The sequence below is a fragment of the Suncus etruscus genome, chromosome X, assembly GCF_024139225.1.
Source record: "Suncus etruscus isolate mSunEtr1 chromosome X, mSunEtr1.pri.cur, whole genome shotgun sequence".
NCBI classification, from domain to species: Eukaryota; Metazoa; Chordata; class Mammalia; order Eulipotyphla; family Soricidae; genus Suncus; species Suncus etruscus.
In genome coordinates this window covers 98189127-98261215 of record NC_064868.1, presented here as the reverse complement: position 1 = coordinate 98261215, position 72089 = coordinate 98189127, and the positions used below count along the sequence as shown (strand labels likewise).

At 42.2% G+C, this 72089-nt stretch overlaps 1 protein-coding gene across 1 annotated transcript; it reads right to left on the bottom strand.

Moving 5' to 3' along the window:
- Positions 1-18403: 18403 nt before the first annotated feature.
- Positions 18404-32574, bottom strand: MOSPD1 (motile sperm domain containing 1). Its single transcript, XM_049766711.1, has 5 exons — positions 32325-32574; positions 32134-32209; positions 29926-30143; positions 21684-21845; positions 18404-19779 (listed from the first exon to the last, which is right to left on the bottom strand). The coding sequence occupies exons 1-5, from the start codon at positions 32476-32478 to the stop codon at positions 19748-19750; spliced, it is 642 nt and encodes a 213-aa protein (XP_049622668.1). The 5' UTR covers positions 32479-32574; the 3' UTR covers positions 18404-19747.
- Positions 32575-72089: the final 39515 nt, after the last annotated feature.

The following is a 72089-nucleotide window of genomic DNA, read 5'->3' as shown; positions in this document are numbered from 1 at the left end:
CCTAACATCCTATATGGTCTCCTAAGCCTACCAGGAGTAATTCCTGAGTGCAGAGCCAGGAGTAATCCCTGAGCATCACCGGGTATGTCCCCCCCAAAAAAACCCAGAAACCAAATTCCTTTACAATCATTTAGGACAACTATTCTTGCCAGAGGACTGAGCTTCCCTCTCATCTGATATACTTGGTGAGGTTGGAAAAGGAAGCTGAGGCCCATTTCCACATTCAAGTGAAACAGTCCCCTTCCTGTGCTATTATTGTTTCAAGTGCCAGATCTCCTGGTGTGTTTTCTCCATGTTGCTCAACGCCAAGAGCACTGATCCTTGGGAGCTCAGAGTAGTCTCTGCTTCGTGCTGGCCTAGGGCTTCTGGTTTAAGAATCACTTCCTCCCCACACCTCCTGGACTGCTGCTCTCTCCTCTTTCCTGCTCACAAACTTTTTATCACACCAGAGGTGTAAAAGGAATTTAACATGTTTCTGTCAGTTTTCCAGAAAGGAAAGAAGAGCTGGTCTACATATAAAATCTTCCCAGCCTTCTGACAGAATGAGAAGCAGTCTACAATGTCAGCAACAAAGTCTGCCTTTTCCTTCCTTCCTTCCTTCCTTCCTTCCTTCCTTCCTTCCTTCCTTCCTTCCTTCCTTCCTTCCTTCCTTCCTTCCCTTTTTTTCTTTCTTTCTTTTTGGTTTTGGGGTCACACACAGCAGTGCTCAAGGGTGAGTCCTGGCTCTGTGTTCAGAAATTACTCCTGGCAATCTCGGGGACCATATGGGATCCTGGGGATTGAACCCGGATAAAGTGTGTTATTTACATGATATCTACAAGAGTCATTTTGTGAGAAAATCTAAACTAGAGCTTAACTGCCAGGTCTCCTCTGTGGTGAGATATTTACAAATATATCTATAGATTATAACATCAGAAAATAGTGATTTAGTCCAAGATCAGAAAGTGAAGTCATTGGAATTGTATGGTTGGGATTAATTTGAATCCCCACCCATTCCTTAGACTGTTTTGGAAATATTTCCCCTATAAATACTGATTATCTGAGTATCTTGTTTTGTTTTTTCCTGTCACACCCAGCAATGCTCAAGGGTTACTCCTGGCTCTACGCTCAGAAATTGCTCCTGGCAGGCTTGGGGGACCATATGGAATGCCAGGATTCGAACCACCATCCTTCTGCATGTAAGGCAAACGCCTTACCTTCCTGCTATCTCACCAGACCCGGACATACACTTTTAAGGCATATTTAAAATATTTGGATAGCGTTCAAAATATAGCCTCAAAAATACAGTTTCAGTATGGGTAATAGATTAAGCAATACAATGCTATCTCTCCGGCCCCTATCTGAGTATCTTTTTATATGAACACAATGCCATAGTTACATAGAGCAAAATTAAATTATTTCTTAATTTAATCTAATAACCAGTCAAGCTAAAATTTCCTTATGCTTAAAAATGACCTTTTATTTTTACTGTTTTAAACTTGTTCCAAACATATTTAGTTGGTATATCTTTATGGTCTATTTATTTATTTATTTATGTATTTATTTATTTATTTATTTATTTATTTATTTATTTTGGTTTGGGGGCCACATTCAGTGATGCTCAGGTCAGGAGTTACTCCTGGCTAAGAGCTCAGAAATTACTCCTAGCTTGGGGGACCATATGGGACACCAGGGATTGAGCCCAGGTCCGCCCTGGGTCAGCTGCGTGCAAGGCAAATGCCCTACTGCTGTGCTATTGCTCTGGTCCCTGTCCCTTATTTTCAACAGCCTTTTAATCCTATTTTTGTTCTTTTGGCTATTGGGGGAGAGGTTGGCCTATTCCAGGTGGCTTACTCCTAGCTCTGTACTCAGTGATCACTCTGGAAGTTCTCAGGGGACCATGTATGGTGCTGGGGATAGAACCTGGATCAGAAGTATCATGAGGAGCGCCCTTCCTGCTGTTCTAACTCTCCAAACCAAGTAGCTATTTTCTAGTTGATAAATTAATGGGCTCTGTCTCAATTGCCTCTACCTTGCCATCATTGAGGGTACAATATCAATCCATCTGCATCAGTCAGCATCATTACAACATCAGTCCCCAAGCAACACTATGTGCTTTAGAAGAAGCCACTTCAAACTACACATTTCTTCCACAGCCCACCCAGAAGTTGATGTAGGGTGAACACCTGACATTGGATCAGGAGTCCATGCAGTTCCTTTAATGCCTTCTTCCTTCTTGAAGTGAGGGAAACAGTCCCCAACACCCTACTTTCTTTCTTTTTTTTTTGGTTTTTGGGCCACACCCGGCGGTGCTCAGGGGTGACTCCTGGCTGTCTGCTCAGAAATAGCTCCTGGCAGGCACAGGGGACCATATGGGACACCGGGATTCGAACCAACCACCTTTGGTCAAACGCCGCTGTGCTATCTCTCTGGGCCCAACACCCTACTTTCTAAATAGAAGGTCTCTTAGGTAAAGAGGGTATGAGTACTGAGGGAAGGAAGGGGGAAATGGAGTTATTGTTACATGCCCTTAGCACTGTTACTCTGGGTTCACATCACAGCTTACAACAAGGGCCTTCAATATATCCAAGCACTGGAACTCTTTATATCTCAATATTCCCCGCTCCCCAAATGATTTGAGTGTAATTTGTAATTTTCATAGAAAAAGAATGTTTCCAACTTGACTTTATGTGGTCTTGACTACCCTCAAGTTCTCGGCTATCATTGTTGTGACTACACATTTTTTGGGGGTGAGGGGTACACCTGGTGGTTCTCAGTGGTTATTTCTGAGAAATCACCCCTGGCAGGCTCAGAACACCATATGAGATGCCAAGGATTGAACTGGGTCAGCTGTGTGCAAGGGAAACACCCTACCTGCTTTACTATCACTCTGGCCTCAAGAATTGTGGCTACTCTTTTTAAGTTTGTTTATTTATTTATTTATTTATTTATTTATTTATTTATTTATTTATTTATTGGTTTTGGGGCCACACCTGGTGATGCTCAGGGGTTACTCCTGGCTCTATGCTCAGAAATCGCTCCTGGCAAGCTCAGGGAACCAAATGGCATGCCAGGTCCTTCCCAGGTCGGCCTCATGCAAGGCAAATGCCCAGCTGCTGTGCTCTCTCGGGCCCATGGCTACTCTTTTTTTTTCTTTTTGGTTTTTGAGTCACACCCAGCAGCACTCAGGGGTTACTCCTGGCTCTACGCTCAGAAATCGCTCCTGGCAGGCTCAGGGGACCATATGGGATGCCGGGATTCGAAACACTGTTCTTCTGCATGCAAGGCAAACACTCTACCTCCATGCAATCTCTCCGGCCCCAGTACTCTTTTTGAAGATGAAATATAAGACTTGAATACTAGTGTTTTCAAGCCTTAATAAAATATATATATATATGTATATATGTATATACGTATATATATATATCAATTCCAAGTATCGAACAGAAAATTAAAATTAAAATCCATGGGTTTACTCTTCATAAGCACCAAAATTAAATTCTGTTCATGAAATCTTATGTTACTTTTGTTTGGACAATGCAGAGATGAGTTGAAATAGGAAAATAGTGTTCACTGGATGTGTCTGTTATAGCTACTCCTTAAGTTAACATCTCTCTTTCACTTTATATTAACTTGTATTGCCACAGCTGGTTTCTAACACGTTTCAGGTGTCAGCTTTGACTTGAGCATCTGAATGTGTTACATAAGGATCACTGCAAAAAGTCTAGTTGCCGTTTGCCATCAGAGAATCTACCTTTTCCCATATCCACCAAATCCCAGAGTCCTGAGATCTTTTAATTAGAAACACCTTGTTTGCTTGATTTTTTTAAGAAAAAAAATTTTAATTACATTGAGATAACATTGTTGTGTAACACTATGTTTACAGCACAGTGTGTTTAGAGTTTCACACCACTTCAAATATCTGTTACCACACCACACCTTCGTCAAAAGATCAGTATCCTTCCATTGTATTTCAATGGTCTCCTTTAAACCTTCAAGGATCACTCCTCTGCTGAGAACTCAGCCCTGAGGTCATGTTTGTTTAGTTTGGTTTTGTCTGTTCCTTTGCTTTGCTTCTCTGTATCTTAAATAATGATCATCTTGGATTTGTATTTCTCCTTTTTAAAATTGCAATGAAAGAGGGCCAGATAGGGGCCAGAGAGATAGCATGGAGGTAAAGCATTTGCCTTATATGCAGAAGGACGGTGGTTCAAATCCTGGCATCCTATATGGTCCCCCGTGCCTGCCAGGGGAGATTTCTTTTTTTTTTTTTTTTTTTTTTGGTTTTTGGGCCACACCCGGTGACGCTCAGGGGTTACTCCTGGCTATGCGCTCAGAAGTCGCTCCTGGCTTGGGGGACCATATGGGACGCCGGGGGATCGAACCGCGGTCCGTCTCCTAGGCTAGCGCAGGTAAGGCAGGCACCTTACCTCGAGCGCCACCGCCCGGCCCCCAGGGGAGATTTCTGAGCATAGAGCCAGGAGTAACCCCTGAACACTGCCGGGTGTGACCCCCCCAAAAAAAAGAGGAAGAAAAGAAAGAGTCAGATAGATAGCACAGCAGTAGGGCATTTTGCCTTGCATGGGATGGACCCAGGAGGAACCTGGTTTGATTCCTGGCATCCCATATGGTCCCCAACCTGCCAGGAGTGATTTCTGAGTGCAGAGCCAGGAGTAACCCCTGAATGCTGCCAGGTGTGACCCAAAAACCAAAAAAATAAAATAAAATAAAATTGCAATGAATAAATTGCAATTGAAATCTTAAATGAAATGGCATAACATGTTAGGGCCAGAGTGATGGTATTGTGTTTGACTTGCACATGACCAACATAGTTCAGTTCCCAGCCAAGAGTGATTCACAGTGCAGAATCAGGAGTAACTTCTGAGTATTGCCAGATGTGGCCCCCAAACAAACAAAAAATAAGCTTAATCTAAGACTATTCTTTTTGTTTGTTTTGATTTTAGGTCACACCCTGCAATGCTCATTAGTTATTCCTGGCTCTGCGCTCAGGAATTATTTCTGGAATTTCTGGGGATCATATGGGACACTGGGGATTAAACCTGGGTCAGCTGCATGCAACCCACTCGACTATTGCTTCATCTCCTCTTTTTTAGTTAATACATTTTAATTGAATCACCGTGAGATACACAGTTACAAAGTTGTTCATGATTGAATTTCAGGCATGTAGTGCTCCAACACCCATCCCTTTACAGCGCACATTTCCTGCCACCCATGTCTGGTATTAACTGGAAACAACCCAAGTGCCTGAAAATAGATGAGTAGATAAAGACTCTATTATATTTTATATGTTTTGGGGTCAAACCCTACAATGTTCAGGGTTTACTCTTGGCTCTGCACTCAGAAATCAATCCTGGTGGGCTCAGAGGACTGATCATATGCAATGCTAGAGATCAAATCCTGAGCTGTATGCTAGACAATTGCCCTACCTGCTGTACATCACTCTGGCCCCTTAAATTATATTTCTATGGAAAATACTCTAAAATGTCACTATTGAAATTAAGATAATATTGAACTACCTACTTTATTTTTTTAAAGAATAAGAATCCAGGGGCCGGTGAGGTGGCGCTAGAGGTAAGGTGTCTGCCTTGTAAGTGCTAGCCAAGGGAGGACCACGGTTCCATCTCCCCCCCCCCCCCCCCCCGCGTCCCATATGGTCCCCCCCCAAGCCAGGGTCAATTTCTGAGCGCATAGCCAGGAGTAACCCCTGAGCATCAAACAGGTGTGGCCCGAAAAAAAAAAAAAAGAACCCAGGGGCCGGAGAGATATCCTGGATAGCCTGGAGGTAAGGCATCTGCCTTCCATGCAGAAGGATGGTGGTTCCAGTCTCTGTATTCCATATGGTTCCCAGTGCCTGACAGGGGCGATTTCTGAGTGTGGAGCCAGGATTAACCTGAGCACAGCTGGGTGTGACCCGAAAACCAAACCTCCCCCCAAAAAGAATAAGAATTCAGAGACTCAGAATAGTCTGAGAATATAGCAAATACCTGGAATGCAATCCACAATTATTTAACAAAAAGAATCCATACAGATCTAGAGAGATAGCTCAATGAGCTAAAGGCAGGCTTTGCATGATGGAGGCCAACTAGATAGCTGGCACTTCATTGTCCTCTGAGCAACACAGGAAGTAACCCCAGATCACAGCTGAATATCATCCCAAAGCAACAGCAACAACTAAAGTTAGGACAATATGGCCTATTCTTCAAATAAAGAAGAATAAAAACTAAAACCCATTTAAACTGAAGGTTGAACCAAAAACTATTGTGGCCAGAGCAATGGTACAGCAGGTAGGGTTCTTGCCTTGAACATAGCCAACCCACGCTTGATTCTCACCATCCCATATGAACCCCCAATTCTGCCAGAAGTGATTTCTGAGAGCAGAGCCAGGAGTAACGCATGAGCACAAACAACCCACTTGTTTGATCCCAAAAACATCAATAAAAGTCAATTTACAATGAATGAGTGTGAAGTGATTTTTAATCCATATGCCTAAAATGTTACTTCATTGTTAAAAGTGTATAAAATCCCTTAGCAAGCTAGGGATTATATAATAGAGAATATAACATAATAGAGAATAACTAGACGCACTGTTAGTAAGTGCCATTCTCAAGGCCACATATTGGGAAGTTTGTTCTGACCTTTAGAGAAACTCTTTTAACATTTCTTACAAAACTGATTTCAAGGCAATGAATTCCCTAAGCTATTGCCTGTCCATGAAGCTCTGTATTGTTCCTTCAAATCTGAAGATAATCTAACTGCATGGAGTATTCTTGGTGAGGCACTTGTTTCATTGAATTTTTGTATTATAACCCTCCATACTCTTCTAGCTCAAAGTTTTATTGTTTGATCTGCTTGTACATCTCATGGGCCTTCCTTTGTGTTTAAGCTTCTTTTTTGACATTGCTGCATTCAGTATTATGAATCTATCTTTCATTATTTTTGTCATTTTGAGTAAAATGTGTCTTGGACTTTTTCTAGTTGAGCCTATTTTCTTTGGAACCCTTCGAGCCTGTTGGATTTCAGTGCTTATAATCCACAATTCTGGGAAATTTTTCCCGATGATTTCTTTCACTAATTTTCTTCATCATATTTGCCTTAAAAATAGTTATTTTTTTCCCAGACATACATTCAATTAATCTTGGATAAAGGGGCAAGAAAATCAAAATGAAGAAAGAAAAGCCTCTTCAAAAAGTGGTGCTGAGACAAAGGGTCAGCCACATGCAAAAAATAGAACTCAGACCTCTGTCTAACAACACCATGCACAAAGGTCAAATTCAAGTAATAAAGACCTTGATATCGGGCCAGGCGGTGGCGCTAAAGGTAAGGTGCCTGCCTTGCCTGCGCTAGCCTTGGACGGACCTCGGTTCGATCCCCCGGTGTCCCATATGGTCCCCCAAGCCAGGAGCAACTTCTGAGCACATAGCCAGGAGTAACCCCTGAGCATTACTGGGTGTGGCCCAAAAATCAAAAAAAAAAAAAAGACCTCGATATCAAACCCAGAACCATAAGGTATATAGAAGAACATGTATCGGTAGGTAAAACACTCCATGACATTGAGACCAAAGGCATTTCAAGGAGGAAACAGCACTGTCCAAACAAGTGGAAGCAGAGATAAACAGATGGGACTATATTAAGCTGAAAAGCTTCTGCACCTCAAAGGAAATAGTGACTAGGATACAAAGGCCACCCACAGCATGGAAGAAACTATTCACCCAATAACCATCAGATAAGGGGCTAATATCAAAGATATACAAGGTACTGACAGAACTTAACAAGAAAAAACATCTAACCCCATCAAAAAATGGGGAGAAGAAATGAATAGACAATTTATCTAAGAAAAACTACAAATGGCCAAAAGACACATGGAAAACTACTCCCCGTCACTAATCATTAGGGAGATGCAAATCAAAACAACAATGAGGTACCATCTCATGCCACAGAGACTGGCAGATAGAATAAGAACAATCAGTGTTGGCAGGGATGTAGAGAGAATGAACTCTCATTCACTGCTGGTGGAATTTTCTAGTCCAGCTTTTATGGAAAACAATATGGAGATTCCTCAAAAAACCTGGGAATTGAGCTCCCATCTGATCCATCTATACCCCTCCTAGGGATATAACCTACAAACACAAAAGTACAATACAAAAATACCTTCTGCACACCTATATTCATTGCAGCACTATTTACAATAGACAGAATCTGGAAAGAAACCAGATGCCTGACAACAGATGTGTGGCTAAGGAAATGGTAGTACATCTACATAATGAAATACTATGCAGCTATCCAGAGAAATGAAGTCATGAAATTTTCCTATACATGGATGAACTATGCTGAGTGAAATAAGCAGGAGGGAGAGAGATAGACACAGAATAGTCTCGCTCATCTATGGGATTTAAGAAAAATAAAAGACATTATTGGAATAATACCCAGTGACAATAAAGATGAGGGCTGGAAGGACCAACCCACAGTATGAAGCTTACTACAAAGAGTGGTGAATTCAGTTACAGAAATAACTACACTGACAGCTATCATGACAATGGTAGTGAGAGAAATAGAATGCCTATCTAGAATATAGGCAGGGGGCTGGGGAGGAGGAAGACAGAGGGCTTTGGTGATGGGACTGTTGTACTGGTGAAGGGGGTATTCTTTTTTATAACTAAAACCCAACTACAAACATGTTTGTAATCATGGTGCATAAATAAAGGTATTAATTTTTTGTAAAAGTTGTTTGAGGCAGAGCTCAGGATTACTCCTGTCTCTGTGCTTAGGCATCATTCCTGGCAGTGCTCAGGGGACCATATGGGATGCTGTGATTGAACCTGGGTTTGCCACGTGCAAAGCAAACACCCTCCCCTCTGTGCTATTGCTTCAGTCTTAAAATAATTCTTAAGAGGGACAAAGAGATAGTTCAGGGGATAAGGCACTTGCATGTGGCCAACCATCATTCAATGTCCAGCACTGTAGAGGGGCCACCAAACCCAGACCTGTATTATCAGGAGGAAGCTCTGAGAACAACTGGGTGTAGTCAAAAGCCACAAACATTAACTTCTTAGGTGCCAGAGACATAGCACAGAGGGAAGGTCATTTGCCTGCCTTGCATGCAATCAACATGAGTTCAGTCCCAGGCATCCAATGTGGCCCCAAGTCAACCAGGAGTGATTCTTTTTTTTTTTGGTTTTTGGGCCACACCCGGCGGTGCTCAGGGGTTACTCCTGGCTGTCTGCTCAGAAATAGCTCCTGGCAGGCACGGGGGACCATATGGGACACCGGGATTCGAACCAACCACCTTTGGTCCTGGATCGGCTGCTTGCAAGGCAAACACCGCTGTGCTATCTCTCCGGGCCCATCAGGAGTGATTCTTAAGTGCAGAGCCAGAAGTAACCCGAGCACCACCGGGTACCAGGAGTGATTCTTAAGTGCAGAGCCAGAAGTAACACAAGCACCACCGGGTGTGGTCCAACTCCCGCCAATTAACTTACTAGAGTCTTACTATTTTTCTCTTAGGCCTATTTAAATCATTAATTTTTGTATTCCATATATTTTTTTTGGGTCACACCCAGCAATGTTTAGGGGTTATTCCTGGCTCTACGCTCAGAAATCACCCCTGGCAGGCTTGGGGGACCATATGGGATGCCGGGATTTGAACCAGCGACCTTACGCATGTAAGGCAAAGGCCTTACCGCTGTGCTATTTCTCCGGCCCCGTATTCCATATATTTTAAGTATGGAGATTTCATTGGTCATAAAATGTTATGAGATCTGTTAAGATTGTGGATGTTGGGCCAGAGATATAGCATGCATTTGCCTTGCATGCAGAAGGATTTTGGTTCAAATCCCGGCATCCCATATGGTCCCCCAAGCTTGCCATGAGCGATTTCTGAGTACAGAGCCAGGAGTAACCCCTGAGCACTGCTGGGTGTGACCCAAAATCAAACAAACAAACAAAAAGACTGTGGATGTACCTCAAAAAGGTGAAATGCTAAAGTGAGCCAAAGATGATTTCCAAAGCAAATAAAATACACAGATTATCATTTCTTGCACAGACGATTAGCTCTGTTGAGCTGTTCGGTTCACTGCCTTTCACAGCCCCTTAGAATCATGACCCCTTGACTGTATTAGGGCCACTTTATTTTCTTATTGGTTTTTTGTTTGTTAGTTTTCTGAATTTTGGGCCACACCCAGTGGTACTCAGGGGTTACTCCTGGCTCTGTGCTCAGAAAATGCTCCTGCCAGGCTTGGGGGACAGACAATATGGGATGCCAGGGATGGAACCCAGATCAGCCACATGCAAGGCAAATGCACTTCCCGCTGTGCTATTACTCTGGCCCCCTGTTTGTTTTGATGAGGGCAGATTGCATAGTCCCTAGAGCTTTGAGCTGAGATCTTTATCGGAGTCCTGCTGAAGACTAATTAATGATCCAATCAGTTCATTGCAAAACTAAAGAGCTGTACTGATGCAGTAAAGCCTGTCCCCAGAGTTTTCAAAGCATCAGAAAAAGAAGGAAATGACCTAATCTCCCAGGATTAGAGGAGAAAAGTTCCTGAAGTTTAATGAGTTCCTGCTAAACTGGAATTGTTCAGGAAATGCACTTTTCCTACCTTTCCCTGTAATATTCCTTTCAAAAACTACTCAGAAAATAAAAGGGTCAATTGTGTTGCTCAGCAGTGCTGACTATTTAAGGCTTCCCCTTTCAGTCTAAACAGTTCCTGCGGGCACGAAGCAATTGGTTAAGATTGCCCTGGTGGTTGAAAAGTAAAATACTACTTTTTTCCTGTCTATCTGACGTCAAACTGATCCAATTTTTTAAAAATGCATTTACCAGTCTGTAGCAAACATCTTTGTTCTGGGAGAATTTGTGGTTTGGCTCATATTTGGCCAACAGTTACTGTCAAGAGCGAGTGACTTTAATAATTGCTCCAGTTTGTTGTTGGCTCTTTGTTTACCAGTGGCTTTGAAATATTTATCTATATATCGACACCATAAAAACAGTTTTAAAATTCTTCCCAAGGATCAAATAATTTACACAATAGAAACCTGTTTGTTTTCTTGTTGTTGTTGTTGACATGACTGGTTATTTTTGTGTTGTGTATAAACATACCACTTCCCTTTACTTTGAATTTAGTTGGCCCCAAAGTGATCTCCTTATCTGAGAGACAGTATGCTATAGTCAGTGCTTCTTAATTTTTATACATATATAGGTCTCCTAGAGATCTTTTTTTTGTACTGTGAGGGGAGGGTGTTTGGCCCACACCTGGCATTGCTTAGGGGTTACTCCTGGCTCTAAACTCAGGAACTACTCCTGGTGGGCTCGGGGGATCACATGGGATGCTGGGGGCTGAACCCTGGGTTGGCCACATGCATGGCAAACCCTATCCTCTGTTATCGCTCTGGACTTCCTGGATAATCTTCTCAAGCTGACAACCCTGATTCAGAAGATCTGGGTTACAACAGGAAGGAGAGTCTTCGTTCCCAATGAGCTCATCGATGATGTGGTTCATCTATGGACTACACTTGGAATAGCAAGGCTCTAGAGATCATTTACTAAATGCCTAGCATTTACCTCATTACCCCACAACCACCAAAATATAATGGCTGAGAAAGAGTTGAAAATGTAGTGCAGTATAAAGTAAATGCTTTGCAAGGAAGGAAAGACTCTGAGTTCAATGCCCAGCATGGAAAAAAGAGAGGGCATTTCTGAAAACAACAAAATTAAAATTCCTAACAAGAAAATTCTTTCTCCAGAAAAATAATATCAAGCTAAAAGCAGAATTTCAAAAAAAAATACAAAAGCAATACCATCTTTGAATGGTTACATTTCCTTCTCTTGTGCAAACGGTGTCTAAATGTGATAGGCAAGATGGCTTGGTCTTTAACAGGCAGATAGGAGGGCTCCATGATACTGTTCTCTCTGCTTTTGTACATGATTCAAAACAGTGCTCAGAATGACTCCTGACTCTGTGCTTAGGAATCACTTCTGGTAGGCTTGGGGAACCATATGGGATAGAAACCCGGGTCAACTGCATGCAAGGCAAATGCCTAACCCAATGTGTTCCTCTGGCTCCTCCATGACAGATTTTTTTTGTTTGTTTTTGGGCCACACCCGGCGGTGCTCAGGGGTTACTTCTGGCTGTCTGCTCAGAAATAGCTCCTGGCAGGCACGGGGGACCATATGGGACACCGGGATTCGAACCGACCACCTCTGGTCCTGGATTGGCTGCTTGCAAGGCAAACGCCGCTGTGCTATCTCTCTGGGCCCCATGACAGATTTTTTTGGTTTGTTTTGGGGTCACACCCGGTGGTGCTCAGGGGTTACTCCTGGCTCTGCGCTCAGAAATCGCTCCTGGCAGGCATGAGGAACCATATGGGATGCTGGGACTCAAACCACTATTCCTCCTGGATTGACTGAGTACAAGGCAAATGCCCTAGTGTTGTGCTATCTCTCCGGCCCCTACGATAGATTTTTTTAGCTGAAAAACAAAAGTGAAACAGAAATTTGAGGAGAGTAAATCTGTTCCATCTGATACTGTGGATGCAAATCATGTATTTGCCCAAATCCATAGCATGCACAATACCAAGAATGGAACCTTAATGCAAACTGTGGGCTCTGGAAGATAGTGATGTGTACATGTAGGTTCATTATTTGTAACCAAAGTCACTGCAGGATGTGGAGACCAGGGAATGTTGTGTGTGCATATTTCTGTGCTGGGGGAAAATGTAATTTCTGCTGTTTTACTGTGAACCCCATTCTGCCCTACATGATCAAGTCTATTAAAAAACCAACCGCAAACAAATGGAGAGCACCTGTTTCCTAACAACCTGAGAGCAGCGGAAGATAGAGGTTACCTAGTACAATGATTATTTACTAAAACATGCTCATTAGACGAGAGAGAGAGCTTTCGTTTCAATTCCACGAATCTATCCCTGACCTTGCCTCTCATGACCTGACTATTGTACAAAAGTAATTCACTGTGGGATTGCATCGGCGCCTCTTTAGAAGCAGAGCGGGCCCTCTGGGCCACGTGGGTGTTCTGCCAGCCATCCTAGCATTTAAGGACATTTTCCCCTTCACTTGAGCACAGCCTGTGCTTTGTTTTGTCATGACCAATACCGACATTGTTTTTCTCTGCCTTGGTGGGCTAAACTCTATCTCCATCCTCATGAAGCCATCTCCTACATTCTTTAGAAATGTTTTGACTGAAGTTGCATAGGCTGATTCAGCTCAGAAAGGTTTCCCGTGTGCTTTGGCTATATTTCTTGCTCTGCACTAAATACATTAAACTAACCACCAAAGCTAATTTCCATCCTGCAGCCATCCAACCCATGAGTACTTTGACCCACTTTACTCACCCCTCCTCTGCCCCTTCCCTTCCAGTAAAAACAATTTCGTTCATATAGTTTGAATTTTGTTCACTTGTTTTTGTTTATCATCCACAGATGAGTGAAATCCTCCATGTTTATCTTTTCACTGAATGGAATCAGCCTTTCCCATATCTCTCTAGATTGCACCCACAAGTACCTAGCTTGTATGCCTGTTGATTCAATGAGTCATAAAGCAGTCAGCCAACAAATTGGGAAATGTTTCTAGTCAACTGGGTATTCTTCACCATCATTTTCCTGGAAAGGCCCAATTTTTATTCAGTACCAAGCTAACAGAATCCAGGATAGGGAGAACTTTAATTTTTGACATCTTTTTTTTTTTGCCACACCTCGGGATTTACTCCTGGTTCTCCACTCAGGGATCACTCCTGGATGGGCTCAGAGGACCATATGGGGTACCAGGGATCGACTACATGCAAGGCAAGTGCCTTATCCACTGTACTATCTCTCTGGTCATTGGTATTTTTTTTTTGGTTTTTGGGCCACACCCTGTAACGCTTAGGGGTTACTCCTGGCTATGTGCTCAGAAGTTGCTCCTGGCTTGGGGGACCATATGGGACACCGGGGGATCGAACCGCGGTCCGTCCAAGGCTAGCGCAGGCAAGGCAGACACCTTACCTTTAGCGCCACCGCCCGGCCCCATTGGTATTTTTTGATTAACAAAATGGTAGGAATAAATCAGAAAGAAAACATAAAAGAACAAAATAAACGAACCCTCCAGCTGAAGTTGAATTTGATTTACTTTTCTTTATTCTTCTGGCCATATAAAGCTCCTCCACATGATGCCCCAGCTTCTGCTTGGTTTTTTCTGCCTATGGCTTACTTAAAGGGTCTTTGATGTGGGAACTAGACAAGTCTTCGTCCCAATAGCACATATCTGGGTCAACTGTTTGTTCATTTTGTTTGGCGTTTAATCCTGGAGAGTAATGTTCTGTTCTGCTATGTTGATCACGTTCAGATTATAGGTGAGGGAAATATTTTTCTAATGAGATCATCACCAACTTCACATGCAAATCTGAATTTTGGTCCCTCCATTGGATTGACCAAATGTAGCTTCATAATCCCAATTTACTCTCCTATTCCATAGACCCTTTCCTTTAGGTCTATTTAATTGCTGTTTGGGGACATTCCCCAAATGTCAGGGCTTTAAGTATCACTTGAAGTTTTCAACCTCAGAACAAAGTTTGGAAACCCCAGTGTTCTGTTGCCATGTTCATGCTGAATCTCCACAGCTGTCTCCTCAGCAGCTGTGACAAAGTCTTTCCACTGAAATTGCTCAGTGAATGAGAAGATCTAGGAGAATCCTTTCCAGAATCCCTCCTGGAAACCTGAAACTGTGCATACTGACTTTGTAGTCCTTTTGAAGTGAACTAGGGTGATATCCAAGCCTAATGATTTCTAGGTGGCAGAAACACCTGCAGTGACAGATAATTACAACAAAAACCTGGCCTCTTGCTGGGGAACTCTGATTTGCTGGAGGCTTCCAGGGTGATTCAGATTGTTTTCCTGATGACAACTTCTTTACTTTGACCCTGATAAAACTTTGTGGTCCTTTGCTAAGCTTGAGTCATTCCTCATTAGCCTGTGTTCGGTCCTTTTTTCAGAGCAAGATACACTGTTTTTCATAGTACACACGTCACATTCTCAACTACCTTCTTGGAAATTTGAGGTACCTCCTTCACAGATTACACCTGCACACTCATCCTTGCCATTTCTTGTGAATCCAAATACCCCCACATGTGATCCAAGGACCTTGACTTCCCTCAAAGCTCCATCCCTTAGACTGACTCCGATGGCAGTTGTGGGGTGTGTCACATATGCTTTAGCACAACACTGGACTGGACTGTAGTTTCATTTCTGCCCTTTCCCTACATCACCATACACTCAGATGTCATCTGTACATCCAGACAGTATGGACAGTGTGTGATTGCTGGCCAGCCTCCTGGATCTTGGAGAGCCAGCCTGTCTAATTGCAGGCCGATTTTAACAGGGAGGAGTTCGTGACTTGAGTCAAGTCATCCATACTATGGCAAAACCCACTCTTTTATGATTCTGAGAATTCAGCTTTGTGATTTTGAAACTCATTTTTAAGGGGGTCCTTTTATAAAACTAGGAAATTTACATGAAAGGGAGGAAGCAAACACTGTGGGGACAAACATTGGTTATAATTTTAACCTTGAATATGAAATGCTGCAATTGATCCACTTAAAATTAACCCCTTCCCTGGATGAAATTTCTTGTATATTGCAGTCTAATTCTTCTATGATATTTTTACAGTAAAAAATTTTGACCTACTTGGAGTTTATCCTGATGGAATACATCTATTCAACAGTTATTTTCTAGATAGCTCTCTAGCTGTTTCAGTGTAATTTACTGACCAGTGCACTTTCTTTTTCCATTTTGAGATTGACCCCTTTTGTGTAATGAATTTCTGGGTATGTGTTGGTCTATATTCCAATGCTTTTTTAAACCATAGTATACCAAACAGTGAATTAAAGGACATATGATTTCATTTCTGGAAAAAATTTCTTCTTACACTTCTTTTAATGATTTTTCTGGCTGTCTATTTCTCTAGAACCTACATTCTCTAGGATTGGCTAACCTAATATCAAAATCTTGATATTCTTATTGGAATTATGTTAAATGTATGTAATTTGGGAAGAAGTAAAATCTATCAAAACTACACAGCCTCAAATATCTCAGATATCGTATATTTGTTTGTCTAGTCTTGTGTTTATGAAGTGTTTTGTAATTCCCTGACAGAAGGATTTGGTGTTTTAGTTTTTGATATTTTTGCTATTGTATTCTCTTTTCATAACTATGACGTAAGTCATGAAGTTGTAATAATTGTAGTGATATAGCTTGTTATTGTAATCGTATGATATAATAATATAACGTATTGTTATAGTTATGCACCCCTGCTTTGAAGAGTGATAAGATTTTTATGATGCAAAAGCCATTAGTCAGAACTGAAGATATAGTTCGGCAGTAGGGCGCTTGCCTCGTATGGGTTAAACCGCAGGTTTAATCACTAAACCACCAGGGCATGGGGAATAAGCCAGAAGTATTAAGAGATTTATAAATACAGCTACTGTCAGAATAAGTTTTCCATGGTGAAAGCACAATGTCATAAATAATAAACCATAAAAAGTAAAAGAAATAAACCAGAAGGAATATTAAACGGGATTTACAAAGAACTCCCTACAAATTAAAAAAATAGCAACTAGCTAAAAATGAGGGATATGGGACAAATGATATGAATAAATAGTTCTATGAACAGAGCTCACATCAGAACTAGATCTAAGGCTAGAGAGATAATGCAGCAGGAAAGGTGCTGGTCCTGTACATAGCTGGCTGGGCAGCACATAGGGACCTTGAAAACCTGTCAGGAGTGATTCCGGAGAAGAGAGACAGGGTATAAACCCTGAAAAAAAACGTATGTCTGATGAGTGTGAAAGAACAGTTATGCATCACTAGTAGAACTGGTCAGCAAAAATCAGGAAATAGATGGGGCTGGAGCAGTGGCGCAGCGCTAGGGTGTTTGCCTTGCACATAGCTGACCTAGGACGGACCACGGTTCAACACCTTCCCCTCCCACCCCCGGCATCCCATATGGTCCCCCAAGCCAGGGGTGACTTCTGAGTGGATAGCCAAGAGTAACCCCTGAGCATCACTGGGTGTGGCCCAAAAACAAAATAAAAATTGAGAAATGGAAGCATGCTACCAAATTATACAAAAATTAGCATACCAACGTGCTATGCTAATATGCATATTTCAGGAAAGTAATGAGGGAATGCTTAATTATTTCTATAGAAAGTTCTCCAGGATATAGTACTTTTGAAAAACAGCTGTTTACTATATAGTGTTGCTCTTGGTATATATAAAGGCAAAAAGGTATGCATTTGGACAAAGAAATAATAAAAGCAGCCACTTGTAAGGGATGAATGACAGGGAATGTGGTGAATAGGAATGATGAGGATGGATTTTTCAATGGTTATATTTTCAGTTTTGACACTAAGTGTGACTGTTACCTGTTCAAAAATTGAAATAGGAGTTGGAGCAAATATAATTTAGGTAGAGTGCTTCTAGCCAATTCCCTTTTGACCTCCATTATCCCATAGGGCTCTCAGCCCCCTCCAGAAGTGATCACTGAGGGCCAGAGAGATAGTATGGAGGTAGGGCATTTGCCTTGCATGCAGGACAGTGGTTTGAATCCCGACATCCCATATGGCCCCCCGAGCCTGCCAGGAGCGATTTCTGAGCATAGAGACAGGAGGAACCCCTGAGCACTGCTGGGTGTGACCCCAAAACCAAAAAAAAAATGTGCCATGGGTTCAGAGTGATCAGCACAGCATGCAGGGTGCTTGCCTTGCATGTGGTCAACCTTGCAAGGTTTCATCCCTTGCATCCCATATATACCCCAAGTATTGCCAGGTGTAATTCCTGAGGGAAAACTCAGGAGTAACTCCTGAGCATCACCAGGTATGGCTCAAAAATAAAACCAACAAAAAATTGTGCCCAAACCTCTTTAAAACATCAAGATGCATTGATCATGTAGAAGCATCGACTATGTGATGGAATATAGTATTGGTACTAGAGTTGACTGTGGTGTAGCAATCTATACTTAAGACAGAAGATTGTACCCCTAGACTCTAGATAGTTTTGTAACCTAAGATTATTTAAATTTTTAAAAATCAGTCATACAAATAAATTAAGCCAATTTCCTTAACAAATTAAGAAATTTAGGCATTTTAGCTCTCACATTCCAATCATTCAATTCACACAGACAGGAAGGCAGCTTAAGAAAATGGACAAAAGTCTGAGTCCCTGCAGGTAACTCAGATGATAAAAATGTCTCAATCATGGTGAAAGTTGGCTCTCCACTTTCTTTTATTTTTTTAAATTAGTTCTGATCTTTACAATGTGTTATCAAACAGGTGTGCCTACATTTCCAGGTGCACACACAGAGGACTTGAGATGGATAGACAAGGGTCACCTCCAAGCATTTTTTTATAAATTTCAAAATAGATTACATTTATGTGCTTTTCATTTATTACACAATGTACAGACACAATCCATTTAAAGATCTTGGCTCCCCAAACAGTTAAACAATGAGAAAGTTCTAAGAAAGGGTATACATATAAAGCCTTGAGTTTAGAATCAAAATACCTTTCCAACCAAAAAAAATCTCTGGCATACAATTTGTTTCTGTATATTCTGTAAGGCTACAACAGTAGCTGTGCAGAAGGTCCACCTGTAAAAAGATCCAGAAGATAATTTGCAAGGGTTTCTGAATGCATTGTGCTCAGGATAAAAATCTTAAGTCAAAATATCAGTTCCTATGACAGTAACAGTTAAAACTGCATATGTATATATACATATATACACACATTTATATGTTAGAGATCAGAAGTAGCTATAAAGAAATGTAAATAGTTGTGCTTTGGGGATTTTTTTTGGTAAAATTGTTTTAATAATAAATACAAACTTAAAAATGTCTCAGTGACTGATATAAAATAGACACAGATATCAAGGGTTTTCTATTGTTGGCTTTTAGAGTTTAAAGGTGAACAATCAGTTCCACCTGAGCTACTGATTGAGCTACTGAACAACTGACAGTTCTTATATGCCTAATCAATTACTCACAGGCAGGAAAAAGATAGTGATCCTCCATTAACTTTAGAGGTAAAGCCAGAGTGAAGCAAATAACAAACGCCTTATTTCCTATGGAATTCATATACCAAATAAAGAGGTCACCCTACTACTCTGTAAGGTTGTTAGACAAAACCAAACCAAAAACTTGCACGTTGGGGCATCCAAACCTATTTTGTTACTCATCAGACAAATTTCAAATGGCCTCTTTTCTGTGAGATCCCAGGAAAAACTGGACTCTTCACCATTTTATGCGAAACACATAGACTGGGCAAGCTATTTTAGAAATACCATGGCAACCTTCTAGTGAGGAGCCGATATAATCTACACAGTAACATCGATTGTAGCTAGGAAAATAAGTTGATTTTGAGGCCGGCCAGTGTGCTCTTTTAGACCTTTAACATGGACCTGAATAATGCAAGTGAATTAGAAAAAAAAGATGAGAAAATAAATCTTTTTAAGCATTTTGCACAACAGGTTTAGATTCTTCAAAGAGTTCCCTAAGCAGCACTCAGAAACATCCTTGCTATCTGCAGCATCATGTGCTGGAGTCCTCTGAACAAAAATTACAGAACAATTTAAAATATATATTATGCATTTACAATTACTGTAAATCACTCAATAGTTTGTAGCATGTTAATGGAGTGGAATAGAGATAAAAGGCAGTCCACATTCATATTTTCAGGAAAGATTTACTTCAGAAGTCAACTGAATTCCTTGCTCATGTTCTGAGGATAGCCATTGTGATAAGACCTTGGAAGAAAACAAAAAATTAAGAGACGTTAAAAACATAACTTTTGGGCCTGGAGAGGTAGCACAGCGGTGTTTGCCTTGCAAGCAGCCGATCCAGAACCTAAGGTGGTTGGTTCGAATCCCGGTGTCCCATATGGTCCCCCGTGCCTGCCAGGAGGTATTTCTGAGCAGACAGCCAGGAGTAACCTCTGAGCACCGCCGGGTGTGACCCAAAAACCAAAAACAAAACAAAACAAAAACAAAAACAAAAAAAAAACATAACTTTTGTTAAAATCTGCCATTCGATAACAATTGTTTAGCCCTCAGTGAGCAAAGAAAACACAGCACATTGACAGATAGTCTTCCAAGAATTCAAAGTCAATTTGAATTTAGTTGATATTATACAGAAGAAATCCAATTTACAGCAATGGGCAGTCACTGGATAGATTTAATTAAATCACTAATGTCTGGCCACAGCTAATTTTTTAACCATCAAATATACCTCCCACTTTAACCAGTCACATCAGCTATAATAATAATAGACATGCCATTTTCAAGTGTCAGGAAAGACAGCTGACTTCATCAACAAAAACATCGCAAGCCTATTTGTATCCAAGGCCCCAAGGGTCAAAAGGAGACAGAAGATAGTATTGCTGCTTGGTTGCATCTCTTTAACACTTGTACACAGAACCACAAAACCATCATAACAATTAGAATACGAGTGGCCAAGAAAGTGATCAGGGGCCAGAGAGATAGCATGGAGGTAAGGCGTTTGCCTTTCATGCAGAAGGACGGTGGTTCGAATCCCGGCATCCCATATGGTCCCCTGTGCCTGCCAGGGGCGATTTCTGAGCCTAGAGCCAGGAGTAACCCCTGAGCACTGGTGGGTGTGACCCAAAAAACAAACAAAAAAAAGTGATCAAGTACAGGGAAGAAAAATAATCGTAATAATCAGAAACAATGCCCCCCAAAGGTAAAGCTGAGATAAACACAAACAACAAGACATAAACACAAAACAAAAAGCAGCAGTATGAACCAGCATTTCAGGTGAGGGGACTGCAAGGATGTGGATTGGAAAGTACGAGCAGGAGCCAAGATTTTCTGGGATCTAAAAAGAGGCGAACTGGCTCTAAGCAAGACTGCATGTAGGAAAGTAGCTAGAAGACATAGTTTCAGAGGTTTGATTGCAAACTGTAGTATTATTCTTCATTTACTAAAATATGAAGAGCCATAGAAGGGTTTTAAATAGGAAGTGGTGACCAAAATGATGGCAAAGGCCAAACAGAATGAAATCCATCTGGCAACAGCATAATGGATTTTTTTTAATGAACAACAGTGTTGGGTGAAGAAATAGAGAAAAATGGGGCAAACATAAAAGAATCTGCTAGAGTTGGTATCTCAGAATAATCTAGAGAGCGAGACACAATGAGGAAAGTAATTTATCACCAGAACAAGAGTCATGTGACTTTTGACACAGATGGGAACCAAATAAATGTTTGTTCAATTGAAATGATTTAATGATAGGATTTCAAGCCTGGGATAACTGAAAGTATAAATTCATGGGATGTGAGGGAATGGGCTTCACAGTACTAGATAAGGCTACATTGCTCATCTTTATCACTTTGTTTTTAGGAGCAATTTTTAGAAGCAGAATGACTGTATTAAGAAACAATCATTTCATATGTTTTATGCCATTGCAAACTGGCTACATGATAGGGACTACGTAAATAAAATGGAAAAGAACTAAGTATAAGCTCCCAAACAGGATCTGAAAATACACCTTATCTCAAGGAACTTTTGATGCCATCTTGGATTTGTTTTCCTAAAATAAATCCAAGCTTCCCCCAGAGGACTGCTATAAACTTTAAGCCAGAAAAAAAAATTGGCCAACATCGATGTCCTGGATGCATCATGGAAACACTTACCTAGAATATAAGCAGCCACCAATTTTTGATTCACACTTAAGTGGAGGTAGAGAGGCACCATCGATTCCACATCCCCCAGTGTAGGAAGCATCAAAGCTGCAATGCAGACCACTCCCAGAAAGATAGTTAGCAGACTAGGTCCTGAGGACACAGTTTTGTTTTCTGTAAAGAAACAAAAACCTCTGAGCATGCATCTAGAAATATATTAAAACAGTTGGTAGAAATGAGGCACCGCATGATACCATTATGTTTAACAAAAACAAAAAACCCAAATTGAATTGTTAAAAGATAGGCTGAGATGAAGAAATCAAGATTTTCTCTTTGCTTCCTGTACTCTAGTGGACAACTTGTGTGGTATTCTATTTCAGGACCTACGTCACTGGGAAATCTTAGCTCAACCCCTACATACGTTTGGTCCTAATCAATGTAACATCTTGCTACCCTTTATGAAAATGTTAAGGCACCACAAAGACACTATGGCTGTTAAAAACTGCCTATGAGTGACCAGAGCAATAGCATGTGAGGGAGGGCATTTGCCCTGCGTGCAGATGACCAGGGTTTGATCCCTGGCAGCCCATATGGTTCCCCAAGCTGCCTAGGAAAGGAGCCAGATAGATAATACAACAGGAAAGGTACATGCAGTGGGACTCTCTGGCACCACACGTGGTCTCTGGAGCAGCATGAGGAGTGATTCCTGAGCACCACAGGAATAACCTAGAAAGGGTGCCTAAGATAAGTTATTTCACCCAATTTTTATTTTCTAAAATCTTATTTACTTTGGCATTGAGGCTACAAATGGCTGTGATCAGGGGACCAAATTTGTGCCAAGCCAGGTTGGCAACATACAAAGTGTATTAACCCCTGTATTATCCTTAACCCCATGCATCACCCCCCAATTTAGAAAAGAATAGTACCTGGTGAGTATGATACCAAAGGAAATAAACCAGTCACAGAAGGTCTCAAAACACATGATCCTACTTACATAATGTACCTAAACTAGGAAACATACAATTAGGAGCAAAATAATGGGGAAAAGGGGAGGTAGTCAATGCATGTTCCTAATTGTTGGGTATCTAATTTCAATTATGCAAGATGAATATTTCTAGAGATCTGCTAGAGGTTATTTACATATAGTTAAAAAACAGCTTCCAAAAAAAAAGCCTCCAGTGAAGGCTGGAGCGATAATCCAGAGGTAAGTTCCAAGGCATCCCATACTGTCCCTTAAGGACCTCCAGGAGTAGTTCCTGAGTGCAGAGCCAAAAGAGTAACCCAGGAGTATTGCCAGGTATGGCTCAAAGTATAAAACAAAACAAAAAAAACATGATTATGCATTTCAAATTTTGTAGAGGGCAGACATTATGTCAAGTATTCTTACCCCCAAAGAAATAAAAACAAACAAACAAACAAACAAACATTGGCTATGAGGCCAGCTCTTCCAGTTCTGGCTATATTTGTACGAGTCACACTTGTATTAAGTTTTCAAGAAACTTAATAACATATTCTCTTGCATGGCTTTTTCCACTACCCTTCACTTCTTTACAAGGAATAGCCAACAGCAACACAATCTTTGTTTTTATTAATGAAATAAAATGAAAGTTCATTTTATTATTAAATGCAGCTTTTCTAAATTATTAATACCTAGCTATTGTGTGAAGTTAATTGAGCCTTACCAAAGCCAGAGAGGTAACAACAAATTAAAATGTTATAATTATTGCTGCTGATGAAGTAGCATATATAGATCCAGATGAGTCTTCTTAATTACGAAATAAAATAACTTCATATCATTTTTATAAAAATAAGTTTTCCGGAAAAATATCTATTTATGACAACTATTTCATTCACCCCACAACCACACTGTAGTTCCAAAATTTAAAGTCACACCCCACAAACTTTCACACATAATTAAAATATATTTTTGTGGGGTGTCAGGCAATGAACCTAGGGCTTCATACACACAAGGCAAATGGTCTTTCACTGAGCTATATCCCTGGCCCTTGAGTTTTTTAAATTGGAACTTTTTTTTCTGGTACTGGTATTGGAAGGTTCACATTTTAGAGATATAGAAAGAATAAAATTTCTTATATTTATTTCCACCCTTACAAAAATAACACTGTGTAGATCCATTCAGATTTTTAAAGACCCATATAAACATATAAAACAATATTTTTACATAAATAAAATCGTAGTTATAGCTCTACAACTTTTATTTCAGGAATGTTTGAACACCTTTTTATGTCAATATGTAATCATGTACCATTCTATCGTATCCTTGTAAATTAAATGTCAGTTTGACATCTGTTTCGATGACTATTCATAATTTTAAGCAGCTCCCAATTGATGGACTTTTAGGTCATTTTCAATTTTTTACTATTATATACAATAATAAAGAACATAATTTTAAGTCAAAGGGCACTGACTCAAGCACTGCAGACACATAGCAGTTCATCAGTAATGTAATTAAGACAACCCCACTAAGATTCAGCTGCACCTTTTCAAAGCATCGTTTTAATAACGAATAGGGCTTTGGTATTTGGTGAAATATGCTTTGTTGCTATCTCATAAATTCTGTTAAAAACAGAACTGCACTTATGTGCTCAAGCCAGGTCTAGAAAGCAAAATGGGATGCACATAAACAGATTTGTACAAACTGCCAGATGATCGGTGCTATTTCCTTTGTGGAATTTATTGCTGCTCAATGTTTTTAATATGGTAAGCCCAAGAAGAAATTTCTCAGTTTTTACTGTCATCAATGCACTTTATTTAAAATCTGAATCTTCTATGATCTTCAACACTTTTCCATCTAACTCAGAGCCTCACAACATGGTTATACTTGTACTACCTCTACTACACTTTTTCTAAGCTAATGGCGGGCAGAAATGCCACTTCCAAACTTCCCAGAAAAGCTTCTAATTGGTTTTGACATTTTAGTTCAGAGAAACTTAGCAGTGAAAAAATACCTTAGAATTCGTCATAATGGAAGTGATGTGCATTTACTATATATTAATAAACAAATAAAAATAACACTTTGTTGGGGCTGGAATGAGTATAATGGGTAGGGTTCTTTTCTTAGTGTTTGGGTCACACCTGGTGGTGCTCAGGGGTTACTCCTGGCTCTGCACTCAGAAATCTCTCCTGGCATGCATGGAAGGACCATATGGGCTGCAGGGATTAGAACCACTGTCCATCCTGGATCGGCTGCTTACAAGGCCAACGCCCTATGGCTGTGCTATCTCTCTGGCCCCGAGTAGTGTTCTTGACTTACATGCTGCCAACCTGGGTTGAATCCTTGGCACCCCATACTCCATGCAATTCCCTACGCACAGAGTAAAACCTGAGCACACGCAGGTGTGGCCCCCAAAACCAATATATGTGTGTGTGCATATACCTATATATATAGGTATATATATACACCTATGTATATCACTTGTTCAGTACGAACTAAGCCAGTTATCATTATATTCGATTAAAGAAAAATTCTTACCCAATTTCCTGCCATATTAATAAAACCGCCTGGGGGTGGATGCTCATTTTATGAGTTGGTCAGGACTCTGGAAGCCCTGCTGTGATAGATGCCTCACTCTAGCATGGCAATAGACATGGTAAGTCAAAGAAAAACAACTCAGCAGAAGATGAGAAGCCATCACACTCATTGAAGCACAAGCACACACTCCTGTGTCCTCACCAGGCAAGTAGGTGCCCAGGACATAATGGTAAACACCTCGTGTAATGTGCCAACCCTCACTCAGCTTGCTAACATAAAGGGCTCATCTAGGTGGGATCAAAATCATTTTGTCAAGGAAAGACTCCATGGTGGATTCTGCTAATATAGAACAGCCTCATTCATCTACCTGCTCCAATCTTAGAATGGGATGAATTCTCTAATATACTGCAGGATCCACATGTAAGGTTAATTATACAAATTCAAGAAGACATTGGGACCAGAGTGACAGTACAGCAAGAAGGGTGCTTGCCTTGCATACAGCCAACCCAGGTTCGAGCCTGGCATCACAGAGGGTTCCCAGAGCCTGCCAGGAGTATGCCCTAACACTTTGAGTGGACACAGCTGAAAATGAAAAGAAAAAAAGAAAAATGCACAATTAATACAGTGCCATTTTTAGTCTTTTAGGATAATTTTCACTTGAGTTATAATGAGGCTATTTTTTGTTTTGGTTTGGGGGGCACACCCACCAGTGCTCAGGGATTACTCCCAGCTCAGGGGAGGATCTGGTGCGTGGGGAATCAAGCTTGGGCCAAAAAAAACCTTTCTCTCCAGACACCCCATTTTATTTTCAAATTTAGTAGGGTCTGGAGTGACAGAGCAAATGCACACTTTGCCTGCAAAAGGACTGGGCACAATCCCTGACACTTCCTGGTTCCCTGAGCACTAGAGAGTAATCCTGTAACACCGAGTTAGGAGCAGCCCCTGAGTATTGCCAGGTGTGGCCCAAAACACAAAACTGAATAATAAAATGGGCTGGGGTGATGGCACAGAGAGTAGGAGCACATGCTCCAGGTTCAATCTCTGGCACAACAAAGCCCCCCAAACACTGATACAGCACCATAGCCTCTAGCACTAAAAGCCAGAGAAAGAGTATTTATAGGTCCAATAATTGAACTTTCAAGCAAGAATTTCTATGAGGAGCTCCAAGGCTCTCTAAGTACTGCTTGGGAACTCCTGGCTTCTAAAAAAGAAAATGCTTTATACATATATATTTATAATATAAATATACAAAATATTATTATAAATATGTATTTATAACTAAACTTTGACTCATTATTTTTGGCTATTAAAGTAATCTATCACAAAAATAATTGCAAGACTGTATAGATTCAGCATAAAATACTTGTATTTTATGAGGAATCCTCACAGGCAGAGCATTTGCTTTGCATGCAGTGGACCAGGGTTTAATCCCCAGCATATCGTATCTGTGCCCTGGCAAGAGTGACCCAAGTGTAGGGCCAAGAGTAAGCTCAGTTTGTGGCCCACAAACAAAAGATCATAAACACACATATTTTTTTAATCTTTGGGCTGTAACCAGCAGTACTCGGGTCTTATTCCTGGCTCTGTTCTCAGGTATCACATTTGATGATGCTTTGCAAACCATATGTAGTGGTGAAAATCGAATATGGGTTGAATGGAACTATCTCTTGAATCCTCCCAAAATACTTTCTTTCCTTCAGTTCTTGGGCCACACTGTACTCAGAATTTACTCCTCTTGAGGCTCACGGCACCATATGGGATGCCAGGAAACAAACCTGGGTTGGCTGCAAGGCAAACACCCTACTCACTTTGCTATCACTCCAGTCTCTGCCCCAATATTCTTTACTTACTCTAGAAAATGCATTTTATTATTTTCAAGGGGTTACCATACTTGGTGGTACTCAGATCATTCCTGACAGACTTAGTGATCCACATGGAGTGCCAGGGATCAAATCAGGATCAGCTGTGTGCAACGTAAGTGCCCATCCCACCATATCCCTCTGAACACTTTCAGTCATTTTTTCCTTTTAAATTTTTTAAAAATGGGTCTCAGTCATATAAAGCTTCAGCATTCATCTTTTCACCAGTTGTACAAGTTATACTATCAATGGCCCCAGTGTGTGAGTGCACTGTAGTTTGCAATACTATTTCTGAAAGGGTATCATGCATATCTCTCTCTCTCTCTTTTTTTTTTTTTTTTTGGTTTTTGGGTCACACCCGGCTTCGCTCAGGGGTTACTCCTGGCTCTACACTCAGAAACTGCTCTGGGCAGGCTCAAGGCACATGGGATGCTGGGATTTGAACCACCATCCTTCTACATGCAAGGCAAACACCCTACCTCCATGCTATCTCTCGGGCCCCCTCATGCATATCTCTTTATCACCTTTTAGCTCCCAATGGTCATTCCCAACTATTAATTGTCACAATGGTTACTTCTCTGTTCTAACTGCACTACCTCCCCTCTGTGCAAAGCTTCTTAATCTGGATCAGTCCTACTGGCCTTTGTTTACTTGTTGTATTTGGGTACTATTTTCATACTGTGTTGTATTTTCTAATATTCCACAAATGAGTGCAATTATTCTAGGGGAGTATATAGGCCATGGAACTAGTACAAGTAGCATGCCTACCATGCATTTCACCCCTGTGCCCTCTTGATCTAACTTGCTCTATGCCTTTCCCAGCATCACTGAACACAGCCTCTATTTTTTTTAAGTCCAGGCTTGAAAGACAGCTCAATGATCTAAGCAACTGCTTTGTATTCAGGAGGCTCAAGTTCAATCCCGCACACTGCCTGGTCTCTCAAACACCACTGGGTGTGGCCCCCAAAGCTAAAAAAATTTTAAAAGACAGGGCCAGAGTGATAGCTCACTGGTAGAGTGTTTGCCTTGCATGTGGCTGACCCAGGACGAACCTGGTTCGATCCCTGGCGTTCCTTATGGTCAGCAAAGCCAGGAGCAATTTCTGAACACAGAGCCAAGAGTAACCCTAGAGCATCCCCAGGTGTGGCACAAAAACAACAACAAAAAAAAATCCCCAGGGTATGGGCCGGAAAGGTAGCATGGAGGTAGGGTGTTTGCCTTGCATGCAGAAGGATGGTGATTCAAATCCTGGCATCCCATATGGTCCCCCGAGCCTGCCAGGAGCGATTTCTGAGCGTAGAGGCAGAAATGACTTCTGAGTGCTGCTGGGTGTGACCCAAAAACCAAAAAAAAATTCCCAGGGCAGAGAGCTCCAAGGACCAGAATGCTGCCTGGTTCTGGCAGCATAATTCCCAAGTTTGATCCCTGATGGCCCCAACACTCCCCAGCTTGACAACTGTTCTCCCCTACCCCCAACCACCACTGTAGAGCACCTTAACCAAATAGTAGGAAAGTAAAATATTTACAAGTGAATTTCACAATACTAATAGAACATCCATGTGACATTTGCTGAGGTCCTCTTTTAGCCACAGAGGATGGAAAGCACTGTTAGTTAAGAGGAAGGAAAGCACTGTTAGTTAATAATAGTTGCTAAGAAGAAAGCACTCTGGGCCACAAGTCTTGGTATCAGCATGAAAATCTGGATGCTTTCTACATGACCTGGGAAAAACTTGGTTCAAGTAAGTCTAAGAGGCGTGACTTCCTGTCTTGTTGAAGTCAACATTCTAACATGAACACACTGACAGGGAGGTATGAATTAATGCAATGATAAGGAGATTGATTTTAATCCCTCACATATGATGCTGCACTTTCAAGGACAGCTATCACAGTAATATATCACGATCTACAAGTTGCCATGCTTTTCTACAGACACATTTTTATCTTCTTTCTCTTATCATAGGGTTGGAAGGAGATAATGAGACACTAAAAGGGAGGGGGAATGATATCCAAGAGCTGAATATGAGGAGAGTGTCAATGTTGAAAGAATCTATCATAACACTTCGGAATATCTAAGCTGGAAGGAAATGAGGAATGGAGAGGGATTCAATTAATAGCCCACAGGGGATATTATAATCTACTTAGTTTAATTAACTTCAACTTTAATGAGATTTTTTTTCAAAATAATATGAACAGTGCACCAAGTTTGGCCTATTGCCAAGCACAATCTCTCTCCTTCGAACTAATTAAATGAGAAAGGATATAGGAAAGTCACAGAACAAAAAGTATATAATTGCCAAATTGTACTAGTCACCTACATTCTCAGGGTTCAGGTACTTCAAAGGTTATGGCAACATTGGTCCTTCCTTATATACAGCCTCTTCCAGGGAGACCAGCTCTTGGGCTGGGTGGTCCCATCTCTGGGTTCACTTCTGAAGCAGTTTAAGTTTACTCAGAATCCCTGGATTATCTGACTTCATGATTATTTAATTATTATTCTATCCAATAATTATTGGATTATTTGACTCAATTACTATGGAAGAAGAGGAGGACGAATAAGAGAAAGATTAAAAGGAAAATGGACTGAAGATTTATATTTAATTTTTTTCTTATAATAGTGTCTTTATTTAAGCACCATTATAAACATATTTGTAGTGGGTTTCAGTTAAAAAATAAAAAATAAAGTGGCAGATTATTTCACTAGTCGTTACTCAGAGTCCCTGGATTATCTGACTTGATGACTATTTGATTATTTGATTATTATTCTATCCAATGATTTTAGGTTATTTGACTCTATTACTATGTGATCATTATTTCTCAACTATTATTTGATTGTGATTTGATGATTTAAAAGTTAAATACATGTAATCCCCCCTCAAAAGGGCCTTAAAAAGAACAAAACTACCTGGTTGAAACGACTTTTCATAAAACAAACTTTGGGATAAATGTTCCTTGCTTCGTTTTTCCTCTTCTTCCTTTTTTTGTTCCTTTGCAGACGGTAGAAGAGTCGCCACAACCTCTTTCTTTCCTAAAGATTTATTATGGCTCTGCTCAGAAACCTGTAGACGGAACTTGTCTACTACACCATAGTTACAGGATCGAACATCTTTATGGCGAATCACACTGGAGTTGTTTAAAAAGAAAAACAAGACAAGTGATGTTTAGATTCCTGGAACCCATAGAACCCAAGTTCAGCAAAAAAATTTAAAACATAAGATATTACTAAGTGACCGAGCTAAATACTGAAATGAGACATTTGCTAAGGATGTTTAAAAATAAAAGCCACAAGGTAGTAAAAAAGAAATGAGGGGGCCTCAAAGGATTTGATAAAAACACAGACTCAAAGTTTTTGGTAAGAGAAAGAAAGGCATAGAAAATTTATTCTAGGGCCCGAAGCGATAGTTCAGCAGATAGGGCCCTAGCCTTGCACTAGGCTGATCTAAGTTTGATCCAGGGCACCCCAGATGGTACCCCCCAAGTGATGCCAGTGCACAGCTAGGAGTAAGCCCTGAGCACCACTAGGTGTTGCCTGAAAAGGAAAAAAAAGAAAAAAGTTTCTTTTAGCAATGACATTTACCCCCTTGGTGGCTGAGTGCAACAATATTTTTACTAAAATATGAAATTTTTTCTTTCCCTCAATGAGTTTCATGAATTCCCACTGCCACTTCTATATCCATTAAATAACAAGCCTCACCCTAGATTTCAAATTAAAGCCCTGCTAACAAGTTAAAGCAAGCAACTGAATAAATGATCTAGTATGATCAATGCAGCAGGAGGCTAGAAATGCATTTCTGTCTTCTCTAAACATAAAGCACTGTAATTTGAATAAGCAGCAATGCTCTTTTACTCCTATTCTTCAGAGGACATGAAACAGTTAAAAGTAACCCATTTATTGGGGCCAGAGAAATAGTACAATGGATCTGATGCTTGCCTTGTACACAGCTGACCCAGGTTCAATTCCTGGCATCCCATAGGGTCTTCTGAGTACTGCCAGTAATAATCCCTGAGCTTTACTGGGTTTGACCCCCAAACAAACAAAATAGTAATCCATATATCTGAAAAGAGACTCATTTCTTATAACTAGTCCTTATTTATTGTATACTGAATGAAAATCAAAAGAAAGGTATCAAAACACATCCTCATATTCCTAAGAATAGATCTATCATGGCCACAGAAGATTTAAATAACACAATTTACTTCGTAGTTGAAATTAAGGACTGGTCAGTGAATTAGGCTGGTCATCTCAAGTTCTAAAGTGAAAAGTAAATATGAACAGCTTGAACAATCACTTATCTAACACTCTTTAAGATGAAATGATCTGGAAGAGCTCCGATAACCTTTCACAGATGAGCAGTTACATGCTTGTTTCCTGTCTGTACAGATTAACTTCCAGGTTTATTAGCTGAACCACTTCATATGAGCTTGTGTGACCATTGTTCTCAGAGCTCGGTATTATTAGCTTTGCAGAGGTCACTCTAAATAGCAGGATGTCCTCCTCCTAAAAAGCTAGATTCTCTATCACCGCTAGAGAAATTGAAAGAAAAAATGTTAGAACTTTCTCTTCTCAACTATCCTTGCTATGACTAAAAGCATAGTGAGGAAAAGTTGATAAAAATATTAACACACGCTCCCCAATGTAAGGAAATATTATTGGGTATCTGCTCAATCTGTTTTGAATTTATTACAAACATCTTCATTGTCTTAAACTTTTGACAAAACTAAAATGGCAGGGACTGGAGGGATAGCACAGCAAGTGGGGTGTTTGCCTTGTATACAAATGGCCTGGGCTCAATTCCCAGCATCCCATATGGTCACCTGAGGAGTGACCTGAGCACAGAACCAGGAATAAGCCTTGAGTACTATAAGGTGTGGCCCCCCCCAAAAAAAGTTGCATGGTGGGTGGCAGAGATAGCTCAAAGGGAGACTCGGGCTCCACACCTCACAGCACTGTATGGTTCCCTGACACTGCTAGGTATACCCCTGCCCCCTACCAAAAAAATTAGCAATAAATGCTAATGTAGCAAGGATTTTGAGGAAAAGAGCATTTCCAAGTTAAACACACAAATATTAACACACTTTAAAAACATGTTAGCAAAAGGTGATCTTGACTTACATATCCATACAACACTGAGGCTTTACCGCGCCAACTGCATCTACGACAACATACTTATTTGGAGTAGTACACAAAACTGAAAGAAAAAGTCACAATGGTCATTAGTAGTTTGCTTAATAGAAACTAAGTTCTACAAGTTAAAAATTAAATGGACAAGATACAAGCCACAGAAATAGACCTAGGAGACTCACCTTTGAACTTTAAGGAAAAATCATAAGGATTATACAGAGTCAACACTTGTTTATGTGTTGACTGGTCATCTGCATAGAATGTTAGCTCCGTGGGAAACACAAAAACAGGAAGATTTCCTTCCACTAACTCTGACTGTCTTTTTTGTTGATGCATTGGCACTGAATCCCCTTTGCTGCAGCTTGTTTATACAGTCTCAAAGCTATTTTGGACTTTTCTTAAAAGTCAGTTAAAAACTCCAAAGCATTTTGGCAATCTAGAAAGAGAAGAGAGAAATAAAGCTGAATGATACCTGTTTTCATGAGTTATGTTTGGCTTGCATTAAAATTACATTTCCAAGTCATTTCAACATGCCTTCTGCCTCTGCCTTTGGCCTTCTTATATAGCTTTTCCCAAACTATGCACAGAGATTTACACATGCTCCTTTCAATCAAGATCTCGAGCTCGGAAACATTACATAAATACTTACATAAGGGAATAAAGAAGCCTTTCTGTGGCCAATGAAATCAGCCCCTGGCAAAGAGATGAGGCAAAGGGACATCACTCTTCTGAATCTGCTATTTTCTTAAAGAAGAGTAAGTATTGTCACAATGAATTTTATATAGCCAATGGGAATTCTTTGAGACAAAAATAAAATAAAATAAAAAGAGTAAGTCTCTAGGACTTATAAGAGACCAAGGGAATGCATTTCAACCATGACAATAGTGAGTAGTTTCTGACAGCATGAGTGGGTCAGTTCATCTTCTGCTACTGAAACTCAAGAGAAGTAAAACTGTCTTGAAAGGAAGTTGAATACTGAATCTTGCTAAGTAGCCGAATTTTCTAAGAAAAGTCCAAGTCAGAAGTAGACTTTTGCATCCAAGTGGCAACAAGCCTCCCCTCCTACTTCAAGTACACAGAGCTATTTTTTCCAACTTGAGAGACCTTTTTTGGATTCCTTCTGGGGTTGTGAATATGTTCCAGATAGTTGTAGCTGGCAGAAGTCTGACTGTCTGATAAGTGTGATGTTTCTGTATTTATTTCCTAATCTAATTTTAATCCACAACACTGATTTAGCTAGCACCCGAAGTGTGGCTTTTAAAAATAAAATGCAAAAGCAAAAATATACGATCACAGAAAATGGCTGATTTTCACCCTGTAGATCACACTTTGAAAATAGGCCATAGATGACTTAATACTTTTTTGGGGGGTTCTCATACATTCAATAAGAAATTTAATGAATGATTAAATCTTTCTTTTACTAGCTAATGGGCTCAAGAGCCTTGATTCTGATGTCCAGTATTAAATAGGAAACTGTCGAGTTTTGCGGGAAGTTTTAAATCCTTTTCTGCCAGTTGAGTGCCTATGCCAGGCCAAGAGCTATCAGAAACAGCTCAGACATATACAGATGGATAAAACAAAGCCTCTACCCTCAAGAAACTCAAGCCTAGGGCCGGAGTAATAGCACAGAGGTAGGGTATTTGCCTCGCACACAACTGACCTGGAACTGATCCCCAGTCTCCCTTATGGTCCCCTAAGCCTGCCAGGAGCGATTTCTGAGTGCAGAGCCAGTAGTAAACCCAGAGCACTGCCGAGTGTGGCCCAAGAAAAAAGAAAAGAAAGGTAAAGAAAAGAAAAGAAAAGAAAAGAAAAGAAAAGAAAAGAAAAGAAAAGAAAAGAAAAGAAAAGAAAAGAAAAGAAAAGAAAAGAAAAGGAGAAGAGAAGAGAAGAGAAGAGAAGAGAAGAGAAGAGAAGAGAAGAGAAGAGAAGAGAAGAGAAGAGAAGAGAAGAGAAGAGAAGAGGAAGGAATGGAGAGAAAGAAAGGAAGGGAAGGGAGGAAGGGAGGAAGGAAGGAAGGAAGGAAGGAAGGAAGGAAGGAAGGAAGGAAGGAAGGAAGGAAGGGAGGGAGGGAGGGAGGGAGGGAGGGAGGGAGGGAGGGAGGGAGGGAGGGAGGGAGGGAGGAAGGAAGGGAGGGAGGGAGGGAGGGAGGGAGGGAGGGAGGGAGGGAGGGAGGGAGGGAAGGGAGGGAGGGAGGGAGGAACCCAAGCCTAATTTTGAGAGGAAATATTTAAGCTACCTCTAATATAATGCATTCTGTGGTATACATTGCTAAGGAATTAGAAGATAATTTGAATAATTAAAAGAGAGGCCTGGGAATGATATTTGTGGTGGTCTTAGGCCAAAAATGGTTCAGGCCTGTATTGGGAGAACAAAGAAGAACATTTAAAACCAAGAAAAGAGGAATTTGGCCTTTTTAGAAGTCCAAAGACATCCCAGATACTTTGTGTCTGAAGGAGAAGTTGGGGAGGGGACTTTCCCTTGTGCTCTTGGTTCTTTGGCTTAATAATAAACAAACAACAAAAGCTAGCTAGAGAAAAGACCAATTTTAATTCTGTGTAGACAAGGGCCCCCAGGCTATTCCAGGGACCTTATCTAAGCTTAGGGAATAGGCAATACTAATTGGGGAGAAAGGAAAGAATTGGCAGTTATTTACATATGCTTTGAAAACAGACCCTGTAAACTCTAGTCTGGGGTGACAAGGCTGTCTGTCTCTCACCTCCAGGACCTCCCACAGTGAAGATTTATTTCCTGGTATTTTTTTAGGAAGATAGATAATTAGGCAAAACATCATTCTTGGATCAGTTCCTAATTTCTTTCAACTTAAAAGAATCATCACAGCATCCTGGCACCCTCCGCGCCTTTGGTCCGGACATAAGTATGCATGTGGCTCAGAAGAGTGCTGATTTATGATGGGGGTAGTCAAATGGACCTGTAGTAATAATATCTAACAGGTGTCTAATTCCTAAGAGGCTACAAACTTTGCATTAAGTATATATATATATATATATATATATATATATATATATATATATATATTTAATATACATTCTACATACTGAGCACATTGATAGATGTGAAACTTAAAGCACTTACCATCAGGTAATGTTCTAAGTGTTGGTTGTCATTATTATCAAGTTAGAAAAAAGCCCAAGTATGCCAACAGGCTGCAGTTGCCTAGTAGAGGGTTCCCTCCATTATACTAAAGTAACTCTGTTTTGATAAAAACAAAACTAAGATTATTCAGAAAATTACCTGATTAAGGGGCCCGGGGGAGAGCACAAGGGTAAAATATTTGCCTTTTACTTTAGAGACCCTGGTTTGATTTCCAGCACTTTAACAGTCCCTGAATACTTCGATCAGTGATCTCTGAGCACAGAAATAAGAACAAGCCCAGAGCACCACTGGGTATTACTCAAAAACAAATAAACAAAAAACTGCCCCCACCCTTACCTAATTAACCTGAATTTTATTTGTTCTAATTTCTTTTCCTAAGAGTCATACATATTTGTTTGGATAATGTGCTCTCAGAAGTTCGGTATGTTGGCTTTTTTGTTTTTAATAAAGAATAAACCCTATAATTACTTTCTTAGGAAACTTGGAATAGAACATCCAAATTTGGCTTCATTAAATAATATTAACCAACCACTCTAAAACTCAGTATGAGAACTTAGCTCATGGTAAAAGGTGGCACCTCTGACTGCTGGAAGATTAGTCAAGAAAAATTTTGTAAAACCAGATATGCATTTAGGGAGAAAAATGACTTAATTTTTTACTCCTTATAAAAATTTCATACAGGTAAATTCCAGATGGATCAAAGCATTAAATGTAAAAACTATTAAAACACAAAAATAATTAAAAAAATCCCGTGGAATATCTTTATTTTAATCTTAAGCCTTCTAACCTCTAAAAATAAAAATTATTTGTAAATTTATTATATTTACTTACTATATTCTGAATGGCCAAAAGCCTTATAAACCAAAACAAAACTCCAAAATTTTCCATAGATATCATAGGCAATATCTAAATTTCTATTGTATTCTAGAAGACCTACAAACCATCTTAAGACAGCATGATATAAAAATGAACAGCGATATAAAAATGAATAGTGGGGAGGGTACCTACCTTGTACATGACCGACTGAGGTCCTGTCCCCAGCATCCCATATGACTGAGTACTACCAGAAGTAACCCCTGAGCACCACTGGATGTGGTCCCCCCCGAAAAAAATTTAGAAATGAACATACAAATTGTTCTTAAATGTACAACAGAAAGCACAACCACACTCACACAAGCTATATGGAATACCTACCAGAGTGGCAAAAATAAAAAGTTTGAGGGGGCTAGAGAGATAATACAGCAGAGAGTGCTTTTGCCTTACACACAGCCAAACTGGGCTGTATTCCAGCCATCCCATATGATCCCCAAGTACCACGAGACATAATTCCTGAATGCAGAGCCAAGATTAACTCCTAAGCATCTCCAGGTGTAGCCCAAAACAAAGCAAACAGAAAAGTTTGATTACACATGGTGAGCACAATGTAGCACGCTCAAATATTGCTGGTCAACCAACCACAATAAATGCAGATGCTGGGGCTGAAGAGATAGCACAGCAGTAGGGCATTTACCTTGCATGCAGCTGACCCAGGAGGGACCTATTTGATTCCCAGCATCCCATATGGTCCCCCAGCCTGCCAGGGGCGATTTCTGAGTGCAGGGCCAGGAGTAACCCCTGAGAGCCATTGGGTGTGGCACAAAGACCAATCAATAATTATAAATAAATAAAGTTAAAAAATAAATGCATGGGCCGGGCGGTGGCGCTAAAGGTAAGGTGCCTGCCTTGCCTGCGCTAGCCTTGGATGGACTGCGGTTCGATCCCCCGGTGTCCCATATGGTCCCCCAAGCCAGGAGCAACTTCTGAGCGCATAGCCAGGAGTAACTCCTGAGCATTACTGGGTGTGGCCCAAAAACCAAAAAATAAATAAATAAATAAATAAATAAATAAATGAATAAATGCAGGGCCAGACAGATAGCATGGAGGTAAGGCATTTGCCTTTCATGCAGAAGGACGATGGTTCGAATCCCGGCATCCCATATGGTCCCCTGTGCCTGCCAGGGGCTATTTCTGAGCATAGAGCCTGGAGTAACCCCTGAGTGCTGTCAGGTGTGACCCAAAAACCAAAAATAAATAAATAAATGCAGGGGGCTGGAGAGATAGCATGGAGGTAGGGTGTTTGCCTTGCATGCAGAAGGACAGTGGTTCGAATCCTGGCATCCCATATGATCCCCAAGCCTGGAAGGATTTCTGAGCACATAGCCAGAAGTAACCCCTGGGCGTCACTGGCTGTGACCCAAAATGCAAAAAAAGAGCAAATGCTCCCAAATCTAGAGATTCTACTTTAAGGTACCCTTCCCCTGTGTAGTATCATGTATTAGAAAGCTTTCCTTTGACTTGCTAAGGGGTCATAGAAATAATTCCTGTGAAACACATAGACCACAGACTGGAAATCAATGTGTTGTTAAGAGTTCAAACCAAAACACTGAGATCAGTGGGATGGCTCATCAAGCTTAGCACATTCTTTGCCATGTTGGAGGCCCAGGTTCACTCCCTGGCACTGCATGGTCCCCTGAGTACAGAGCAGAAGTAGCCCCTGAGCACCGCCATGTGGAGGCACCAAACAAAGAGCTAAAGTTTGCTCCAGCACAAGGTCTCTTCAGCAATCCTGAGCACAGAGTCAGGAGGAGCCGCCAGCATTGCTGGGCATGCCCCTGCCTCTGCTTCTTCTCCAAAGCGAGAGATTAGAATCAGTCCTACTGTCTGTTAATAAGGGATTTATGAAATAAAGTATGATAGAATCATTCATTGGGCTAGCTGGTCGAGAAGGAGATAGTGGTGCCGTGTGACACTGGACTGAGCTTCAAGCGTATGGAGGGCTAAGTAACAAAAGTAAGGTGCAATACTGAGTGTAAAGTATGCAACCTTTTGTATGGAAAAGGGAAATAAAAAATGAACCCTGTTTTCTTGGATATGAGTAAAATGCTATTGGAAATATAATCTTTTTGCATCTTTTTTTTAAAAAATTCTTAACACTCTGGAGACCTCAAAAAATATCTACCTTTGGAACTGGAGCAATATCACAGTGGGGAGGGCATTTGCCTTGCACACAGCTGACCTGGGTTCAACCCCCAGCATCCCATATGGTCTCCCATGCCTGCCAGAAAAGATTTCTGAGCATAGAGCCAGGAGTAACCCCAGAGCACTGCTGGGTGTAGCCCAAAACAAACAAACAAAAACATCCACGTTAAATTAGGCAGCCAGAGAGAGAGAGTACAGGGTTAAATCATGTGTCTTGCACGTGGCCAGTGCTGATTCGATCTCTGCAACTGTAGATGGTTCTCCAAGCATTCCCAGGAGTGATCCCAGAGCCAGAAATAAGTCCTGAGTACTACACTAGGTGTGCCCCTCTCCAAAAATCTGTCAAATTGGGCCGGGCGGTGGCGCTAAAGGTAAGGTGCCTGCCTTGCCTGCGCTAGCCTTGGACGGACTGCGGTTCGATCCCCCGGTGTCCCATATGGTCCCCCAAGCCAGGAGCAACTTCTGAGCGCATAGCCAGGAGTAACTCCTGAGCGTTACTGGGTGTGGCTCAAAAACAAAAACCAAAAAAAATCTGTCAAATTAAGGGCCATAGAGACAGCTCAAAGTGCTGAGTACAGGGCCGGAGAGATAGCATGGAGGTAAGGCATTTGCCTTTCATGCAGGAGGTCATCGGTTCGAATCCCGATGTCCCATATGGTCCCCCGTGCCTGCCAGGAGCAATTTCTGAGCCTGGAGCCAGGAATAACCCCTGAGCACTGCCGGTGTGACCCAAAAACCACACACACATAAAAAAATTGGGGGTTGGAGAGATAGCATGGAGGTAAGGCATTTGCCTTTCATGCAGGAGGTCATCGGTTCGAATCCCGACATCCCATATGGTCCCCCCTGCCTGCCAGGAGCAATTTCTGAGCATGGAGCCAGGAGTATCCCCTGAGCCATGCCGGGTGTGACCCAAAAACAACAACAACAACAACAACAAGAGAACCAAAGTGCTGAGTACATGCTTTGTGTGTAAGAAGCCCAGGTTCGATCACTGGTACCACCAGGTGTGGTCCCAAAGCCATTGTGCACACATACTAGCACTTCTTTATTCATTCACCTGACTTGGACAATGGAATAGCTGCCATAGCATGGCTCATTCAGTGCTCAATGAACATGGTGTGCATAGTGCCCTTCAAATGAATGTTTTTTGAGTTTGCAGAGGTAGATGCTGGCAGTTCTGGCGATGTGAATCAGACTGAAGTGAAACATCAGAGGGAGAATGACAAATCACAATGACCTCACTCACCTGTGGTACAGAGGGAACCAAAACAAAGGCATAGACAGTATCGAGCGATGACCAACACTTGGCCCTCGATTACAAAGCCGAACTGACCAAGCAGTGGGAGTAATGTGGGGAAATACAAAGGGACTAGAAGTGACATAAATACAGTGGGGGATTGGGACACTTTGGTGGATATAATTTTGGTTGCAGTAATATTGTAAACATATTACCTAAATGATAATCATAATTTTAAAGTAAAGGGAAAGTTCAACTATCCAGAGGGAAAAAAGAAAAGTAAAAGAGTTTATGATCTAGTTATAATGTCAAAATTAATCAAACAGAAAAGCATGCTCAAACCTTGGCTCAAACTTTGAGAAGTTCCTCACCATAGGTCAGAGTCAAAATTCTACTCACTTTATTAACCACTTAGCAGAACGTTGTTTTGATTTAGCAAGTTACTCTTTCTGAGTGGAATGAGTTTCCGGTGAAGGAACACATTTCCTTCAACAGACTGTCTATCCTCCTGTTTAATAATTTCTGAGTACTTTATTAGTTCTTTTTATAGGCCCAACCCCCATTTAGAGCTTACCTTGGCTAAGATATAAGTTGTCTCCTAAACTCCAACCAAAGGAGAAATCAGGAAGAATTAGCACCAGGTCACCAGAGTCATATTAGATTTTCTGCCAACAAACATAATGAAGCATAATACCTTCCATTAACTGACGCTTTTCTGGAGATGAGCTGTTTTCATTCTGTTCTAAGTCGATATTGCAAAATGATGAACTACAAAAAAGTTCTGGAGAGAGATTATAGACTAAGCCAGTAAACCTTACTGCAAATCAGTTTATGAGGTTGTGTTTCAAAAGTCAAGCACAAAGTCAAAGAATGTGAGCTCTCAACCCTTCTCACCTTACAGATGAGGAAAGCAGCAGGCCCCAGGATGGTTAGGGGACTTAGTCTCACAGGGGACTCTGCCCTCCAGGCTCACATTCCTCTACATCAGGGGTCTTCAAACTTTTTAAAGTGGGGGCTGGATTACGGTCCCTTAGAAAGCTGGAGGGCCGGACTATATGAGCTACTAATTCCTACTCACACTGCACATATCTTATATAAATAAAATGAAAACCATTTATAAATAAACAGATCACGCACCAGTATTTCAATGGGAACTGTGGGCCTGCTTTTGGCTAAAGAGATGGTAAATGTTCGGGTTCCATATTTGTCACTGCCAGCCGTAACAAGTGATTCAAGTGGGCATCAGTTAATCTTGATCTGGTTGGAGATTTCAGATGTTTTATTCTTGAAAAAGTCTGTTCACAGGCATAAGTGCTACCAAAGATGGTTACCATTTTGAGTGCATGGTTCCTGATATTTGGATATACACTGAGTGTATATGCTGGCAGGTATCTTGGCAACCAAACAGCGCTCACTGCTGGTGGGCCGGATCAGACTCCTCTGCGGGCCGCATGTGGCCCGCGGGCCGTAGTTTGAAGACCCCTGCTCTACATCCAATCACTTCCTTTCCAGAAGACTTCCCAAGGGTGTGCCAAATCTCAAGACTCAGGTAGACTTCCTTTTCAGTTTCACCACCAGGAGAAATCAAGAGACATCTTCATTTGCTAAGTTGTGCCCCCTTTCTCACCAGGTGTGTGGAGGTTGCTTACTGAACTACACTAGGGCATCAATAACAGGCTTATAGATTGGACACTAGAACTTTGCCTTCCTTCAGACATAGCTCAAATTCTCCCTGCTTGTGGCCATCCTATACTCCTCTGTCGACCTCATGAAATTACTTCTAAGTGGCTGATGATAAAGAATAGATGGTGTATTTGGCTTTCTGTGTGCTGGGCATTCATTATGATACCCCAGATCAGACAAAATGCCAGATCACTTTTCTTTTTATTCTTTTTTTTTGTATTTTTTTGGGGGGCACACCCTGTGATATTCAGGGGCTATTCCTGGCTGTGCACTCAGAAATCGCTCCAGGCTTGGGGGACTATATGGGATGCCAGGGGATCGAACCGCAGTCCGTCCTAGGCTAGCACGGGCAAGGCAGATGCCTTACTGCTTGTGCCACAGCTCCAGCCCTGCCAGATCACTTACAGTAGGTTACAGTAGGTTATTCCCGTCTCCCCCAACATATCCAGAAAAGACCCCAATTTAGTGTGAGACACTTGAACAGATACTGAGTTTATCAGTAAACCTACAGGTAGCAACTAATAACTGTCTCATCTGCTGAGGATGATCATTTCCTTTCTACATGGATAAACACACTTTGTTCATAAAAGAAAGGCAAAGGAGGCAGGAGAGATAGCATGGAGGTAAGGCATTTGCCTTGCATGCAGAAGGACAGTGGTTCAAATCCTGGCATCCCATATGGTCCCCTGAGCCTGCCAGGAGCAAATTCTGAGCGTAGAACTAGGAGTAACCCCTGAGTGCTGCCGGGTGTGACCCCCTTCCCCCCAAAATAGAGAGAGGCAAAGGATTGCAATCAAAGGAACAGTATATCTTAGGTGGCTGATTGTCATGGGTTGGGGTACGAGGGCCAGACAGAAGCAGCATTCCCAGCCACCTCTGCTTCCCCTCTCCACCCTATTCTCCCCCCTTAGCTTCAATTTCCATCTCCTTCCCCAAGGGCTCCTCAGTGCTCAAGCAGGCCAGCACTGTTTAGAAATCCTGTGCTCTGGGCCAGAGTGATAAATTTAGTGGGTAGGGTTCTGCCTTGCATGTAGCCAACCTGGGTTCAATCCTAGGCATCCCATATGATCTTCCCAGCCTGCCAGGAGTGATTCCTGAGTGCACAGCCAGGAGCAACCCCTGAGCACAGCTAGGTATGGCTCCCCAAAAAGGGAAAAGAGAAAATCCTGAGCTTCAACATCTGGTCCCTCGAAGGAAGGTAGTATAACCAGGAGCTAAGGTACAATAACTGCCTTAACTTCCCTGTCCTTTTCCTATACCCCAGGGACATGCCAAATCATGAAATTTGGAAAAGAACCCGATGTATGTACACCACCTTGTGACCAGTTTGCAAATTACTTTCACAAAAAAAGAGAGACCCTAAATTTCTCACACTCACTTCCTACCATCAGTCCAGAGAGACCAGTATCCCCCCCAACCGGACGCATGATTCTTTTCTGTTTTCACACTTTGGAGGGACCAGAGACAAGACAGATTAAATAGGACAGTATCAGTATCTTTTACCACTAGAGATTCCAAATGTGTAGACAGAGCCAAGATCTGTATAAAAAAAATTATAAAAAGTATATTTTAAGGGCCGGAGAGATAGCATGGAGGTAGGGCATTTGCCTTTCATGCAGAATGATGGTGGTTTGAATCCCGGCATCCCATGGGGTCCCCCGAGCCTGCCAGGAGCGATTTCTGAGCATAGAGCTGGGAGTAACCCGAGCGCCGCAGGGTGTGACCCCAAATCCAAAAAAAAAAGTGTATTTTTATTTGCTCTCTTGCTCCATCCTTTTTTTCAGAGGATGGAGAAGAGAAATCAAGGGGTCCTGGAGATTCTTGAATAAAAATGGTGGCAAAGTTTGAAGACAATTAAGTATGACGGAAAAGTGCAGGCTTCTCCAGAAACTGGTGGCTCACCGGCATGGCTCCTTAAGACCTTTCTCAAACTCTTGAGTTTACTTGGACTCATCCCCCCTTCTGTCAAACCCTTTTATATGGCACAAGGACTTATTTTTAATCTTTTTCCTCCATACACTGTGCAGTACTTGCCCATGGCAAACTCAGTACTCAATCATTGAAAGCAATTATGCTTTTTTGCTCGATACACATTTGTGTGACAAACCTTTTTTGCTTTCTCAGCTTAGAAATGCTGCTCTCTTCCTCATTACAATTTAAGGACTGTCTAGTAGTTTTGATGATGGCTATGTTCCTACGTTCCTAGACTCTTTCACAAGTGCTGTGACAACGTTCACTTTGCATTTTTCTAGTTACTTCATTGCTCAATATTGGGCAATTTTGTTTTTTTTTTACACATTTCCTAAGGCTTGGGGGATGTAAGTTGCTAGCTTGACTATGAAAGTGACAGCTATAAATAATATGGAGTACTAAGGCTATCGGGTATTATATATTTTGAGGGCTTTTTCCTAGGGGATCTGGGAACCATTCCTGGTGGAGCTCAGGGGTTATTCCTGGCTCTGCGCTTAGGAATCACAAATAGGCTCAGGGGAATCGTATGGGATGTCTCGGATTGAACCTGACTCAGCTGCGTGCAAAGCAAATACCCTCCCAGCTGTGCTAATACTCCAGCTCCTGTTTTAAGATTTTTTTTTAAGAAAAAAAGGACTTCCAGTAATGTCTTTTTTCCCCAAAAATACCCTCTTATTTGCAGGTGGGGGGCAGAATCACACCCATCTGAGCCATTCCCAGCAGTACTGAAAGATCATCAGCTGCCACAGACCAAACTCTATGGCTACCCCATGCAAAGCATGAGCTCTAAACCTTTGAGCTACCAGCCTAGACCAACCCCCACCAAAAAAGCCCTGAATTTAAACTAGATATTTTAGCCCGTTTTATCAGAAACATCCCAGTATGTCTGGGCAATTCACAAAGCCTTATTTATATTAATTAATTACATACGGACCAGAGCAATAGCATAGCGGTAGGACGTTTGACTTGCATGTGGCCAACCACCAATGGATTCCCGGCATCCCATATGGCCCTCTGATCCTGCCAGGAGCGACTTCTGAGTGCAGAGCCACGAGTAACCCCTGAGCATCGCCAGGTGTGACCCAAAAACAAACAAAAAAATTCACTACATATATATATATGTTGTTACACACAGCACTCAGTTATTTATTTTGGTTTTAGGGTCACACTCAGTGGTGCTCAGAGGTTATTCCTGGCTCTGTGCTCAGAAATCGCTCCTGGCAGGCACGGGGGACCATATGGAATGCCGGGATTTGAACCATCATAAGTCCTAGATAGGCTGCGTGCAAGGCAAACACCTTATCGCTGTGCTATCTCTCTGGCCCCATCAGTTATTTTAGAATCTAAAAAATTCACTTGGCAAACATTTACTGGGGTATGTAGTTACCAGGCTTTATAGTAGGAAACAGGGAAAAATAGGAAACCATCGTCTCGGCCCTCCAAAAAAAGTCAGTTGAACTGGAAAAGCAGATTTTGCTGTGGGGGCACCAAAAAGTGACAAGTGGCCTTAAAATAGGAGTTTGCAGGATGAGGAGGTGAATTCCAGGAAGAGGTGTAGAGGCATGAAGGAGACTGAGCTTTGAGCTTTGGCATTGCAGAAGGCTCTGAGTGTGGAGGGGGGGAGTGTCAAGAGATAAGGCTGGAAAGATAAGCAGAAGGCAGATGTGGAAATATCTGTTCTGCCAAATTTGGGTGTTTAGACTTGATTCTGGATACTAATGTTGCTCTGAATGTGGTGCCCAAACCGAAGGAACAGCTCACCTGGGAATCATGAGAACTGCAAAGTCTTTGGGTCTCACCCTTGATTTAGTGAATCCAGAACTGGCGTTGGGACTTGGCATTTTTCACAAGCCCCCTGGAGGATTCCGAGAGGCTGCTACTATACTTTGAAAGCCATTACTCCAGGCAAAGAGAACCCTATGAAAGGTTTTAAGTAGAGAATTGAAATAGGAAACTGACCCACCACTGACCAGTCTCTAAGGTAGATACAATAAAAGACAGACAACAACATGGTTATGAATGAATATGGTATGAAGAGATGATGAAGAGCTAGACTAAGAAAACAGGAATGGAAGGAAACAGATTTGAGAGATGCTTTATGGGTGGCTCAAACACACACGCAGGTGTGGCGGGAGAGATGACACAGTTCAGTTCCCGGCATCTCATATGGTTCCCCAGCCTACCAGGTGTGATTTCTGAGTGCAGAACCAGGAGTGGCCCCTGGGTGCCACTGGGTGTGGCCCAGAAGCCAATCAGTAAATCAATCAATAAAGTTCAAACCCACTCAGGTGACTAGGATCTAGTCAGACAGCATTAATAAGGGCCAATGGTTTTGATGGAAAAGCAATAGTCTTGTTGAATGGAGCAACAGTGCAGGGGTCTCAAACTCACGGCCCTTCATACAACATTTTGTGGCCCTGCCCTAGACGAATCTTTTTTGTTTTGTTTTGTTTTAGTTGTTTGGGTCACACCCCCCAATGTTCAAGGCTTACTACTGACTTTGCACTCAAGGATCACCCCGACTTTGCCTCCTACGGCCCCCAGGTAAATTGAGTTTGAGACCCCTGGAGGAAAAAAGAAGTGGTGATGTAAGTGCTAGAAAACTGGAAGGGCTTGAGTGATGGCAGTGGATTCCCCCAGTATCAGGAGCAAACAGTGGCCTGAGAAGTCCATGAGTCCGCAGGGCTGATTGACAGTTCTACATCTCCCTGCACTCACAGGAGTAGAGAAATCCCTTCTGATAAGGGTTCCCATGAATGGATCCCAGAGAGAGATCATTTCTGAATAGGCTAGCAAAATCCACTTTCAGTTCTCCAAAAGCCAAACCAAAACATGGCTCCTGTTGCTCTAACCAAGGTCCTACCAAGGTGAGATCACAGCTTTCTTTTTCTCCTATCTCACTGCCTGACAGATCACACACCCATTTAATTCGGGAAGAAGCTGGTATGAGTGAAAGAATCAGACTTTGTACTGGACCTCCAAGGTCAAGAAAGTCAGGTGGAACTGTTCTTTCTAATTTGGGAGGCCGGATTCAGCTGAGGCAACCTTTAATTTCCGGAGGGGGGTACAGGTTAACCTACTCAGCTAGTGAGAATTTTGCAGAGCGCAATTCGTAGTTGTTTATTTGCGATGGGGAGAGTGGAGCTACACCCATGGTGCTTAGGGATTACATTCAGGGCCCCTAAACACAAAGCATGCATTCCAGTCCATGGAGCCATCTCAACCCTCCGTTTCTATTTCTTTGCATTAGAACTCCTTTTTTTGTTTTGTTTTGTTTTGTTTTGTTTTTGGGCCACACCCAGTGGTGCTCAGGGGTTACTCCTGGCTGTCTGCTCAGAAATAGCTCCTGGCAGGCACGGGGGACCATATGGGACACCGGGATTCGAACCAACCACCTTTGGTCCTGGATCGGCTGCTTGCAAGGCAAACACCGATGTGCTATCGCTGTGCTATCTCTCCAGGCCCTGCCTTAGAACTCTTGATATTTCTCATTTACACAATGTTCTTTTAGGTGATGCCAGAATCTCACCTTGTTTGACCAACACATTTTGTCCAAGAATGATTCCCAATCAAATAGTTTACTAAGGGGGCCGGAGAGATAGCATGGAGGTAGGGTGTTTGCTTTCATGCAGAAGGTCATTGGTTCAAATCCCCGGCATCCCATATGGTCCCCCATGCCTGCCAGGAGCGATTTCTGAGCACAGAGCCAGGAATAACCCCTGAGCACTGCCGGGTGTGACCCAAAAACTAAAAACAAAACAAAACAATAAAAAAACAAACCCAAATAGTTCACTATTCTTGTAGCCCTTGACTTGCATGTGCTTAAACCCTTATTTACTACTGAGTTCCACACATGGGCCCGTAGGCATTCTCCAAGGAGTGATCCTTGAGCCTGAAGCCAGGAGTTAAGCCCTGGGCAACACTAGGTGTGACTGAAAACCCAAAGAGATAAAAAAAAAAACCAGGGGCCAGAGCAATAGCACAGCGGTAGGGAGTTTGCCTTGAAGGCAGCTAACCACGGATGGATAAGGGTTTGATTCCAAGCATTCCATATGGTCCCCTGAGCCTGCCAGGAGCACAGAGCCAGGAGTAACACCTGAGTGCAACAGGGTGTGACCCGAAAAACAAGCACATATAAAACCCAAAAACAAACAAAAGGGATAAAAAACCATTGCACTAGTCAATGGAACTTGCAAGATACAAAACTTTCATGTTACAGATGAAGAGATGGTAGTCCTCTAAGAGAAAAATCACTAAATCTACTGTAGGCCTAGATTTACCAGAATTCAACATAGTCGAGAAGAATAACACTAAGAACACATGACTTAAATAAGCCCTAAAGAATCCTTGCTTTTTGATCTTAAACCTTCTTTTAAAAGGGGGGGGGGGGCAAATTACTTATCAGGCTATTAGAGGAGGAGGAAGCTTTTCTTATTCCTTGATTATGTTTTTTAGAAAGTAGAGTTAAATTCAAACACTCCATGAGGAAAAACACATTTTTTTTCTTTTTTTTTTTTTTTGTTTTTTTTTTTTGGGGGGGGGGTCACACCCGGCGGTGCTCAGGGGTTACTCCTGGCTGTCTGCTCAGAAATAGCTCCTGGCAGGCACGGGGGACCATATGGGACACCGGGATTCGAACCAACCACCTTTGGTCCTGGATTGGCTGCTTGCAAGGCAAACGCCGCTGTGCTATCTCTCCGGGCCCGAAAAACACATTATTTAAGTTGAGAAAGAATGCATGAACAATGTAAGGGGAGAAAGAGGCATTACTGTATAATCTATTGATTGTATTTCCTAGCTCTCCCCCATAAAGAGGCAACACTGCTGAGTATTGTCTGTAAAATTCTATATTACATGTCAAGGGAATCTGTTACCCTTCACAGATTTGGGAAACTGCAAGTTTTCAAGTATCCTGGTATTCAAGTAAACTTCTTATTCTGAAAGTTCTGGAAATGCTTAAAGAAACGAGTTTGATCTTGCATCCTGTTTGGCTATGCAGACTTTTTTTTAACAACTTGAAAGGCACCTTTGGCCTCATTTAGTGTTACCCAAAAGTTGGCACTGTGTTATATCAATTATACGTCTCATCAAAAAGTTGCTGTCCACTTCGAGTACAAGGTTTTTCGAGGCAAGAGCAGTTTCCCAGGCAACTTCTCATCCTAAAACATCTGTTCAAACCCATGCCTGTGTGCCCTGTTTGAAAGAGTAAAATCTTCTTTTACTTCTCTGTCTGGAATTCACATTCAGAAAGAAGGCCACGCGGGCTGAAAGAACACAACTACTTTTTAGGCAAGAACCAGAGGGCCCCGAGTTCACTTTGTGTCCTCTTAATTCTCTCAAAGGTCAAAAACCCGGGACTGCTGTCCTTTCCCATCTAGCCCTCCTGCTGCCCCATGGAAGTTTCTCCTAGTCTCCTGGAGCCAAAATGCTCCTTGGGGTGGGAAAGGGAGGATGTCAGTTACCTGACCTAGAAGGACAAAGACAAAAAACCTGGACGTGCAGGGGAGGGGTGTAAAACGAATCGTCCAGAGTTCAGCCGCACTTGACTTGGGGCTCAGCCTTCCCAGCCCTCGTCCCCAACCCCGGCCGGCTCCATGTGAAACCGGTCATGTGAGCCTGTTTACAGCCGAGCAGCTGGTGCAACCATTAAGATCCGCAAGGAGGTCCAGGAAGGGGGAAAGGATCCAGGGCGGCCACGTAAGCCCGACCCCACCCCTCTTATTCCAAGAAGGCCTTCCCCGCCCCCTCTCACACACTGCGCCTTGACACCCCACTTTCACACCCCTCCCCCAGCCATCCCGGAGCGCCGCGCTCCCAGCCGCCCGGGGTGCCTGGCCTTGATTGGCCGGGGGGAGCCGGCGGGGCTGGAGGAAGGGCGAGGACGGTGTCACCTCAAACCTCCCTCCTCACATCCGCCGGAGTTTGTCCCAGGAGTCGCATCCCCGGGGCAACCGAACTCAGCCGAGCAAGTGCGGAGCGAGGAGCCCCAACCTCTGCCCGGGCGGGCACCAGACGCCCAGAGGGGCGCCGGCCCCGAGCCTAGCCGGGGTCCCGCAGGCGGCGGGGCAACTGGCGCCGAGCGATCGGACCGTCCGCCCGGACTCAGCCCGCTCCGCGCCGCCCACCCGCATCCAATTGTCATTCTGGCAGGGCACCTCGGGGAGGGGCACGGCGCCTCCTTTCCGCGGGGTCCCGGGGCCAGGTAACTTCCCCGCTTGCATGAAGTCGGAGCAAGTGGGTGACAGGACGTGGGGGGGGCTCTCACCTCACAACACCGACTCCTTGCCCCGCAGCTTCCACTGCTCCGCGGGTCCTTTGTCAGCCTCTCGGAGCTGCACTGCCTGCTGGGATACCGGAGGACTCTACTGCCACTTCCCTCCGCCCCGAAGCTGGGCTGCGATCGGGGGCGGGCCAGGCGGAGAGGAGGCGGGCGCGAGGCGGGGTCCGAGGCGGGAGGCGGAGCCGCCCTGCTAGCACCTGGCTTTTGGAGTTTCTGCCTTCTTCCAGCTCCAAACTTCCGTGTCTCGCTGGGATCTGACCCTCCGCTGCCCTCCTGCAGCACCTGGGGAGACTCTTGGAGATTCTCTTTCTCTCTCCCCCCCTCTCTCTCCCCTCCTCTTCCCCCCCTTCTACCCTTGACTCCTCCCGTCTCACGTCCAAATGCACTCTCACACACATCCCTTAAGTCCCCATAGCCACCGGATGTTCTCTCTGTTGGTCTGAACTTCTTTGTCCACTCCATCCTCAGCGCTACATGCAGATTTTCTTCGAGCTCCAAGACTTTTGACTTTCCAGTAATCTCCCGGTTGGACCTTCTCCTCATAGTATTCCCTTTGTCTAATCCTAAACCATTAGAGACTGAGCTAAAATGAACATATAATTTGCTCTTCTTTTTTTTTTTTTGAGGGGGGGCACAGCCGGAGATGCACAGGGGTTAATCCTGGCAATGCACTCAGAAATCGCTCCTGGCTTGGGGAACCATATGGGACGCCGGAGGATCGAACTGCGGTTCATCCTAGGTTAGCACGTGAAAGGCAAATGCCCTACCGCTTGTGCCACCACTCCAGCCCCTGATTTGCTCTTCTTTCTGCTGAAAATATTTTAGTATTTTGCAGTCCTACACACCCAAAGCATGGCATATAGCTCCTTTAAATTATTCTTGTCGGGCCGGGGAGATAGCACAGCGGTGTTTGCCTTGCAAGCAGCCGATCCAGGACCAAAGGTGGTTGGTTCGAATCCCGGTGTCCCATATGGTCCCCCGTGCCTGCCAGGAGCTATTTCTGAGCAGAAGCCAGGAGCAACGCCAGTGTGGCCCAAAACACCCCGTGCCTGCCAGGAGCTATTTCTGAGCACACAGCCAGGAGTAACCCCTGAGCAACGCCGGGTGTGGCCCAAAAACCAAAAAAAAATAATGTTCTTGTCGTGCACCCAATACTCTATACCAATAAATGAGTCTTCCAGGCATGCCTGGAATAACTCTGCAATAACTGGCTGCCCAAAATATTCCTCTCTGAAAGGAAGTCATACTACCAGTAACTTTCATAGGCCCCTTGGAGAATCATTAAAGAATTAATATTTGGGGCCGACACGGTGGCGCTAGAGGTAAAGTGCCTGTCTTACCTGCGCTAGCCTAGGACGACCGCGGTTCGATCCCCTGGTTTGATCCCCCCGGCGTCCCATATGGTCCCCCAAGCCAGGAGCGACTTCTGAGCGCATAGCCAGGAGTAACCCCTGAGCGTCACTGGGTGTGGCCCGAAAACAAACAAACAAAAAAAAGAATTAATATTCAAGATTAACATTTAAGCATAGCAGTTAGGGACAGTTCTGTAACCAAATACATAACTACTATATCATCTTGTGTAAAATAGAAATCTCACATGGTTGTGAGATCACCCCAGGCACGGTATTTCTAAACCCCGTGTAGTCAGGTCTGAAGAAGCAGGGTAGCGGCGAAGTAAATAATACACCAAGCCAGTCAGGAAAGTCAAGGAATCAGTGGCTTTAAAGAGTGGCTTCTCGGGGGTTAGGGGCTGGAGACATAGCATGGAGGTAGGGTCTTTGCCTTGCATGCAGAAGGACGGTGGTTCGAATCCCAGCATCCCATATGGTCCCCCGAGCCTGCCAGGAGTCATTTCTGAGTGTAGAGCAAGGAGTGACCCCTGAGTGCTACTGCGTGTGACCCAAAAACCACCACCACCAACAACAAAAAAGAGTGGCTTCTTTATTACAGTGGGGGTATCCAAGGGGTGTGTCCAAGTTCAACTGCCATATACATGGACACTCAACAATAACAACGAAAATTAAAGTGAATTTTACCAACGTTCAGAAAGGAAGAAGATAGCTTAGTAGTCGAATGTGACTCCTCACGAGAATGACTCAAGAGTTCTGAGGGTCCGAGAGATAGCACAGCTGTAAGGCATTTGCCTTGCACGCAGCTGATCCAGGAGTGACAATGGTTTGAATCCCAGCATCTCATATGGTCCCCAGAGCATGCCAGGAGCAACTTTTGAGCGCAGAGCCAGGAATAGCCCCTCAGCACCGCCCGGTGTGACCCAAACACCCCCCCCCCAAAAAAAAGAGTTTTCAGTTGTCCTGCCCAAGCAGTGCATTGCCAGTATATCTTCCCTGGGTTCAGGATTCTGATAACCTTTCCTCACAAACTCCCTAAGTTTATTTAGCCTTTTCTCTTTAGAATACCTACTTGTCTTTTCAAATGCAAATGTCAGTTCCTCTGATAAATCTTCCAGGATCTTCCTTGAGAACTATAAATTCATGCTCCTTTCACCGCCACCACGGAAGGTTGGCTATTCTGTTTCTCAATTCTTCTTAACTGGCCATGAAGAGATTGTCTGTCTCACCTTCCTAGACTAAAATTCTCTAAAACTGGTCTCTGGTCCAGTATCTGGTATAGAACCAGCGTCAGTGCAGCTAGATGAAATGAGATGTTTTCTTTCTACTCCACTTCATGGGAGGCCCTACCAAACCCAGAAAGGATCTCAATCAGGTTCCCATTCAACAACTACCTTCCCTTCACTAAGACATCTTCATCTTGAACCAGCCATATGGCATTTTGCAAACACAAACTGGTTAGGCAGCAAAGCATTGCAAAAGGACCAAAGCATATACTTCCCTTGCAGGTCAGGTCAGACTGGTTTGTGGCACAATATGTGGTTGTGGAAAATGTAACTGATGTAGTTCACATGAGAATCCAGCATGGACAGACTTCGTGGCACCATGGAGTTTGCAAATGTGAAATGTGGCTATATCTCCCACCTTTGGGAGGTTGTTTCTCCCCCTATCTGCTTCAGCAGACCTTAGGGCTCCACATTCCTTTCACACCTTGAATACTGCATTGTTCTAAGGAATCCTCTTGTAAGTGCAGGACATCTTGTTTTGTGTTGTTTTTGCATTCTAAGTTCATATTTGCTTTTACAAGCTACACTCTAATTGGGATTTCCCCATTCCTAAAATAGAAAGAAGAATCCTTTGTCTAGCTAGTTTACCAGACTGGTTGTTAAGTCTATATACACACATAATGTTATAGAATGCTTATGCATGTCACTTTGTAAATGGAAGGTCTGTTTTATTATTACATTTAAGCTTAAGTTTATTGTTTTTATTCTATTTTGGACTTTTGGGGCCACCCAGTGATGCTTAGGGCCTCTTCCTGATTCTCTGCTCAGGAATCATTTCTGGTAATTTTTTTTTTTTTTTTGGTTTTTGGGTCACACCCGGCAGTGCTCTATGCTCAGAAATCGCTCCTGGCAGGCTCAGGGGGCATATGGGACGCTGGGATTCAAACCACTGACCTTCTTCATGAGAGGCAAACGCCTTATCTCCATGCTATATCTCCGGCCCCTCTGGTAATTCTTTTTTTTTTGTTTTGTTTTTTTTGGGCCACACCCGGTAACGCTCAGGGGTTACTCCTGGCTATGCGCTCAGAAGTTGCTCCTGGCTTGGGGGACCATATGGGACGCCGGGGGATCGAACCGCAGTCCGTCCGAGGCTAGCGCAGGCAAGGCAGGCACCTTACCTCTTGCGCCACCGCCCGGCCCTCCCTCTGGTAATTCTTAAGTGCGGGGGTGGGCATATGAAGTGCCAGGGATCCCACTGAGGTTGGCTGAATGCAAGTCAAGTATTTTATATTATCTCCCTGACCCCATGGAATTTTCTTTGTGGTGTTTGATATTGAAACCTGAATCTCACATATTCAAGGCAAATATTCTACTGCTGAATCACATCTAGGGTCCTTACTATGTCTTAAACCAAAACCAAAATAAAAAAATATTTATACTCTACTATTACTACTGTTTGAAAGTTCATATTAAAAATTAAGCAACAGGGGCCGGGTAGGTGGCGCTGGAGGTAAGGTGTCTGCCTTGCAAGCGCTAGCCAAGGAAGGACCGCGGTTCGATCCCCCGGCGTCCCATATGGTTCCCCCAAGCCAGGGGCGATTTCTGAGCACATAGCCAGGAGTAACCCCTGAGCATCAAACGGGTGTGGCCCAAAAACCAAAAAAAAAAAAAAAAAAAAAAAAAAAAAAAAAAAAAAAAAAAAAAATTAAGCAACAACTTTATTTGTTTTGGGTACTACACCCAGGAACTACTCCCAACTCAATGCGCTGGGTCACACCCAACTGCAATCCTAGACCATGTGGTTCAGGGATCTAACTTGGGCCTCCTGCCTGCAAAGTATGTGCTCCAATCCTTTAAGCTATCTCTGTCAAAGCCATTTTTGCAAATTTTTTATCATAATGCTTTAAATTTTAGTTTCCCAAAGTTGCACGAAACCAGAGAGACAGTTCAAAATTTCAGTCCCCAGAGCTGCCAGCCCCGCCAGCCCCGCCTCCCACTCTCAACCTTGGGAGTAATCCCTAAATACTATTGGGTGTGACCAAGGGAAAAAAAAAGAATTTCCTCGGTGCCTTGTTAAAAACAAGATCCTAAAACAAAACAAAACAAAACAAAACAAAAAAAGAAACAAAAAACAAGATCCTAGAGCCAGAGTGGTGGCAAAAGCAGTAAGACTAGCCTAGGACAGGCCACGGTTCAATCCCCCAGTGTCCCATATGGTTCCCCAATCCAGGAATGATTTCTCTTTTTTTCTTTTTTTACATGACTGTAGTTGGGTTTTAGTCACAAAAAGAAATTCCCCTTCACCAATGCAACATTCTCACCACCAATGCACCCCATATCCCTTCACCCACACCCCTTGCCTGTATTCGAGACAAGTGTTGTACTTCTCTCACTCATTAACATTGTCATAATACTTGTTGGTGTTCTAACTGCATGCAGGAATATCCTCTGAGCGTCACTGGGTGTGGCCCCCAAACAAAAACAAAAACAAAAAGATCCTAAAAAGGAGCCAGAGAGATAGCATGGAGGTAAGGCATTTGCCTTTCATGCGGAAGGACAGTGGTTCAAATCCCGGAGCCTGTGAGGATCTATTTTGGAGCGTAGAGCCAGGAGTAACCCCTGAGTGCTGCTGGGTGTGACCCAGAAGCCAAAAAGAAAAAAGATCCTAGTAAGATTTTAGGTACTTAGTCCAAAGCTAATGAGTAAAATTTTCAAGTTCAAATTTATGTAGGACAAATCTAATGTGTAGATTTCTACACACCAGTGACAAGTGTCTTGACAACAGTTGGTAATCTTAGAAATTCAACTTAATTCTGATTCTATGTAGCAGGAAATGAGTATCAGTCAAGGAAGGGGCTTAGGCTCACAAAACTGCCCTTACCTTTAGATGCCAATTTCAATACCCCTACTTAATTCTTATTTTTTCCACTCAATGTTATTTTATTATGATTTTGGGTGCTGTTGGTAACAATTTCCCTTTCTATTGATTAAGATTCTGTACTTTTGGGGCTGGGCGGTGGCGCTAGAAGTAAGGTGTCTGCCTTGCCAGCGCTAGCCTTGGACGGACTGCGGTTTGATCCCCCGGCGTCCCATATGGTCCCCCAAGCCAGGAGCGACTTCTGAGCGCATAGCCAGGAGTAACCCCTGAGCGTCACCGGGTGTGACCCAAAAACCAAAAAAAAAAAAAGATTCTGTACTTTTAAAAACTGTTAATAATGGTCTTTCGGGCCGGAGCGATAGCACAGTGGCAGGGTGTTTGCTTTGCACATGGCTGATCCAAGACAGACCTTGGTTTGATCCCCAGCGTTCCATATGGTCGCCTCAGCCAGGAGCGATTTTTGAGCGTATAGCCAGAAGTAACCCCTGAGGTCACTGGGTGTGGCCCTAAAACCAAAATAAATAAATAATAAAATAATGGTTTTGTGGGAGGAGGGAGATGGGGAACATTGGTAGTGGGAATGTTGAACTGGTAAAGAGAGGGTGTTTTTTTTGTGTGACTGCAATCCAACTATAGTCATGTTTGTAATCACAGTGTTTAAATATATTATTAAAAATAATGGTTTCTGGGGCCGGGCGGTGGCGCTGGAGGTAAGGTGCCTGCCTTGCCTGCGCTAGCCTAGGACGGACCGCGGTTCGATCCCCCGGCATCCCATATGGTCCCCCAAGCCAGGAGTGACCTCTGAGCGCATAGCCAGGAGTAACCCCTGAGCGTCACCGGGTGTGGCCCAAAAACCAAAAAAAAAAAAAAATAATGGTTTCTCATGCACATAATTCCAATATTGTACCCATCACCACTGTACCCACCTTCCTCCCCTAAGGACCCCAATTCCCCTCCCTTTGAACCCTCCCAATTGCATGAATCAGTGCTATTGTGTTGCTACCTCACTGTGTATCTTTTAGTCCCACATATAAAAGAGATCATTCTCTATCCCTTTCTTTCTGATTGATACCAATCGGCATGAAATCCTCTAGTCCCATTCATGTTGTTATAAATTTTTACTTTTACTTAGAGTTGCATAGTATCCCATTGTGAATATATGACACAACTTTTTAATTTTGTTTTGGGGACCACACCTAGCAGTATTCAGGTGTTATTTCTGATTCTGTACTCAGAAAGTACTCCTGGCATTGGGGCTGGAGTGATAGCACAGCAGGTAGGGAATTTGCCTTGCACCTGGGTTCGATTTCTGGCATCCCATACAGTCCCCCAGCCTGCCAGGAGAGATTTCTGAGTGCAGAACCAGACCAGGGGTAACTGCTGAGTGCCCCTGGCTGTGACTCAAAAGAAAGAAAGAAAGAAGGAAGGAAGGAAGGAAGGAAGGAAGGAAGGAAGGAAGGAAGGAAGGAAGGAAGGAAGGAAGGAAGGAAGGAAGGAAGGAAGGAAGGAAGGAAGGAAGGAAGGAAGGAAGGAAAGAAAAGAAAAAGAGAAAGAGAGAGAAAGGAAGGAAGGAAAGAAAGAAGAAAAAAGAGGAAAGAAGGTAAGAGAAAGAAGGAAGGAAAGGAAGAAAGAAAGAGAAAGATAGAAACAAAAGAAAGAAAACTGCAGTTTTAATTATCATTAATTATCCCTTTACAGCATACAATTCTTGTCCAGAGTTATCAGTTCCAACTATCATTGTCATAATGAACCTGTCTCTATTCTAACTGCACTCACCACTCTTTGTGTCAAGCTTCCTACCACGGACTGGTCCTCCTGTCCCTCATTACTATTCTCTGGATATTATTAACATACTGACTTTTCTTTTCTTTTCTTTCTTTTCTTTTTTTTGGGGGGGTTCACACCTGGCGACGCTCAGGGGTTACTCCTGGCTCTGCGCTCAGAAATCGCTCCTGGCAGGCTCAGGGGACCATATGGGATGCTGGGATTCGAACCACCGTCCTTTTACATGCAAGACAAACCTCCTACCTCCATGCTATCTCTCCGGCTCCCAGACTTTTATTTTCTTTTCTTTTTTTTTTGGGGGGGGTTTTTGGGCCACACCCGGTAACGCTCAGGGGTTACTCCTGGCTATGTGCTCAGAAGTTGCTCCTGGCTTGGGGGACCATATGGGACACCGGGGGATCGAACCGCGGTCCGTCCAAGGCTAGCGCAGGCAAGGCAGGCACCTTACCTTCAGCGCCACCGCCCGGCCCCGACTTTTATTTTCTTATCCCACAAATGAGTGAGATTATTCTATGTCTATCCTTCGCCCTCTGACTCATTTCACCCAGCATAATAATCTCCATGTCCATTCATATATAAGCAAGCTTAATGACTTCATTTATTACTAATGACTGCATAGTATTCCATTGTGTATGTATATGTACCACAGTTTCTTTAGCCACTCATCTATTGTCAGATACCTATGTTGTTTCTAGATTCTGGTTATTGTAAATATTGCTGCAATGAATATAGGAGTGGAAGAGGTATTTTTGTATTGTGTTTTTGTGGTCCTAGGGTATGTTCCTAGGAGTGGTATTGCTGGATCATATGGGGGCTCAATTTCTAGGTTTTTTTGAGGAATATCCTTGTTGTTGTCCAGAAAGGCTGGATTAGACAGCATTCCCACCAGCAGTGAATGAGAGTCCCTTTCTCCCCACATCCACTCCAGCAGTGTTTGTTCTTGTTCTTTGTAATGCGTGCCAGTTTATGTGCTGTGAGCTGGTATTTCATTGTTTTTATTTCATCTCCCTGATGATTAGTGATGTGGAGTATTTTTTTCATGTGCCTTTTGGCCACCTTTGAAGAAATGTCTATTCATTTATTTTCCCCATTTTTGGATGGGGTTAGATTTATTTTTTTAATTTATTTTTTTGTCCTCAGTTCTATCAGTACCTTCTATATCTTAGATATTAATGCCTTATCTGGTGGATAAATAGTTTCACAATTCCATGGGTACTCTTTATCCTAGTGACTGTTTCCTTTGAAGTGCAGAAGCTTCTCAGTTTAATGTAGTCTCATTTGTTTATCTTTACTTCCACTTGCTTGGCCAGTGGTATTTCCTCCTTGAGGATGCTTTTAGTTTCAATGTATGAAATATTTTGCCTACATTTCCCCCAATATATCTTATGGTTTAGGTTCCAGGTCTGATATTAAGGTCTTTAATCCATTTGATATGATTTTTGTGCATGGTGTTAAAGAAGGTCTGAGGGTTAGAGTGATAGTATAGCGTGACTCTAGATTGTTTGCCTTGCATGTGGCTGACCCAGGTTTGATTCCAGGCATTTTATATGGTAACCTGAGCCTGCCAGAAGTGATTTCTGAGCACAGAGCCAGGAGTAACCCCTGAGGACCACCAGATGTGGCCCAAAAAACAAATAAAAGAGAGCTCTCATTTTTTTGCATGTAGTTGACCAGTTATCCCAACACTATTTATTGAAGAAGCTTTCCTTACTCCACTTTATATTTTTTGTACCTTTATCAAAAATTAATTGATCGTATACCTGGGGTCAATTTAGGAATACTTAATCCATTGCTCTGAATTGCTCTGAGAGTCTGTTTTATTCCAAAACCTCTCTCCGGGCCCTCCAAAACCATGTTGTTTTAATGACTACTGATTTATAGTATAAAGTTGGGAAAAGTGATGCCTCCCATCTTCTTTCCCCAAGGATTGCTTTAACTATTTGTGAACATTTATTGTCCCAAATGAATTTTAGATCCACTTCAAAGTCCACTTCTTAAAAAAAAAACTCAACGGGGCCGGAGAGATAGCATGGAGGTAAGGCGTTTGCCGATCATGCAGGAGGTCATCGGTTCAAATCCCGGCGTCCCATATGGTCCCCAGTGTCTGCCAGGAGCAATTTCTGAGCCTGGAGCCAGGAATAACCCCTGAGCACTACCGGGTGTGACCCAAAAACCAAAAAAAAAAAAAAAAAAAAAAAAAAAAAAAAAAAAAAAAAAAAAAAAAAAAACTCATGGATATTTACAAGGATTGCATTAAATATGTACAATGTTTTGGGAATATTGCCATTTTATTTTATTTCATTTTTGGGGGGGGGCCCACACCTGGTGGCGCTCAGGGTATACTCCTGGATGTGTGCTCAGAAATTGCTCCTGATAGGCTCAGGGAACCATATGGGATGTCAGGGATCAAACTGGGGCCTGTCCTGGGTCAGCCACATGCAATACATATGCCCTACCACTGTGCTATTGCTCCTGCCCAATATTGCCATTTTATTTATTTTTATTTTTTTCTAAGCCAGTCAAATTGAGCGGGGGGGGGCGCGTAATATTGCCATTTTAATGCTGTTAATCCTTCCAACCCACGAGCAGATTATATGTCTCCATTTTCTTGTGTTCTCTTTTATATCTTGAAGTATTGTTTTGTAGTTTTCTTTTAATAGATTTTTCACCTCTTTAGTTAAGTTGACTCCGAGGTACTTGATTTTTTGAGGCACAATTGTGAATGGGATTAAAAATGAATTATCAGTTAGCAAACAAAATATTGAGTTGTCTGCTATATGTCAACGTTAGAAGTGCATGGTTTGTTTTATTGTAGGAGCCATTTCCATGTTCTTGGAGTTTGAGGTGGCTTCACTGACACCAAGAGTAACACATGGCTCTGTGACCTATGGACAAATCTAAGGAGAATATTTTACCTACTGTTGTGGCAACCAAGCCACCTGTATTCTTTGCACCTGTGAAGTTACAACACTTACAAAAGTCTCTCTACTCACTGTGCTAGAAAAAAGTGACCAAGACAAGGATTGTAGGAATGAACATATGTGTTTGGCAAAAGTCGACTTCATGGAAAACTGCCTCTTTTTATTTTGTTTGTTTTGTGCCTCAACTGGTGGTTTTCAGGGGTTACTTCTGGCTCTTTTGTTTGGTTTTGTTTGGAGGCCACACCTGGCAGTCAGGGGTTACTCCTGGTTCTGCACTCAGAAATTGCTCCTGACAGTCTCGGGGGACCATATGGTAATCCAGAGATCTAATCTGGTCCATTTGGGGCAATACTTTAATCTGGTCCATCTTGGGCAATGTCCTACCACTGTTCTATTGTTACGGCCCCTGAAAGTTACTTTTTATGAAAACAAAATTAAACAAAACTTGGTAACTTCTATCTTCAGAATGTTTCCTTGCAAAACCCAATTTTATTTTATTTTATTTTTCTTTATTTTCGGGGGGGTCACACCCGGCAGTGCTCAGGGGTTACTTCTGGCTCTATGCTCAGAAATCGCCCCTGGCAGGCACAGGGGACGATATGGGATGCCGGGATTCGAACCACCGTCCTTCTGCATGAAGGGCAAATGCCTTACCTCCATGCTATCTCTCCGGCCCCAAGACCCAATTTTCTTATCTTTTCTTTCTTTCTAGTTGAGGGGTACTGAAAGCAATAAACCTTGGAGTGCTCAGGAGCTGGTCCTGGATCTGTTATCAGAAGAGATTTCTGTTGATTCTCCTGTACTGTTTATGGTGCTAAGGGGATAGAACTGGTTTTGGTCACATGCATAGCAAGTGCCCTCAATTCTATGCTACCTCTCTGCCCCGATTTCCTTATCTTATTTGGGGGGGGTCACACCCAGCAGCGCTCAGGGGTTACTTCTGACTCTGCGCTCAGAAATCACTCCTGGTAGGCATGGATGACCATATGGGATGCAGGGATTCGAGACACTATCAATCCTGGGTTGGCAGCGTGCAAGGCACAGGACCTACAGCTGTGCTATTGCTCCGCCCCTCCCCCCCCCCGGTTTTCTTATCTTCTAAATGGAGAAGGCAGAACATAAAGCTGTGAACCATGTGGGCTGGAGTGATAGTACAGCATGTAGGGCATTTATTTGCCTTGCATATGATAACCTGGGTTCAATCTCCAGCATCACATATGATTCCCTTAAGCCACCAGGAGTGTTCCGAAGGATGAGCCAGGAGTAACCCCTAAGTGTGGGAGATTGTGGCCTCCTCCCAAAGAGCTATGAACCTTTGTTTTACCGAGCGTTCCCAAATAATGTCCTTAAATAACTTTCTCAATGTTCCTTTTTCTTTTTTCAGATTTATTTTGAATCACAGGTACAGTTGTTCATGATTTAGTTCCAAGTATAAAATATCTAACTTCCATCAATTCAGCAGTGCACATTCCCTGCCACCAATGTCCCTAATTTGCTTCCTGCCCTCCCCCCTGGTCTCCCACCACTGCCTGCCTCTATGGCAGACATTCTCTGTCTTCTCTCTCTTCCCTTGTTATACTTTAAACCACTGGTTTATAATATGGTTACTGAAGGGGTAGCATACATATCACTTTACCTCCTTTCTGTACTCAGTTCTTATCCAGAGTGATAATTCCCAACTATTATTGTTCTAGAGGTCCCTTCTCTATCCTAACTGCCCTGCCTTGCTCTTTCTGGCAAGCTTCTTACCATGGACCAGTCCTCCTGGTCCTCATTTCTATTGTGTTTGGTCATTATTACCATACTTTTTCATATGCTACAAATGAGTTCATTCAGTCTATGTCTATCCCAGTCCCTTTCACTCATTTAACTTGGCAAAATATTCTCCATATTCATCCTAAGCATTCCCCCAAAAAACTATGAAAATTTCATTACTTCAATTTTTCTAACAGCTGTATAGTATTCCATTTTGTTGACGTACTAAAGTTTCTTTTCCACTCATCTATTCTTGTGTAGTTTCCATATTTATTGTGAATAGTGCTCCAATAAACATAGGAGTGCAGAGGGCTTTTCTGCATTGTGTTTATGAGTTTCTTGGATATATTCACAGGAGCAGTATTTCTGGGTCATATGGGAGTTCAATTCCTGTTTTTGAGGAATGTCATATGCTTTTTAGTCAACATTTCGACAAGCAGTGAATGAGAGTCCCTTTCTCTCTGCATCCATGTAAGTACTGGTTGTTCTTGTTTTTCTTGATGTGTGCCAGTCTCTTTACTGAGTTGATTTCTCATTGTAGTTTTAATTTGCATCTCTTTGATAATTAATGGTGTAGAACACTTTTTCATGTGCCTTTTGACCAACTGTATTTCTTCTTTGAAGAAATGTCTGTTTATCTCTTCTTCCCATTTTTAGGGGTTATATTTTTCTTGTCAAGCTCTACTAGTGCCTTATATATGCGTATATATTAGATATTAACCCCTTATCAGATGGGTATTGGATGAATAGTTTCTCCTATTCCATGTGTGGTCTTTGTACTCTGATCCCCATTTCCTTTGAGGTGTAGAAGCTTCTAATTTAATATAGTTACATTTGTCATTTTCTTCTAGAGTCTCTCTATTTGTGGAATAAATATTCTGCACATAATCTCTGATAATCCTTTGAATTTCTGTGGTTTCTGTTTTGATATTCCTCCGTTACTTTTTCAAAGAACCAAATATTGCTATTATTGATCTTTTGGATTGTTTTTGGGTTTTCAGATCCATAATTACTATCATAAGTTTTATTATTTCATTCACCTTGCCTGCGTTTGGCTCATTTTGTTGGTAATTTTCCAATTTTTTAAACTGTGCTATTAAGTTATTTCTATAGGTCCTTCCTCCTACTTCATGAGTACTTGCAAAACTATACATTTTCCTCTTAGTATTGCTTTTGCTGTGTCTCAGGAATTCTGATAGTTTGGATCCTTATTTTATTATGTTTCCAGGAATCTTTTTTTGGGGGGGGAGGTCACACCCGGCAGCACTCAGGGGTTAGTCCTTGGACTACACTCAGATTTTGCTCCTGGCAGGCAGGGTGACCATATGGGATGCCGGGATTTGAATCACTGTCCTTCTGCATGCAAGGCAAACTCACTACCTCCATGCTATCTCTCCGGCCCCTGTTTCCAGGAATCTTTTGATTTCCTCTTTGACTTCCTCAATGACCCTCTGATTATGGGTTGCTTATTATCTAGGTGTTAACCTTATTTCTTTGTTTATGATTGTCATTCACTTTTATTTTTTCAGTACATAATGGTCTGAAAAGATAGTTGATTTGTATCTATTTCTATTCTATTTCTTTCTTTCTCTCTCTTTTTTTTTTTTTGGTTTTTTGGGCCACACCCATTTGATGCTCAGGGGTTACTCCTGGCTATGCACTCAGAAATCACCCCTGGCTTGGGGGGACCATATGGGACGCCTGGGGATCGAACCGTGGTCTGTCCTATGCTAGCGCTTGCACAGCAGACACCTTACCTCTAGCGCCACCTTCCCGGCCCCTCTCTCTTTTTTTTTGGTTTTTGGGTCACATCCGGTGGCACTCAGTGGCATTTGGGTTACTCCTGGCTCTGTTCAGAAGTCGCTCCTGACAGGCTACGGGGACCATATGGGCTGCCGGGATTTGTACAGGGGTCCATCCTGTGTTGGCTGCTTGCAAGACAAATGCCCTACTAGTATGCTATCGCTCCAGCCCGTCTATTTCTAATTCAATATCTATATATATTTATATATATATAAAACTATATATAAAACTCCACTCTTTTATTTCTTCCTTCAAAGCCTGTATATGCTTATTGAATCTTTTTTTCCATTATTCATTTGTTGTTTTTTTTATATTTTTTGTTATTTATTTTATTTTATTTTATTTAAACACCTTGATTACATACATGATTGTGTTTGGGTTTCAGTCATGTAAAGAACACTAACCATCACCAGTGCAACATTCCCATCACCAATGTCCCAAGTCTCCCTCCTCCCCACCCAACCCCCACTTGTACTCTAAACAGGCTCTCCATTTCCCTCATACATTCTCATTATTAGGACAGTTCAAAATGTAGTTATTTCTCTAACTAAACTCATCACTCTTTGTGGTGAGCTTCCTGAGGTGAGCTGGAACTTCCAGCTCTTTTCTCTTTTGTGTCTGAAAATTATTATTGCAAGAATGTCTTTCATTTTTCTTAAAACCCATAGATGAGTGAGACCATTCTGCGTTTTTCTCTCTCTCTGACTTATTTCACTCAGCATAAAAGATTTGTGTAAATTTTGTGTCTGAAAATTATTATTGCAAGAATGTCTTTCATTTTTCTTAAAACCCATAGATGAGTGAGACCATTCTGCGTTTTTCCCTCTCTCTCTGACTTATTTCACTCAGCATAAAAGATTCGTGTAAATTCGTGTATAGGAAAATTTCATGACTTCATCTCTCCTGACAGCTGCATAATATTCCATTGTGTATATGTACCACTGTTTCTTTAGCCATTCATCTGTTGAAGGGCATCTTGGCTGTTTCCAGAGTCTTGCTATGGTAAATATTGCTGCAATGAATATAGGTGTAAGGAAGGGGTTTCTGTATTGTACTTTTATGTTCCTAGGGTATATTCCTAGGAGTGGTATAGCTGGATTGTATGGGAGCTCGATTTCCAATATTTGGAGGAATCTCCATATCGCTTTCCATAAAGTTTGAACTAGGCGGCACTCCCACCAGCAGTGGATAAGAGTTCCTTTCTCTCCACATCCCCGCCAACACTGTTTATTCTCATACTTTGTGATGTGAGCCATTCTCTGTGGTGTGAGGTGGTGTCTCATCGTGGTTTTGATTTGCATCTCCCTGATGATTAGTGAGGTGGAGTATATTTTCATGTGTCTTTTGGCCATTTGTATTTCTTCTTTGTCAAAGTGTCTGTTCATTTCTTCTCCCCATTTTTTGATGGGATTAGCTGTTTTTTCTTGTAAATTTCTGTCAGTGCCTTGTATATTTTGGAGATTAGCCCCTTATCTGATGGGTATTGGGTGAATAGTTTCTCCCACTCAGTGGGTGGCTCTTGTATCCTGGGCACTATTTCCTTTGAGGTGCAGAAGCTTCTCAGTTTAATATATTCCCATCTGTTAATCTCTGCTTTCACTTGCTTGGAGAGTGCAGTTTCCTCCTTGAAGATGCCTGTAGTCTCAATGTCCTGGAGTGTTTTGCTTATGTGTTGTTCTATATATCTTATAGTTTTGGGTCTGATATCGTGGTCTTTAATCCATTTGGATTTTACCTTCGTACATGATGTTAGCTGGGCGTCTAAGTTCAATTTTTTGCAAGTGGCTAGCAAGTTGTGCCAACACCAATTGTTGAACAGGCTTTCCCTGATCCATTTAGGATTTCCTGCTCCTTTACCAAATTAGGTGATTGTATATCTGGGGAATATTTGCTGAGTATTCAAGCCTATTCCAATGATCTGAGGGCCTGTCCTTATTCCAATACCATGCTGTTTTGATAACTATTGCTTTGTAGTACAGTTTAAAGTTGGGGAAAGTAATTCCTCCCATATTCTTTTTTCCAGTGATTGCGTTAGCTATTCTAGGGTGTTTATTGTTCCAAATGAATTTCAAAAGTGCCTGATCCACTTCTTTGAAGAATTTCATGGGTATCTTTAGAGGGATAGCATTAAATCTGTATAATGCCTTGGGAAGTATTGCCATTTTGATGATGTTAATCCTGCCAATCCATGAGAAGGGTATACATTTCCATTTCCACGTGTCCTCTCTCATTTCTTGGAGCAGAGTTTTACAGTTTTCTTTGTATAGGTCCTGCACATTTTTAGTCAAGTTGATTCCAAGATTCGAACCAACCACCTTTGGTCCTGGATCAGCTGCTTGCAAGGCAAACACCGCTGTGCTATCTCTTCGGGCCCCAGGTTGTTTTCTTTTCTTTTTTTTTTTTTTGGTTTTTGGGCCACACCCGGTAACTCTCAGGGGTTACTCCTGGCTATGTGCTCAGAAGTTGCTCCTGGCTCAGGGGACCATATGGGACACCGGGGGATCGAACCACGATCCGTCCAAGGCTAGCGCAGGCAAGGCAGGCACCTTACCTTTAGCGCCACCGCCGGGCCCCCAGGTTGTTTTCTTTTCTTTTTTTTGGGGGGGGGTTTTGGGCCACACCCCGTTTGACGCTCAGGGGTTACTCCTGGCTATGTGCTCAGAAATCGCCCCTGGCTTGGGGGGACCATATGGGACGCCGGGGGATCGAACCGCGGTCCTTCCTTGGCTAGCGCTTGCAAGGCAGACACCTTACCTCCAGCGCCACCTACCCGGCCCTCAGGTTGTTTTCTTAATGTCCATTTCTTCCTTATTTCTATTGGTGTATAGAAAGGCCATCGATTTTTGTGTGTTAATTTTGCAGCCTGCCACATTGCTATATGAGCTTATTGTTTCTAGAAGCTTTTTCATAGAGTCTTTAGGGTTTTCTAAGTAGAGTATCATGTCATCTGCAAACAGTGAGAGCTTGACTTCTTCATTTCCTATCTGGATTCCCTTGATATCTTTTTCTTGCCTAATCGCTATTGCAAGTACTTCCAGTGCTATGTTGAATAGGAGTGGTGAGAGAGGATAGCATTGTCTTGTGCCAGAATTTAGAGGGAAGGCTTTTAATTTATCTCCATTGAGGATAATATTTGCCACTGGCTTGTGGTAGATGGCATTAACTATATTGAGAAAGGTTCCTTCCATTCCCATCTTGCTGAGAGTTTGGATCAAGAATGGGTGTTGGACCTTATCAAATGCTTTCTCTGCATTTTTGATAAGATCATGTGATTTTTATTTTTCTTGTTGTTAATGTTGTGTATTATGTTGATAGATTTACAAATGATAGACCAGCCTTGCATTCCTGGGATGAAACCTACTTGATCGTAGTGGATGATCATCTTAATGAGGCATTGAGTCCTATTTGCCAGGATTTTGTTGAGGATCTTTGCATCTGCATTCATCAGCAATATTGGTCTGTAATTTTATTTTTTCATAGCATCTCTGTCTGATTTAGGTATGAAGGTGATGTTGGATTCATAAAAGCTATTTGGAAGTGTTTCCGTTTGTTCAATTTCATGAAAGAGTCTTGCCAGGATTGGTAGTAGTTCCTCTTGTAAAGTTTGAAAGAATTCATTAGTGAATCCATCTGGGCCTGGGCTTTTGTTTTTGGGCAGACATTTGATTACCCTTTTAATTTCATCAATGGTGATGGGGGTGTTTAGATATGCTACATCCTCTTCTTTCAACCGTGGAAGATTATAAGAGTCCAAGAATGTATCCATTTCTTCCAGGTTCTCATTTTTAGTGGTGTAGAGTTTCTCAAAGTAGTTTCTGAATACCCTTTGAATCTCTGTCATATCAGTAGTGATCTCTTCTTTTTCATTCCTAATATGAGTTATCATGTGTCTCTCTCTCTTTCTTTGTTAGGTTTGCCAGTGGTCTATCAATCTTGTTTATTTTTTCAAAGAACCAACTTCTGCTTTCGTTGATCTTTGGGATTGTTTTTTGGGTTTCCACTTCGTTGATTTCTGCTCTCAGCTTTGTTATTTCCTTCTGTCTCCCTATTTTTGGATCTTTTTGTTGAGCACTTTCTAGTTCTATTAGCTGTGTCATTAAGCTACTCAGGTAAGCTCCTTCTTCCTTCCTGATGTGTGCTTGTAAAGCTATAAATTTTCCTCTCAGTACTGCTTTTGCTGTTTTCCATAAGTTCTGATAGTTTGTGTCTTTATTGTCATTTGTATCCAGGAACCTTTTGATTTCCTCCTTGATTTAATCTCAGACCCACTGGTTATTCAGTATGAGGCTGTTTAACTTCCAGGTGTTAAAGGTTTTCTTCTGAGTCCCTTTGTATTTCACAAATAATTTCAGAGCCTTGTGGTCAGCGAAGGTCGTCTGCAAAATTTCTATTCTCTTGATATTATGGAGGTATGTTTTATGTGCCAGTGTGTAGTCTATCCTGGAGAATGTACCATGTACATTGGAGAAGAATGTGTATCCAGGTTTCTGGGGATGGAGTGTCCTATATATATCCACTAGGCCTCTTTCTTCCATTTCTTTCCTCAGGTCTAGTATATTCTTTTTGGGTTTCAGTCTGGTTGACCTATCCAGTGTTGACAAAGCCGTGTTGAGGTCCCCCACAATTATTGTGTTGTTATTGATATTATTTTGCAGATTTGTCAACAGTTGTATTAAATATTTTGCTGGCCCATCATTTGGTGCATATATGATTAGGAGAGTTATTTCTTCCTGTTCTACATACCCCTTGATTAATATAAAATGTCCATCTTTGTCCCTTAGAACCTTCCTGATTATAAAGTTTGCATTATCTGATATTATTGTGGCCACTCCAGCTTTGTATGGGTGTTTTTTGATTGGATAATTTTTCTCCAGCCTTTTATTTTGAGTCTATGTTTGTTCTGACTATTCAGGTGCGTTTCTTGTAGGCAGCAGAAGGTTGGATTGAGTTTTTTGATCTATTTAGCCACTCTGTGTCTCTTAACTGGTGCATTTAGTCCATTGACATTGAGAGAAAAAATTGTCCTGGGATTTAATGCCATCCTTATATCGAAATTTGGTGTATCTTTTGGTTAGTCTTTTCTTAAATTAGGTCTTCCAGTTTTTCTCTTAAGACTGGTTTTGTGTCTGTAAAGTTCCTGAGCTGTTTTTTGTCTGTGAAACCATGTATTCTTCCGTCAAACCGGAAAGTGAGTTTTCTAGGTACAGTATTCTAGGTGAAGCATTCATTTCATTCAGTCTTGTCACAATATCCCACCACTGCTTTCTGGCATTGAGTGTTTCTGGTGACAGGTCTGCTGTAAATCTCCAGGATGCTTGCTTGAACGTAATTTCCCCTTTTGATCTTGCTGTTTTCAGAATTCTTTCTCTATCTGTGGGAATTGTCATTGTGACTAGGATGTGTCTTAGGGTGGTTTTTCTGGGGTCTCTTTTGGTTGGTAATGCTCGAGCATGAAGGATTTGATCACATATTTTCTTTAGCTCTGGAAGTTTCTCTTTACTGATATTCTTGACCGTTGATTCTTCCTGGAAATTTTCTTCCTGGGTCTCTGGGACTCTAATGAATCTTAAGTTGTTTCTGTTGAGCTTATCATAGACTTCTATTTTCATCTGTTCCCATTCTTTGACTAATTTTTCCATTGTCTATTCATTTGCTTTAAGTTTTTTTTTCCAATCTCTCCTGCTGTATGGAATTGTTATGCATCTCATCTTCCACAGCACCAAGCCTATTCTCAGCTTCTGATACCCTGTCCCAGAGCTTATCCATTTTGTCATTCACTTTGTTTACTGAGTTTTTCAGGCCTGTTAGTTGACATGTTATTTCAGTTTGGAGTTTTGTGATTTCTGTCTTCATATTTTCTTGGTTCTTATTAGTGTTCTGTTCAACTCGATCCATGGTTTCTTTGAGTTTGTTGAGGATCTTCGATATTGCTAGTCTAAAGTCCTTATCTGAGAGGTTGATTAGTTGGTTGGTCATTATCTGGTCATCAGAATTGTCATCTTCATTCTCTATGTCTGATGCTGGCCTGCGTTGTTTCCCCTTGGTCACACTTGTATTTTGGGTTTTTCTACGTGTTGTGGTGGTATTCATTGGCTATATGATGCAAGCAGCACACTCCTCTGGATCCGCCCTTTCTGGATGGGCCAAATTGCCTCCAAGGGAGGGGAGTCCTCTGGATGATGCCTCACACAGGATCAAATCTTAGGCCCGAGCACGCAGCAGAGAAGACAGTCTGGAGAGAAATTCTTGCTGCTGTGATCCAGCACAGTTCTTAGTGTGATTTTTTTTCTTCTTGTTGCAATGGTGTTCTTTTCTTAGAAAGAGTGCATGGCAGAGTAGCAAAGCGGAGCCAAAGTGCTCTTCTGGAGCCTCTTTTTGGCCCATTCCCGAGAGTTTCTCGCAAGAGGACAGTAGACAGACACACACAGGCAGCACTCACAGTTTTTCACAGTTGGGCCCCACTGGGCAGGCGTAGTTTTGTGAATTTTCCCAGCCTGACGTCACAAACAGGGGACCCGGCTTCTGCAAAGCCTAGCCGGTTTGGAGTCCCACCCTGGAATTGGCCTCTGGGATAGCGAGTTTTCTGGAGCCTCTTTTTGGCCCACTCCCAAGAGATTTACGCAAGAGGACAGTAGATAGACACACACACGCAGCACTCATAGTTTTTCACAGTTGGGCCCCACACGGCAGGCATAGTTTCGTGGATTTTCCCAGCCTGACGTCACAAACAGGGGACCCGGCTTCTGCAAAGCCTAGCCGATTTTCATGTTATGGAGTCCTGCCCTGGAATTGGCCTCTGTGAGAGCGAGTTTTCTGGAGCCTCTTTTCGGCCCACTCCCAAGAGGTTCATGCAAGAGGACAGTAGACAGACACACACAGGCAGCACTCACAGTTTTTCACAGTTGGGCCCCGCTTATTGAGTCTTAAACTGGTTCATCTATCAGAAGGTGACAGAGTGGTATTGAATTCTCCAACAATTGTGTTGCTATTGGTGTTTCCAAGTATATTTTCAAACATTAAATATTTTTCTGGCCCCATATTGGGTGCATATATGTTTAGGAGTGTAATTTCTTCCTGATATTCATGTCCCTTGATTATTTAAAATTACCCTCTCTAATAACATGGAGATAAGGCTTTTGCCTTGCATTCAGAAGGTCGGTGGTTAGAATCCCAGCATCCCATATGGTCCCCTGAACCTGCCAGGAGTGATTTCTGAGCATAGAGCCAGGAGTAATTCCTGAGTGCTGCCGGGTGTGACCCAAAAACAAAAAAAAATTACCCTCTCTGTGTTTTGTAAGGTTTTTGAGCTCGAAGTCTATGCAATCTGATATTAGTAAGGCTGCACCAGCCTTTTTAAGAGAGTTATTTGCTTGTAGGATTATCTCCTATCTTTGGTTACTGTGACTATTCAAATGTGCTTCTTGCAAGTAATAGAATGTTAGATTCAATTTTCTGATCCATTTTGCCATTCTATGTCTCTCTTTTTTGGAGGTATTGGGTCACACCCGGCAGTGCTCAGGGGTTACTCCTGGCTCTACACTCAGGCACAGGTGGATCATATGTGATGCCGGGATTCGAACCACCGCCCTTCTGCATTCAAGGCAAATGCCTTACCTCCATGCTATCTCTCCAGCCCCCATTCTGTGTCTCTTAATTGATAAATTTAGTCCACTGATATTGAGAAAGATTGTTACAATGAAACTTTGTGCCATTTTTTGTAGAAGATTGATGTTTATATGGGTCTTATCTTGCCTTAAAATACCTTCTTCTGCTCTTTTTTTCAAGTTGTCTTTGAATTTCTAAATCTCCTGATTTATTGTTTATCCATTACACTGTGAATTCATTAAAACATGAATGAGAATCTGGCTGTGAAGTATCTTGGTGAGGCACTGATTTTGTTGAGATTTTTAACTATATCCCACTACTGACTGGGCTTGAAAGGTTGCCTGTGATAAATCTGCTATAAATATTGTTTTTGGTTTTGGGGCCACATCTGGTGGCACTCGGTGGTTACTTCTGGTTGTATGCTCAGAAATCACTTTTGGAAGTGTTGGGGATCATATGAGATGACAGAGATTGAACCAGGGGAAACCACATGCAAGGCAAACACCCTACCCACTCTGCTATCACTCTGGCCCCTAAAGCAGCTATAACTTTTTTGTTTTTGTTTTTGGCCATACTTCTTTGTATGTAATTTTCCTTTTGGATCTTGCTGGTTTCAGTATTCTCTCTCTACTTTTTGGTGTTTTTTTATTGTTTTTTCTTTTAGGGGAGTCACTCCTGGCGGTGCTTAGGGGTTAATCCTGATTTTATGCTCAGAAATAGCTCCTGGAAGGCTTGGGAGACCATATGGCAGGGGTCTCAAACTCGCGGCCTGCGGGCTGTTTGCGGTCCTCCATACAACATTTTGTGGCCCGCGGCCAGTATTCAAATATCACAGTATTCGCAATAAAAATCTCAGTAGTAAGAAATAATCGCATTAAACATTTTCATACACCGAGAAGTTCTGTTCGGAGTATGCAAATGTTTAATGCAATTTTTTGCGATTTTTTCTTACTAATGCGATTTTTAATTGCAAATATTCGGTAAGTGAATGACTGCGAATACTTTGCACCTAGCGCAGACGTCATTTCTGCTGCTGCTCCTGCCCGCTGTCCCTTGCATTATCGTAAGCCTAAGGGAGAGAAGGGAGAGAAGTTTATTACAGAATTAGATTTTGTCATACCTTCATTATGACTTCATCAAAGCCTGCAGTGAAGAGAAAGATTGATGACAAGCACAGACAATTTCAGGAAAAGTGGGAGACACGATATTTCTTTGTTGAGCACAGGGGCATCCTCACATGTCTTATTTGCTCAGAGAAAGTTGCAGTGCACAAGGAATACAACTTGAAATGCCGTTATTCAACTAAGCATGCTAAGGAA

Excerpts from the sequence above, each read along its gene's own strand:
- MOSPD1 (XM_049766711.1), bottom strand. The coding sequence starts at position 32,478 with ATGCATCAACAAAAAAGACAGTCAGAGTTAGTGGAAGGAAATCTTCCT. Across the intron at positions 21,846-29,925 it reads TGAAAAGTCGTTTCAACCAG|AAAACAAAACTGTGTCCTCA; the intron begins GTAGTTTTGTTC and ends GTTTCTTTACAG. Across the intron at positions 19,780-21,683 it reads GGTGGCTGCTTATATTCTAG|GTCTTATCACAATGGCTATC; the intron begins GTAAGTGTTTCC and ends TTTTCTTCCAAG.